We start from the raw sequence: 72,089 nt of genomic DNA on the forward strand, positions 1-72,089 counted from the left end.
ATTTAAACAAATTTTAAAAAAATTGGATCTAACAGACATGTATAAATCACTTGACCCCAAAATAGTGGAATGCATATTATTTTACAGTGCACATGGAACATTCTTTAGAATAAAACACATAATAAGCTAAAAAATAAGTCTCATTAAATATCAAATGAATTAAATGATAAGTATTTTTCCAATTAAAATAGAGTAAAATTAAAAATCAATAGCAGAAGGAAAAAATCCACAAAAACATAGAAATTGAATAACATGGGCTTAAACAACCAATGGTACAAAGAAGAAATCACAAGGGAAATTAGAAAATTTTCTGGATACAAATGATAACAAAACTTCAACATGCCAAAACTTACAGACTGCAGCAAATGAAATGCTAAGACATAAAGGTATAAGTGTAAATGCTTATGTGAGAAAAAAAATTTAAATCGATAGCCTACCTTTATAATTTAAAGAACTAAAAATAAAAGATTAGACTAGTAATAAATAAAATAGAAAAATAGAAGAAATCAATGAAATGAAGTATTAGTTCTTCAAAATAATCGATAAAATTCACATACCTGTTATTAAATTTACTAATTTAAGAGAAAAAACTCAACAGAAATTAGAATGAGAGTGGAATTTTCTATTTTATAAATTTAAAAATGATTATGAGAGTACTAGAAATGATAGTATTCCAAGAACTTGAGTGATTTAGATGAAATTAATAAATTCCTGGAAACACAACTATGACTGATTCATGAAAAATAAAAATTGAAATAGACATATAACTAATGAACTAGTAAGGAAAAATCTCCCAACAAATAAAAGTCCAGTAATACATGGCATCATTGCTGAATTCTAAGAAATACAGTAAGAGGAATTAAGACCAACAATTCTCAAGCTATTCTGAAAAATTGAAGAGAACAATTCCTTCACCATTCTATGAGGCAAGCATTACTATGATACTGAGGTCAGACAAATGCATGGCGAGAAAATAAAAATACAGATCAATATACCTTATGAATATACGTATATATTTTTGGTACTGATGATTGAATCCAGGGGCGCTTAACCAGTGAGCCATATACCCAGCTCTTTTTTTTGTATATTTTATTTAGAGACAGTGTCTCACTGAGTTGCTTAGGTCCTTGCTAAGTTGTTGAGGCTGGCTTTGAACTCTCGAAACTCCTGCCTCGACCTCCCAAGTCACTGGTATTACAGGCAGGCACTACCATGCCCAGTTCCCTTATGAATATTGATGCAAATATCTTCAACAAAGCATAGAAAACATTTGAATAGCTCATTGAAAGGATTATACATAATGCTAAGTGGGGTTTATTTCTGGAGTGCAACAATGTTATGCTAAAATCAATCAATGCAATACACCATATTATCAGAATAAAGGAAGAAAAATCACATGATATATCCCAATTCATGAACAAATTGCATTTGATAAAATTTAATACTGTTCCATAATTTATAACAACAAAAGTAAGAAGAGTAGGAAAACTACCTCAACACAACAAGGGCCATATAAGAAAAACAGGCAACACCACCCTTCATGTTGAAAACATTTCCTCTAAGTTCAGAAACAAGACAAAGATGGCCATTTATACTATTTTCATTCAACACAGAACTGGAAGTCCTAGCCAGAGCACTTAGGCAAGGAGAAGAAATAAAGGCCATTCAAATTGTAAAGGAAGGATTAAAATAATCTATTTGCAGACAACATAACGATTCAACAAAAATAGTGTTAAAAGTAATAAATTTAGCAAGATGCAGGATATATTATCAACACAAAATCATTTGTTTCTTTTTTTTATTTTAAATCTATTTTTGTTTGTTCTTATTAGTTATACATGATAGTAGAATGTATTTTTTTCTTTTTTTTAAATCTTTTTTTATTTGTTTCTATACACTAAAATGAACAATTGAAAAAGGAAATTAAGAAAATGTTTCCATTTATGATCCTATATAAATGAATAAAACACTTGGGAATAAACTTAACCAAGGAAATTAAATATGTATTTAAAAACATTTAAATAAGCCGTAATAGAATTTATGGATAAGTAATACAATGGAGATGAGGGAACAACTAGTCATAATCTGATATAATGTACTTATACTACCTTTGAAGTGGCACAGTGGTGTTTGAAAGAGGACTTGTATTGGTTGCATATGTATTCTGATCAAGGGTACCACTAAAATATAAAAAAGAATATGACATGCTGAGAGAGAAAGAGGAATCATTTAAAATATTCAGTTAACACCAGAGAAGGAAGAACTAGAATGGAAGAAAACAAGAAAGAAAGAGCTAGGACAATGAATATAAAATAGTAACAAATATGATAGATATTATTCTAACTATATCAATAAATAACTTTAAACTTCAGTAGTCTAAATATACCAATTTAAAGACAGAGACATTTAGATTGAATAATGAAAATAAAAAGATATACAAAATTTCTCTATAAGAAAACCTTTTTATGGTCAAGTATGTTAGTGTTTATTTACTTATTTGTAATGTTTTATTGACATATTTATACATAATACTGGGGTTCATTTTGACAGAATCATACATGTGTCATCCTATTTATTTTTAAATGGTGCTTTATAGATATACATAAAGGTGGGATTCACTGTGGTATATTCACATATGTACATAGAATAATTTGGTTAATTTCATTCTACAATTCCTCCCTTTACCCATTCTTCTTCCCTCCCTGTTTATCATCTTCCTCTACTCCAGTGATCTCCCTACTAAATATAACTAATAGTAATATTACTATTATAATATATAGTACTATCACATTGAGTAATAATAAGGGATAGAAAATATGTGCCATGTTAACTCTAATCAAAAGAAAGTTTGAATATTTATATTAGTATAAGACAAAGCAGACTTCACATGAAGAAAATTTGCCAAAGATAAAAAGGGGCATTATATAATAACAAAATAGTAAATCATCAAAAAGACAAAAAATACTCAATACTAATATGCCTAAAACTAGAGCAAAATGTATTAGAAAAAAAGATAAATATAACCAAAAGGAAAATACATGAATTCACTATTATAGTTGAAGTTTTTAAAAAGAAATAGATGAAATCACTATCATAGTTACAGAGTTAAGCACCCCTCTATCACTACTGGTCAGAACCCACAGGCAGAAAATCAGTTAAGGACATATTTGTGTTGAATATCACTATCTACCAAATACATCTGACTAACTATAGACTGTGTCATCCCACAATAGCAGTGTGCACATTCTCTTGAGTTCACACAGAATATTCACTAAGAAAAACCATGTTCTGAGCATAAAACACACTTTGACAACTGTGAAAGCATAGAGATCAGACAAAGTATACTTTCAAACCATGATGGAATTAACTAGAAAATGATAATGGAAAGATTTCTGGGGAAAATTCATAAAGTATTTGGAGATTAAGCAATATACTTGTTAATAACACGAATCAAAAAATCTTGAGAGGAACTTATACATATTTTGAGATAAATAACAATTATCAAAAATAGTGAATGCAGTGAAAGTAATGCAGAGAGAAATTGATAGCCTTAAAATTTTGCAAAGGAAAAAAATATGTAAAATCAATAATCTAATTTTTCATCTTATGAAACTAGAAAAAGTAATTGAATCCAAGTTAATCAGAAGAAAAGACATAAATTAGAGCACAAAGCAATGAAATAAAAAACAAAATCTATAGAAAAAAATATCAAAAAATTTGATCTTTGAAAATATCACTAAAATTGACAAACCAGCAAAAAGGTTAAGAAGGGAAAAAAGCACTACAAATTGCTATTACCAGAAATTAAAGAACATCCATAACTTCCAATCCCATGGACACTGAAAGGATAATAAGGGATATTATGAAAAGGCTATGTACTTTTAAATTTGATAAATTTAATGAAATGTTTAATTTACTAGAAAGACCCAATGTATCGAAATTTGCACAGAGGATAATCTTAATATCACTAAGTATATTAAAGAAACTTAATCAATAACTAATTTTTGAAAATATAAATCATCAGTCTCAGATGATTTCATTGGTGAACTCTACCAAATATATAAGAAAATTATAACAGTACTCTTATTACCTCTTTCAGAATATTGAAACAGAAGAAATTCCTCCTAAATCAGTCTATGGGGCCAGCATATCTCTAAAAACCAAAGTAGACTGTAACACTATAAGAAAAACAATACACACCTATCTTTCATGTGCACATATGCAGAAATCCCCAATATAATATTAGCAAATGAAATCCAATAATGTATAAAATGAATTATATACCATGAGCAAGTGGGATATTATTGAAATTCATCACAGACTAAAGATGAAAAAACCATAGGATTATGTCATTAGATATCCCACTCATTGCTATTTTCCCCAAATATCGATAATTGGCATACTACATCAATATAGCCACCTCAATGTTCATAGAAGCATAATTCACAATAGCTAAATTATGGAATATGTATTATGTTTATAAATAATAATAAAATTACATATAAATATGTAATATTATATATTATATATTAAATATAAACCTATGATATATATAATTATGTTTATATATACATATAAATATTACAGGTATAAATATATATAATTTATATTTTATTTACATACTTATATAAATATAAACATATACTTATATGAGTGTTAATATTTATGTTAATATATAAATATTATTATAAATATTTATATTAAATATAATAATCCAAATATATGTAAATCATATTTATGTGTATTATATATTTATATATGTATTTACACATAAACATACATGCAATATATAATAGAGTTGACATAATATATATGAACATAATAAATATAATGTATGAGATATATTTATATATAAATAAAATATATACATGATTATAAATTTATATATAATTTTATATATTCATATGATTTTATATTGTATATACATATGAATTTTATAATTTACATTTATACTATACATTTATGTATAAATATGTATATATTTATATAAATATATAATACATTTACATATTAATATATACTTATATGTTATATATTATATGTTATATATTTATAAATGTACAATACATATATAAATATATATTTATATAAATGTATTATATTTACAATAAATATATAATACATATATAAATTTATATATAAATATAAATACATATTTCTAGAAACTTTATTCATAACAGCCAAATATTAGATGCAACCCAGGTGTCCTTCAATGGATCGAATACCATGAATCCCACTCAGCAATAAAAAGTAAACCCAAACTTGTTACACACAACAACTTGTATAAATCTCAAGGGTTTTGAGTGAAAAAGATACTTAACGGCTATCCACTCCTTGATATTTATCCAAGAGAACTAAAATCAGCATACTGTACTGATACAGCCACTTCAATGTTTATAGCAGTAAAACTCAAAATAGCCCCAGATGCCTGTCAATAGATGAATGGATCAAGAAAATGTGGTACATACACACAATGGAGCTTTACTCAGTCATAAAGAAGGACAAAATTATGTCATTTCCACAAGAACAGATAGAAATGGAGAAAATCATGCTAAGTGAAATAAGCCAGACTCAAAAAGCCAAATATTTTTCTCATACATTTAATCTAGAGCAAAATAGGGCAAGAAGGCAGTGGGGGAAAGGATGAGATATAAAGATATAGGGAAGTTCATTGGAATGGAAGAGGGAGAGCAAGAGGGCAGGAGGGAGGAAGGAAGGTAAAGAGAAAGAAACATGGAATGATTTAACAAATTCTCTTATATACATATATAAATGTACCAAAGGATGTTTCACCTGTATATATATGTGGAAAGTACCAATCAAAAAGAAAGAAGGGAGAGTAAGATCAGAAGAATAGAGGAGGGAGAAAAGGGGGAGGGAGAAGGGGAGGAAAAGGGGGAATGGAAATTGAAATAGAATTCCTTGTATGTATAATTTTGTCAGAAGGAATCCAAATAATGTGTATAGTTATAATGCTCTAATTTTTTTAAAAAAACTAATTATAAAAATCTTTGAAATTTATTTATAAGTTTTTCATTTATATATTTTTAAATAATAGAAATGGAGAATAAATTAGACATTTCTAGGGGTTAGGGACCAAGGTGGGAGTAGTAGGAAGGAAGTAGATGTGGCTATTAAAAGGCAATATGAATAAAAAATCTGAATAAAATCTGTGAATTATATCAAAGCCAGAGTCATACTTGTGATATCGTACCACTCTTGTAAGAGTGGTAAAGCATGCATGGGATCACTTGCATCTATAATTATCTCAAAAAAACTTACATTAAAATCTCGCAAATTCTTTTTTCAAGACTAATATTTTATTCTGTCATCCTTAACATTACAACAGGTTATTTTTTGATGGCTAACCAACTTTGCATAAGGTCTCTGACAATGAACAGGTAGGCCACTGGCTCAAACTGACATTCCTGATTTTCAGAGTCTCTACTCTGGCACATCAACACATTTGAAAATAGTCATCTGGCTTCCTGTGAGTTGGACACCATCAATATTCAAGAAGTCTGCATGACCAACCACCTCATGAGTGTGGTATACTAGAGAGATAAAAGCTTGAAATACTTGAAGTAGCTGTTTTCCCTGAGACAAAGTGACATGGAAGATAGAATACCTTGATTCAGAGCCCTAAGAGGGCTGTGACCATGTTCTCTGAGGTCTGAAACATAAGCAGAAGATGAAATTAGACTTCTGGGATAATTTGTAGATGAAGATATGGGTTTAGCAGAAAGAAGGACTAAATGAGCTGCCTAGCAAAAATGATGTGCTGCTTTTTGTACATAGTGTCAAGTCAAAGCCATCAAACATCTCTCAGAAATGTGAGAGGTTGGGATTATCAATAGGATGAGCAAATAAATCTGGTCTGGAAACATAGGTTTCCATTAAAACTTCCTAACAGGAGTGGAGAGGTTTTTCCTCTATTTCAGGTAAGAAAGAAGTTGATTTGAGGTTATGACAAGTCTTTGAGGCAATTTCAGGTCCTTCCAACAATAGGGCCTGATATTTGAGTATGCATAGATTCCCTTTAGAATTTAGGATTCTTCCTATGTCATGGGAGGTAAGTACAGTTAGGAGCCTTCCCAGAATAAGTTTATGTGACTCAGGGACTAATAATCCCACTGCAGTCACAGCTCTTAAGACATCCAGATCCCCCCTTGGCCACCTTGTCTAATTCTTAAGTATCCCACTGGCTAGGGAATGGCCCCTAGTGATTGAATAATCATTCCCATTGCCACTCCATTCCTTTCTGGAACATATAATTGAAAAGTTGACTGAGTGGGTAGGCCTAGATTAGGGTCTTGGTAAGAGCTATTTTTAATGTGTTGAAGGTTTTCCTCACCTCTGGAGTCCAATTAATAATTGCCTGTGAATGTTCCTGTGCTTCCTTAAGGCATTCATAGAGGGATCTTGCCTTTTTAGCATATCCAGGGATCCAAATTCTACAATATCCAGTTATTCCCAGAAAGGCCTTGAGTTGTTTAACTATCTGAGGAGGGGGATATGAGAGTATGGGTTGAATTCTTTCTGGGTCAAGTTTTCAAATCTTACCTTCCAGTATCATGCCCATGTAAGTAACCTGGGGTAGGCATAACTGAGTCTTCTCTCTATATCCCCTAGTGGCCAAGAAATTAAGGAAAGAGCCAGTGCCCTCAGAAATTTTTTTCTGAAGTTCCAGACAAAACAATGTCATCTACATACTGAAGTAACATATCAGGTTATGACCATTCCATGAGGTCTTGTGCCATTGCTTATCCAAACAGATGGGGACTGTATTTAAATTCCTGTGGAAGGGCTGTCCACGTACCTTGTCCTGCCTTACAAGTAGGACCCTCAAAGGCAAATAGAGGTTGGCTTTTTAGATGCAAAGGAATGCAGAAAAAGGTATCCTTCAAATCTAGGACAGTATAATAAGTAGTTCCCTTGGGAATTTGGGTAAGGAGAGTATTTGGGTTTGGAACAACTGGATGCAAAAGGACTATTACTTCATTTATAATATGAAGGTCCTGAACTAATCCCCAATTATTGGGGCCCTTTGGGACACCCAGTATAGGAGCTTCCTCTGTATATATGAAGCAAATTGGGTCAATAATTTATTTTTAAGAATGATTTCCTCCATCTGTGACCCTGGCTCAATATTAGTGTGTTTGGCAGTGGCCTCCTAGAACCCCCATAGAAAGGTTACCAGTAGCTCCTTTTCCCCTTGAATTACAGTGGCCGCTGGGCATAACTGAAAATCTTAACTTGGGCCCTCCTCAATCCTTCTAACACAGAGTATGTAAAGTGTTGTCTGTCTCATTCATTTCCGTCTCTGTCACCATTCCAGTTTGGTTCAGTGAGGGGAACCGCCTGACTCCCCTTGGGGATGTTCCAACTCTTGCCAGCCATGGTTACTTTCCATACCCCTGCTGTATAGTAGTTGTCTCCTGTTTCAATAGCTTTTTCTAAGACACTTTGTTTTTCCAAAGTTAAAGTTTGACTCAAAGCAACCTAACATCCTTCCAACCTAAGTCATAAATATTTGATAACTGCTATTAGGTTTGAAGATTGCTCTGGGTTTTCAATGTAGTTCCCTAGGTCTTTAGGTCCTTTAATTCAGTTAACGTAAAAGGGATATGTACTATCTTGGGTCCAAATTTGTGAGCTGTAGTCTCCGTTCAGCAAAAAAATTGAACAGGGCAAAGATGGCAAGCAAGAAGTAGGTTTATTGCAAAGGTGACAGAGATACACAGATAGACTTCTAAAAGAAAGGGAATCTGGAGGGGAGTTTTGGCCTGTTCTTTTTATGGTCTCTGGAATTTCCTCCTTTCCATATCTCCTCCCCTGTCAATGTGCTCCTCACTATTTATTGATTAGTGCCCCCTCTGTCCATGCATCTGTTTTAGCTTTTCTATTGGATCCCCAGCTTAGGAGCATGAGTATGGAAATGTCTGATTGGGTCCCCCACTTGTGTCCATGAGCACTTTTGTCAAGCAGGAATTTGGCCTCATCAAAAGACCCTCTTTATTCCCCTTTGTTCTGGCCCTGACCCCAACCTCCTCACTTGCTATCTTGCTTTACCTGCCTAAGCCCTTCTACATCTCCTTCACCCTCAGTAGCTTTTGTTTTTTTTTTTTTTTAAACTGGACTTCTCCTTCGTGACTAGAAAGGGAAATAAAGGGGTTCCAAGGTCTTGGGGTCAGTGCTCTGTGTAGACTACAGTCTAATTACAGGGAAATTCATGTTATAATTGTTTTTATGGGGTATAGAGACACAGAACTTTGAAATAACCCTGAACTGCTTTGGGAGATTGACATGAATACAAAATAACCACAGGCATCCAGGGCACCTTTTAGTTCTGGCATTCTTACATTAATTGAAATAAAATGTTTGCATGTGTATTTTTCCTAATGAACCATTGTTGTTTTGTTTGTAATGGGGATTGAACCCTGGCATGCTTCACCACTAAGTACATCCCTAGTCCTTTTTAAAAATTTTTATTTTGGTACAGTCTTGCTAAGTTGCCTAGTCTGACCTGGAACTTGCTATTATCTGGCCTCAACCTTCCAAATCACAGGGATTACATCTCAAGTAAAGGCCATCCTGTGAGGTTAAACATTCTAATTATGTCCTTTGCCCTGGAGAAAATGGAAGTAAGGATGCACCCCAATGGCACCTACAGAAAAATTCAGATTCAAGAACTAAAAGAGTACAGATAATTAGAAAGTCATGGGCCAAGCCCATGGTAACTTGGTACCCTTCCAACACTTATACAATACACATGCCAACAATTAGTTCCAACACTTTTTAATGTCTGTTCAGCATGAGATCAATACCTTTATCCAGAAGCCATAAGTCCCCAGACTAGTATACCCAAGAGGAATAGCCTTCCACCAGTTTCCCCACTTGCATCACAGGACTTCCATCTTCTCTCATTTAAACAAGTCTTACTCCTTTTTAATAAAATGAAGTGCTTTACAGTACTTTAATCAAAACATAGCTGAAACATTTGTACACATATAACATTATACCTGTTAGAATTTAACTCTTAGTAACTGTTTAAGACCCAGAAACAAGCAATCTTGAAACTATTTTTTTAATTTACCAATTTACAAAAACACATTTAATAAACCCAAATATATGTTACCTTATGGAATTCAAGAAGCCAAGAGTAGTTGAATTTATATTTAGTTGATGTTTTAGTATTACAGCTTTGCAAATTAATCAGATGTCTCTTCTAACAAACACATTTATGAAGATGAATCCCATTTATATTGAAACTATTTTACCCATTTCTAACTTAGGTTACCCATGAAAACTAAGGTATCATATAAGTCTAATTAACACTTTAAGTCAGTTATTTCTGCCAAAGAAAATTTCTTAGAAGCCATGGACATTGCACTTTAAACATTTTATAGAAACTGACACTCTGACTGTAATAGTGGTCTACCTCACGCTTTGAATATAGCTACTGCTGCTCTGTCACTGAGGTTTTTTTGTTTGTTTTTTCTTGTAGGTGTTGTTTTTGGTATTTTTTTGTTGTTGTTGTCATTACAGGGGATTGATCCCAGGGGCATTTAACCACTGAGTCATGACCCCAGGCATTTTTTAATATTTTATTTAGACACAGGGTCTCACTGAGTTGCTTAGGGGCCTCACTAAATTGCTGAGGCTGGCTTTGAAATCACAATCCTCTTGCCTCAGCCTCCCAAGTTGCTGGGATTACATGTGTGTGCCACTGTGCTTGGCTGAGGCTTATTTTTAAATGGACATATTTTTCTTTCCCTCTTCTCTGTTTACTCCTTCCTTACCTGAGGGCAGGGAACAGGAACACCCTTTCCTCATGGTAGGCTGAATTATCTGTCTTTGAGCACACACCTATCACAGGAACTAAGCAATTAAAATTTAAGGGATAGTGTCAGAATATTAAGAAATTCCACCTCCCAAATTAACAATGGAATCACAATTCCTTCATAGGGAACACCTGAAATGAAGCCTTTGCATAGCCTCCTTAAAAACCCTCTATTCTCCCTGATTAGCAGAATCACAGCCTCAGAGAAAAGAATCACCTGTGTCCCTCTCCCACCAGCAAAGCAACAAACCTTCTTCCTCTTTTTTCTCAAAACCATGTCCCTATCATTGAATTGGTATCAGGAGCGTAAAACCAAGCTTTCAGTTACGTGGTCACCTAGAAAAACATGGGGGTTAGTAATTTCGAATGCATCTTTACACTTACCAATTTAAATTGATTGCTTTTATTAAAGTTTTTTTTTCTTCTTTTTTATGGAACGCTTCATGAATTTGCGTGTCATCATTGTGCAGGGGTCATGCTAAACTTCTCTATCATTCCAATTTTAGTCTATGTGCTGATGAAGCAAGCATTTTGTTAAAGTTTTATTTAAGTCACATAAACTGAAAGGCATTTAGATTTATTTTAAATGTATGAGTACTCTTTTATCTATAAGCCAAATTTAATATCATGTACATGGCATAGTCATGAGCACATATACAGACACAACATACAATACACAGATTAAAGCCTTGCCCATTACAGTGGTGCATACCTGTAATGCTAGTGTCTCAGGAGCCTGATGTAGGAGGATTGTGAGCTTGAAGCCAGCCTTAGCAACTTAGTAAATACCTAAGCAACTTAGTAAGACCCTGTCCCAAAAAAAAAAAAAAAAAAAAAAAAAAAAAAAAATATATATATATATATATATATATATATGCACACACATACATAAAGTCTGGGAATGTGGCTCAATGGTTAAGCACCCCTGGGTTCAATCCCCAGTATCAAAAAAATGAATAAAAATAAAATAGACCCTGTCACATATTTTTACAGTATGACCCAGACATGAAATGGGCTCAGACAAAAAAATTTATACATATGGTATCTGTTCATTGTTCTTTCCTGTCCATAGGCCTAGAAATTTTATTCCCCACTTTTTGTAGGTCAACCCCCAATTTATTGTAGATTTCTTGTATATTCTGGGCCCCTGTATGCTCAATCCCACTTACTAAGCCTTACATACCCCCATCCCATTTTCCTGGGAATGACCTTGTGTTTCTGAATAGAGTCTCAACCCCCTCTTTTTGGGATTTCTTGCATTCACATCTCATCACACTCATATAATTTCCAGGATGTCCTGAAAACCAAGCTAGAGAACAGATTTTCCTACCTTGGTCCATGCCCAGCGTTACCTGATCACTGCAGTAATTGTTTGATCCCTCTCCCTGAATTGCCTATCCACATCTGATCCACTTCACATTTTGGGTGCTTCGTGGGCTTCAGGGATGGCAGTTTCTTCCCCTGCTCTAAGGCCACCACAAGAAGGCAGTGGGATGCTTTAGCTCTGAGAAGGGGAGTTCCCCACAACCCCAGGTAATGTACGGAGCCTCATACCAAGTGCCAAAATGGTTACAAATACTGAGGTGCTGCAAAAAATCAAACACTGTTCCAAAGTGGGTGGGCAAGGTAACCATTTACTTCTACCAGAAAGGCATGGTACCAGAATCTGACTAGCCAGTACACCTGCGCAGGCAGTTTGGCCTGTCTTCTAGGGTAGCTCTGTCCTTCATCCCACTGGAGGAGTTCACGCTACCCTCTATGCAATTGGCTAATATTTAAGTTAGGGCTGGCAAAGGGAAGGGCTATAATTAAAATGGCTACATTTGTATCCAATTCAGTCTACCTTATATATTCTGAAAATGGACCACCATCAGTGGTCCTTTTATGTCCTTCTCCCTATCTCACTCTTGGGAATTGGGGAAGAATGAAGGGCACCATGTTACTAGGTCCTAAAGAACGGGGAAAGGAAATGTGGAGAGATTAAATTTGTAGAAATTAAAGAAGCTCCAGCGCAGATGACGGTGTGCTAGGTGAAGCTGAGCCTTCTCAGGCCTTTTGGCAAAGAGGTGGGAACTTTCATAGTTCATAGACCTCACTTCTGTGTGCATTTTAGTGGTGGAGCAGGGTATATGAGGACATGCTCCGAACGGAAGCCCTAACCTTCCCAAGCACCTGTCAGTTAGTTCTTCCAGGACTTCCCTACGGCTGGCCACCCCCTCTAGCTGGGATAGCTCCAAGAAAGGCACTGGTAAGATAAAATGGCTTCCGGAGCAGGGGTGGAGGATAGCCTAAAATTAGCCCGCTGGACCAAGTCAGACTTGGAACCAACTACGAGCTTTTCTGCTGGGTTGCTAACAGTGGAGGCAGAGGGCCCCTCCTGCTGAAGCCTGGGGCAGTAGGGGCTCCCCATTCAGGGTCCACCAGGGCCCAGGAGCACTGAAGAAGTCCAGAAGAAGTGAACCAGATTAGCGTGGCCTCAGGCCAAAGTCCTGTGAGTATCTATAGCCTAAGAGCCTGCCATTTCTAGAGTCTGGGACCTGGGATTGCTTGGGAGGTCTGTAGGTGAAAGCCCTCATAAGGGAGGAAGAATAACATGACAGCTTTCTGCCTTGTTTGTCCCAAGAAGGTGTGTCTGCTCAGGCTCTTGCGTCTACATGGACCTACTTTCTTGTGGGCATTTGATGTTATATACTACAGAGAAGGTAAAGGTTTTTGTCTTTGTATGGTGTTCCCAAGACTGTGTGTGTGTGGGTCTGTGTAGCATAGTGGGCTTAAAGGCATAAGGCCAGAGCTTAACAGCATGGGTGGAGGAAGGTGAGACTTAAAAATTGTCTTCTAATGCCTGAAGGAGTGTGATAGGTCCTACAGAAACAAAACTCTTTCCTATAAGTGTTTTTGCGTGGATTCATAGATCCTGAGAGGGCCTTAGATGAAAAACAAAGGGATCAGAGACTTGAAAGGGCAAATAATTACATTTTGCCCTCTAACCTGAAACCTGTAACTGAAATTTACCAAGGACAAATACAGGCAGTAAATGGCTGTAGTTACCAGTTCCTTTAACTTGGTTACCAGAAGAAATCACAGACATTTCATATCATATTACAGTGTGGCAGAGATCTTGAAATGTCATTTACACACGTCTCCACTTAGAAATTATAAGATATTATTTATTGTGTTAATAAATAACATCTATTACTATATCATGCAGTTTTATATCACTTTAATAATGGTATTTTAATATATTTGGTTTCCTTTTACCCTATGTATTTTATTTTTATTCACTGAAAACATAGTGAAAGAAGTTGGCTTCACCTGGGCCAATTTACCGAAAAAGGTTTAAAAACTCCTGCAATTTTGGGTTTAGCAAGGGACTCCTTATATACAGTGGGCACAATATAGCTCTTTGATTAATAAACCACAACAAGGTGTGGTTAGACAATAGATTAGCTGGATTTTCTTTTCTACATTTAATTCAGTTACGCAAGTGCCATTGTAAAGGCAGTCATGGCTTGATCTCCCTCTGGGGGTTCATTATATGGGCTCTGCTGTGGGCTCATGTTATATCCTAGGTGAAAGTTTCATCATTTCCCTCTATTGTACCCTGCTTTTTCATCTTCCCAGACCCAAGTCCCCAAAATAAAATAGTAAGAAGGGATCCCCAACTGGCTGTCAGAAGAAACAATTCATAAAAGAACCTTCCAGTACCAAAGCCTGTGGAATTCATTATGACACTCAAAATCTGAGGATACTGGGAGCTGCAATGCAACTTTGCTTGAAGGAAGGGGGAGGGGTCCTATTTGCATTTCAAATTGCAGTATAAAGAACAGGATGGGGAGCAGAAAAACCTGAATTCTATCTGGCTCTGGTATTGCCTTAATATAAGTCACCTAGCAAACCCTTTTCCTTCTCTGGCCATAGTTTCTATCATTCACAAAACTGGGATATTACCCATCCCACCACATAAAATAGCTTTGAACAGCACAAGATTATAGGTGTGTTCTGGGTTTTTGAAAATGAGACAACTAACAATAACAGCTATGTGACCTTGTGAATGTTCCTGCTCCCCTCTGAACCTTGGTTTTCCCATCACTCATTTGAAGAAATAAAATTAAATTACTTACAAGATCTACAAGATCTATCACAGCTCTGTGGGAGAACATTAATTAGGGAGTGATAGACATAGAAATTGAAGACCTAAGTAAAAATCATCATCATAGTAAAAATAGTGATTGAGAACTATGTTCAGGCACTATTCTAAGCAATTATTTTGTATTAACTCATTCAATCCTAACAACACTCCAAAAAGGTACTATTATTATCCTCTCTTTAGAAATGAAAAGAATGGGAACATCTAGATTAAATGATCTGCCCTAGGTCACAGAGTTACTGAGTGGTAGAGCTGTGATAAAAGAAGGCAAGCAGTGGTTTATCACTACCCCATATGGCTTCCCCATGTACCCTGGGAGCAAAACAGACCTATATAGCAATTACAATACAATATGATGACTGCTACAGTACAATAAGCACACTCAGGAGGTAGTAACAGCAGAAGGAAATGTATGTGGCAGAAAGAAGCACAATGTATATGGAGAACCATCATTTTCTTCCTTTATCACTGGATTTCAGATTTTAAGTAGAAGAGTAGTAAGAAGTAAGGCTGGAGTGGTTGGCCAAGATCAATGCACATGGCCAAGTCTTTTGGGCTGTGCCCTAAGAAAAAACGGGAATCATTAAGGGATTTAAAACAGAGGATTGGTATAGACCAGATCTGTATTTTTTTTAGGAAATTTTTAAATTATTTTTACAGACTGCATTTTGATTCATTGTACACAAATGGAGTACATCATTTCACTTCTATGGTTGTGCATGATGCAAATTCATATCATCCGTGTAATCATACATGTACATAGAGCAATGATGTCTCTCATTCCACGATTTTTCATACCCTCCTCCTCCCTCTCATTTCCCTCTATGTATCGAAACAGATTTGTATTCTTAAATTATCATGTTAGCCAGAATATGGAGAAAATATCAAAAAGGGAAACTACCTAGAAGACTACTGTAACTGTGTGGCGAAAGATGGTGGAGGCCTAGATAAAGGTGCCCACTGAAGATGGAAATGGGATGGAATGGATGGAGGTCTAGAGAAGGTAAAATCCAAAAGACTGAATGGGATTAGATGTGAATGAGGCAAAAAGGTAAAAAGACTCAGTTGGGTTTTGGGGTTTTAAATTTAAGTTGTCTAGGTACATGGTGAGGAACTGACATGTGGATTAAGTTTGGTGGTAGTGGTGGTGACTTTGAAGTACCTGTAGAATTCTGTGGATACACGCTTGGAGATGAAAAGAGAACTAGGGTGGGAAGTGGCTTGGAGTGATAGTCTCGAAATCATCAGAATAAAGGTAAGAACTAAAGCTCTGGGGACTGGAGAGCCGATGATGGAAGAGATAATGAGAGTGTGCTGGTAAGGAAGCTGAGGGATGGATTTATGGGAAGACATGGTCAGTAGGGAAAGATGTCCTAGAAAAAGTCAGAAAGGAAAGATCTGAGAAACATCCACTGGATTTAGCCACAAAGATGGCCTTTTAAAGAGCTTTCTCCATATGTGATCAAGATGGGTAGAGCCCGACTGCAGAGAATAGAGAAGTGAATAGGGAGTAGGAAAACAGACAGTAAATAATTGGATCCATTTGGTGAAGAAGGGAGAGACGTAGAGAAATGTAGCCGGACATGTGAGACAAAGAACTATAGAAGTTCTGGGCAGTTGTTTCCTAAGACAGCTGAGGGGGAGAAGTCAGTGAAAAGAAATTGAAGGTACAGATAAAAGGTCATTTTTGAAGATCTAATATATTGACAGTTCTCTTTATTCTAAAAACTCTAGGAAGCATGTACTATTGTTTCTATCTTATAAATGAGTAAAATGATACACAAAGAAGGGAAGATATTGCCAAAGGTTACACACTAGGAATCGGGGGTACCGAGCTACAAACCTAATTCCACCTTATCTCCAAGGTCCTATTCCCATTGTAACCAGAGAATGAATAATCAGACTATATATGGAGTTGATGCAGCCAGGTGAGGAGGAACCTAAAGTTGAGGGTGACCCCACCCACCCACCTCACAATTTGCTTTCTATGAGGTGGGTACTTGAGGTCCCCAGCTAACAAAGAGGGGTGGGGTGGATAGTGAATAAAAGGAGGTGTGAGGCCCTGAGACCCCGGCTGCAGGGTATGGGAGAGTAGGGAGATTTGAGCTCTGGAAAACCTACCAGCTCACCCCGATGACATTACAAATTGAGGTGAGTAAACTTGAGTTTGGAGAACTAGGAATAGGACTGGTAAGTCAGGGGTTAAAATAAGTCTATCTTTGGTTCCTAAGTGAACTTGTGGGTCCTGAGGACTATAAGGAGAGAAGAGTTGAGGGTTGTGTCATGTCTCTAGGCTGGAATTGGCAGAAAGAATGGGTAAAGGCTCGAATCAGAAAGACGGAGATGCAGTATATTTTGAGGAAGTGCTGGCAATCAAAGGGACTCCTTGCTTGCAGTGGTTCTGGGGAAGAAACATATCAGAGGGAACTTGCTCTGGAAACGTCTATTGCCATCTCTTGCCTTTATTTTACTTGATGTGTGTATGTTGTATTGCCACCCCTTCATTTAATCAGTAAATGTCATTCAACCTTCATTTTCTGGGCATCTGTATTTGGGAAGCATGGGACCTGAGTTTACAGAAAGCTTGAGAGAGGGAGATTTAGTCAGATATGAGTAATTGTGAAAAAGTGAATTTCATCTAAAAGGTCAAAAGTTGGAGCTGAGGACCTGACTCATGAGACTGATGTTAGAATACTCAGGAATGACAGCTTGACACTACAAAGCACTATTGTACTGGCCTAGCAACTGCTGGGCCCAAGTCACTTCAATAATCCACACATTTTGATATGAGGAAGATGTATCTACCAAATCCTCACCCATGATGTAGGCCCTATTGGGAGTAGAGGAATAAAAGAGGGATACAGGGTCTTCACCCTGGAGTTTATATATTAATAAAGCTCAAGTAAGTGAAAATGTTGTATACAAATTCATAGGTGGAATCTAATTGTCATCTTTTGGAATTCCTGAGCAGGAAGAGGTCAGGGAAGGCTTCCCAGAAGTAGGAGTTTGAGGGGCAGGCAGAAAAACATATGCAAAGGAACCAAGCTCTGAAATGGTCTGACCTGTTTTGAGAACTATTACTGGGGCTTGAAATAAGATAATGGAAGTAGGAGTGAGAATCCGGAGACCTTGATGATGAAAGGCAGGGAGCAAGAGGTTAGAGTGGAAGCTGGCATTCCAGGTTTTTCATAAGGACCCTCAGACTCTCCCCTCTTTTTATTACCCACAGATCTGGCATATCTTCCTCCTTGTAATGAAACTGGTCCTGTTAAAATCAGTCAAGATGAACCTCATGGACATCACTAAGATCTTCTCCCTCCTGCAGCCCGAAAGAGAGGAGGAGGACACAGACAAGGGGGAAAAGCAGACTCTCCATCAAGCAATATATGACAATGACTCCTATACCTTGAATCAGCTTCTACGCCAGGAGTGTTACAAACGTTTCATCAACAGCAGGAGTGGCTGGGGTGTTCATGGGACACCACTGCGCTTGGCTGCTTCCTGTGGACATTTGAGCTGTTTGCAGGTCCTCCTGGCACATGGTGCTGATGTTGACAGCTTAGACGTCAAGGCACAGACACCACTATTCACCGCAGTCAGTCATGGCCATCTGGACTGTGTGCGTGTGCTTTTAGAAGCTGGTGCATGTCCTGGAGGTAGCATCTACAACAACTGTTCTCCTGTGCTCACAGCTGCCCGTGATGGTACTGTTGACATCCTGCAGGAGCTCCTAAGCCATGGCGCAGAGCCCAATGTCAAGGCAAAACTACCAGTGTGGGCATCAAATATAGCTTCATGTTCTGGCCCTCTCTATTTGGCCGCAGTCTATGGGCACCTGGACTGTTTCCGTCTGCTTTTGCTCCACGGAGCGGATCCTGATTACAACTGCACTGACCAGGACCTACTGGCTCGTGTTCCAGAGCCCCGCACCCTTATTGACACCTGCCTTTACCATAATTGTGATCCAGAGTATATTCAGCTGTTAATTGACTTTGGTGCTAACATCTACCTTCCATCTATCCCTCTGGGCCTGACCTCTCAAGATGATAAAGGTGTTGCATTGCTGATGCAGGCCCGAGGTGAGTGAGCAGACCAGCCCCATAGGCCTCCTAGCTTGTAGGTCCCAAGGTCCCAAATCACTCTTAAAACCAGTCCTCGAGGATGAGTTGAAGAAAACTCCAATTTTCTCCTTCTCCTGGGTCCTTAGTGGAGAAGAAGTTACTGATTCAATGTTATTTAAGAAAGAGTCACTAAGATGGAATGGAGGGACCACATGTTCAATTTCTGGTCATGGCTCTGCAATGACTTTTTTCTGACCTTGAGCAGGCTCTCTACCTCAGTGCATTCCCATGATACCATGCCTTGGGAGTGGGGAAGGGGACATTTCTTAGAAGGAGAAGATGTTAAGGCTGTGACAGACAGGGAAAGGAGGATATAGCTTGCCCAGAATTACATTGAGACTTTCTCCTCATGACCTGTTTCTCCTTGCTATAGCCATTCCACGGTCACTCCTATCCCAGGCCCGTTTAGTTACCCGCAGAGTCCTGCACCAGGCCGGCCAGCTACAAGCCATCGACCAGCTGGATATTCCCCCTGTGTTGATTAGCTACCTCAAATACAAACCGTGATCTTGCAATGTTCCAAGCAACCCACGATGCCTCCAAAACCCAGGTAGCTGTAGGGCATGGCAACCCACTCAATTGGAGCTTCTCTCCCATATTATCCTCCACTATTAAATCATCAGCAAATAAGTCTTGGTGGATACTATGTCTGACATGTATGTTGGGGGTGGTAAGAAAAGGGGTCTGATCGGCCATGGGATAGGATGGTACTGACCTGGTATCTGCCAGATAGAGGAGTCTTGGCCACTAAAAAAATAAGAGAAAATTAACCCAATGGCTGCACCTGCTCAACCAAGGCCCTCTAAAGAGTTTGGAGCTTCATTGCCCTATATGACAGATCCTGAAGAATCCAAGTGGTAGCATCCAAGGATAGCATCATCAGCTTGCCCGGTCCTGTGACTCCCTTCACTTTTCTGGATGCTACAAGGCAAGTTTTCAGGGGTTGTTCACTGGTCTCTTACTACTTTATAAAGCAAATGACCAAGGTGCCTCCCATTCAGTAACCTTGAATTATAAGCTGCATTTCCACTAGTCCACTATGTAGTCAGGATCAATTGGGAAGCCAGGCATGGTGGTACACACCTGTAACCCCAGTAGCTCAGGAGGATTGCAAGTTTAAAGCCAGCCTCAGCAACTTAGCAAGGCCCTAAGCAACTTAGCTAGACCCTGTCTCTAAAAATAGAAAAAAAGGGCTGGGGATGTGGCACAGTGCTTAAGCACCGCTGGGTTCAATCTCCAGTACCAAAAAAAAAAAAAAAATCAGAGCTGGGGATAAAGCTCAGTCCAGAGAGTGCTTGCTTCACATGCACAAGGACCTGGGTTCAATCTCCAGCACCACAAAAAAAAAAAAAAAATCAACTAGGCAAACAACCAACAAATAATTTATGACAGAATCAGATAATTTAATGCAGAAAATAAATTGGTTACATAGCTAATAGGCTGAGAATCCAAACAGGACAAAAAAGTAACCCAGAGATTAGTGACAGCAGGTAGCTAACATTACCCCCAAACTAGAGGGGTATCTCCAGAGGACAAGGACAAGGATCACCTGGAAGAAAGCATCACAGATATGTCCATGACAGCTAGACCCATAGAGAAGACAGGTTGTCCACAGCACAGGAAAGGAAGAAATACCCTCTCTTTTTCCTCCTTCCTTCCCTCCAGTATGTCTTTAATGCTTCTTTCTCTGGAGAAAATGGAAGTCAACTAATTTAAGTTCCTGTGGAACAACTTATAGAGGTCAGTCCCCTTGAGATACAGTACAGAGCAGTAGGAAATAAAGAATAGAGACACAGTGGGAGGAGGTGTGTGATCTGAGCCTGGAGCTGGATTCACATAGCAGAACTGCAAGTATGTTGATAACAGAAACCATAGAGACACAGCAGAACCACCACTCCCTGCAGAAGGCAGGGAGTAAGTATTCAGGCTTCTTCATTTTTCCTGCTCTCTCATCAGTTCCTCCCTTTGCTTGAACTAAGTCAGAAGTTAACTGACTTGGGAGCCTAGGAAATGTAGCCTACAAGTATTCAGACTTCTACCCCCATGATGTAGAGATGTGAAGAAGGGCAGGGGGCAGATGCAAACAGGCCCTGGACCAACACAGTTGTCCACCCAAATCTAGCACCTTTGTTTTGTTAAACCTTATCTTTCCAAAAGACCTTCTTGTATTTCTCCTGTACAACTGTGGATGAGGACATGAATGAGTAGTGAAAGGGATACAAGATGAAGGGGTATATGAGAAGAGCCCTGATAATCTGCACCCAGGAAGCACCTTAGACGTTTAGAGGTCTTCCCGGTAGCTTCCTTGCCAGTCCTATATATCATGGTCCCCTATCGTGGGGAAAGGGAAACAGGACATGGGGCTTAAACTGACTTGTCTCTCCCCTCTTCCATCTCTCCCATTCTCCCTTGCTATTATATCCTGATAGACTTCAGGAAGTAAGTAAAAAAAAAAAAATAAAACTGGACATGTCCCTGCTCCTGCCCCATTCTGCTTACAGATTTTCATTCTTAAGTATTTTGGAGAGTAGTGCAACACTTTATCTACAAGGAGTGAGAGTTGAAGGACTGTAAACATGGAGGGCTTCAGGGAAGATATTCTATATTTTTTTTGTGGGAAGGAGGTTACAAGGAATTGAACTGAGGGGCACTTGACCACTGAGCCACATTTCCAGCATTATTTTGCATTTTATTTAGAGACAGGGTCTCACTGAGTTACTTAGTGCCTCACTCTTGCTGAGGCTGGATTTGAACTCATGATCCTCCTGCCTCAGTCTCCTGAGTTGCTGGGATTACAGGCATGTACCACCATAACAGGCAGACATCCCATATTTCAGTCTGGGTTCCTAAGGGGTGGTTTGTCCAGGACCCCACTCCTGGCCCTGCCCCCTGTCCCAATAGTCAAGGTCTTTGGGCCTTGGGCAAATTCAGCAGCTCTGTCTATAGGCCCTTGGTAAAATACACCCTTCAAATGGGGTCCAGCCAGGATAGTCTCCCCCATGACATGTGGGACAGATTCTGATTGAATGAAAACATGTGGATATTCTGGGTATTTTAAAGGACTCGAATTTGAGAACATTATAGGAGTCTACCAAATATTAGGCAAAGAGGAAGGGTTGAAACAGCCTCATTTTCTACACAAGGGAACTGAGAACATGACAAAGTTTAATGCCTGTTATTGGTGGCCCAACTCTTCCAGACTACTCCCAGCTATTCTTCCAGTTGTCTGTTCTGCTGGTTGGCAGAGATGACCTCAAGGTCTGGTGCCTTAGTTCTTTCTCTTTCTTAGGCCTCATCATTCCCATCTAGACAATGGGTCAGGGGTTGAAATGAATCATCTTAAGACTTAAAACTTAAAACTTAAGACTTAAAACTTAAGTTTTGATGATGAATCTTCCAAGTCGATTTTTCCTAGGAAGTATGAATAGGAAGCAGAAGTGATGTTACTGTTCCTGGAACAAAACTTCCTCTTATTTGGCACTGATCCCAAGTGAGAGCTTAGTATCCCCATTTTCTTAGATACTCCCACCAGCTTTTAGGAAAACTTAGCGTTAAGCAGTTCAGGTTAGCCCTAAGGCCCCATTCCTCCCTCCTTTTCTCTTTTTCTCTGTCTCTTCCTGACCTTCCTTTATATTTTTTCCTTCTCCCCATCATTTCATCTTCCTCCTTCCCTCCTGCTATTGTCTGAATGTTGAGGTATGCCTAAATTCAAATGTTAAAACCTAGTCCTCAGTGTGATGGTATTGCGGGTGGGACCTCTGGGAAATGATTAAGTTACAAGGGCCTAACTCTCATGAATAGGATTATAAAAGAGGCTCCAGTGAGCTCTCTTCCCCTTTTGCTATATGAGGACACTTAGTTGGCACCAACTAGGAGGAATGTGCCCTCATCAAACACAGAATGTGCTGCTGCATTGATCTTAGGCTTCCCAGACTCCATAGCTGTATGTAATACATGTCTGTTGTTTATAAATTACCTCATCTAAGGCATTTTGTTATAGTGACACAAGTGGACCAAGATAACTCTCTCTTCTTCCTGACATTACCATAAACCTGTATCTTGGCTCTGCTTTGCACATTCTATCAATCATTCTGCATTCTCTTCTAATGGGAAATTTCTTTTTTTCAGGAAAACGTCTCCCAAAGTTTAGATTCAAAGTGCAAAATGGCCCATGTAACTCCAGAAATCACAGACATCCTCTTTACCTTCTAAATTTACTGAAAGCTTGATGGAGGAGGTGGTACTTAATCTTGGCTTTGAATGGTAGAAAGGATTTTATTTATCAGAAAGAAAGAGAAACCATATTAATTGGGGGGAACTAATTGAGTAAAAGTATAGAACTGGAAAAAAGCAGGTAAGTTTGGGTAACAAGTTCAGTTTAGCTCCAGCTGGGTGTATTTGAACAGGAGCTATTGCTAGGGCCTATACTTGAGAGGGTGGTGAATATCCTTGTATTTTGGATTAAATATTTCAGCTCTTAGAATGGGACATGTATAATCATAGGAATGACTTAGTGACCATATGGAGAACATGTTCTCTGACAAATCTGGCAGCATTAACTTAATCACTGTCTTGTAGGGATAGAGTAACTTGCTAACAAGTTATTTGCATGTCCATAATTTCACTTACTTCTCAGAACAATTCTATTAGGTAGAACATTTTTGTACAGATGCAGATGGCAGTTCTAGGCACTGGGGATAGTCTAAAGAGACCTGGGGTAAATAAATAGGCTATGGGAAAACCAAAGCTCTCCTTTTCTCTGCATAGGATCTAATGGAGTTGGTTATTTTCAATACGGTATTTTGGGCACCACATGAACCCTATTTTTTCTCCATTTACCCGCTCCCTTGCCTATCTTTTTAAGTGCATTTTTAAATTCAAAATTTATTTTTAACTGATACACAAAACATAAAAATTCACATATTTATGGGGTACTATGTGATGTTTCAATACACGTATACATAGTATAATGTTTACACCAGGTTAAACAAATCTGTCTCCTCATTTATTTTTGTTTTGTTTTGTTTTTATGGTACTGGGGATTAAATCTCAAACGTTGTGCATACTATGCAAGTGCTCTACCACTGAGGTACCTCCTGGCTTATTTTTTTAAATTTTGAGACAGGATCTTTTTAAGTTGTGCAGGCTGGCCTTGAATATGTGATCCTTCTGCCTCAACCTCCTGAGTATCTAGGATTATTGGCATGTGTTACCATGACCACCTCACTTATCATTTTTTAGTGAAGACATTCAAAATCCACTCTTCTAGCATTTTGAAATACACAGTACATTTCTATAGTCATCCTGATATGCAATAAAACAGCAGCATTTATTTCTCCTATCTAACTATAACTTAGAACTGATTAACCCCAGGGCTGTAAAAGTCCCAGAATATTGCTTACCAAGTCCAAAGAAAGAACTTGAAGGAATCAACTGAGAGGGTTTGGACATTTTATTACTTGTGTATTCCTTGGTGAAAGCAGGCAGAGACAATATGGAGGGCAGCACTGTGCCTACAAGCAGGGAGAACATAGGATAAGTTGTATGCCTCCTATGTAGATGGATTTCTTCAGAAATTTCATGAGTATATTCCCTTACTTCACAACCAAGGTCATTTAGCTTTGATTCCCACCTAATGATTGGAGATGAGGGAAGTAACCAGTTTCTCTTCCCCTTAACTAGAACAATACATACATTCTGGAACAGCAAGCCTTCCTAGGCACTGACTGGTGTTAAAACCCAACAAGTAGCCACTGGTCAACCTCTCCCTGTCCTTTCTTCCCCTCTACTGTTCCCAGTCTCTGGTGATCATCATTCTACTCTCAACTTCTAATAGATCAACTCTTTTGGATTCCACAAATAAGTGAGAGCATATGGTATGGTTTTGCTGTGCCTGGTGTATTTCACTTAACAAAATGATCTTCAGATCCATCTATGTGGTTACAAATGTCAGGATTTCATCTTTTGTAGCTAAATAGTATTCTATGGACTATATGTACCACATTTTCCTTATCTATTCATCAGTTGATTCTGTGTTCAATCACTTTGATATTTCATTCACAAGCACACTCATTTTGAAGCAAGCCAATGTACTCTCCTCAGCCCAGGATGATAAATGGCATAAAATAAATCAAAATGACTATCACAGAAATCTAAATAGGTAAGAGTAGAACAATGGTTATCAGAAACTGAGGAGGTAGAGGGACAGAATGGAAGTCGTCAATCAAAAGAAACTATGTTTCAGCTAGACAGGAAGAATAGGCTTTACGATTTATAGCAAAGTAGCTACAGTCAATACTACGAATTATATATTTTAAACTAAGTAAATTTCAATATCTCATCATAAAAATGATGGGTGAGATGATATGTTAGTTTGATGTAATCTTGCCATGTTATACATGTATCAAATCATTACATTGTATACCATAAATATATACATTTGAGATTCATCAACCAAAAATAAGATTTAAAAAAGAAATACAAATACTTTCTAGCAAGCACTTACTATATGATAGGAAGTATTATCAGTAATCACTTTAAATGTATTAACTCATATAATTCAATTGCCCTGCCTTACTCATATCCATTTTGTAGATAAGGAAACTGAGGTGCAGTGAGATTAAGTAATTTGTCCAAGGTAACATGGCTAGGAAGCAGGATCTCACAAAATTATAGGATGGGGTTGCTATACATCCTTGGGTGACAACACACCTGTGCCTTTATCAACTAGACATTCTCTGCAATAGGTATTTTAAAACTTATCCCATATTAACAAGCTTCCTTGAACCTCCCCCACCCCATTATTGTTTCACTCCCACTGTCAACTGGGAACATTGTTTTCTACCTCCCAGAACAGGTAGAGTGCATTTGGCATGACAGCTTCAAACGTCCATAATAACTAACTCTCCTGAATCCACCTATCCTTCCCTCTTGTCTTGGTGGTTCCTCCTAACCAAGGCTAACTCATCTGTATGCACTGTGGATCCCATTCCCTATCCCTATCTATGACTCCCAACCTATCAATTGTCCTGTCTCCTATGTCTTCTACTACATTGACTTCTTTCCTCTTAGCTTTTAAACAAGCTCACCTCCTTCCATTTTATTAAAAACAAAAAACAAAAAAACAAAAAAAAACCTGAACCTCAGATACTCCTCTAGCCACCATGTTATGGTTTGGATATGAGGTGTCCCACAAAAAGTTCATGTTAGGCAATGCAGATATTTTCAGAGGTAAAATGATTGACAGCTGTAACCTAATAAGTGGACTAATCCATTTGATGAATAATTTGAATGGATTACTGGGTAGTGATTATAGGTAGGTGGGAGGAAATAGGTCACTGGGGGGCATGCCCTTTGGGATTATGTTTTGTCCTGGTTCCCCAGATTCTCTCTCTTCTTCCCTGCTGCCATGAGCTGACAGCTTACCTTGGTCACACCTTTCCACCATGATGCTCTGCTTCATCTCAGGCTCAGAGGAACAGAACCTCTAAAACTATGAGCCCCAAATAAACATTTCCTTCTCTAAATAGTTCTTGTTAGGTATTTTAGTCACAGTGCTGAAAACCTGATTAACACATACCACCTCTTTCCAATCAAACTTCTGGAACAAGGAGGCTGTATATGTTCTTTTCCTCACCAACAATTCTCTTGATACACCACTGTAGTCTGGTGGATATCCTCACTTCTGATCTAAACTGGCCTTGACCACATGACCAGTGAATTGCTAGAGCCATATCCAGTGATTTATTTTCTACTTTTATCTTGCTGTACTGCAAAGCAGCATCTGATACATTCTTGGCAACACTATTTTTCACTATTTTTCATAAAACCCCAGTGTCTTCCTTGGCTTCAGGAGAGAGATGGCTCTCCTGGCTCTCTCAGTCCCTCTCAGGAATTTGGGGGTTCATATGTCATTATGAAGTTCAGCTATTTCTGTCTTCTACATACATCCAGAATCCAAATACTTCTTATTTTACACTTATATTTTACACTGCTTTGAGCCACTATCAGCTGTCACCTGGATCATTATTAAAGCCTCCTTCCTGAATTCCCTGATGCTTCACTTGCTGCTATTCCCTAGACAGTTCACTAAGATCATGTGACTCCTCAGCTCTAAATCCTGCAAAGTCTAAAGTACTTAAACTGACACATGAAGCCATACATCTGCCCCCATGCCCTCTCTGGCTTCTTCTACCACTTTTGCCCCTCACTCCCTTTGTTACAGCTATACTGGCTGCCTTCTTTTTCTCTAACATTCCAGCATATTACAACCTCAGGGCTTTTGTACTTCCTGTTCCTTCTGTCTGGAAGGCTCTTCCTTCAGATGTGCTGATGGATTATTTTCTTGATTCCTCCAGGTCTTTGCTGGAATGCTGCCTTTTCAGTGAGGTATACCTGAATTCCCTGTTTAAAATGGCACTCTTCGTAGCAGTGCACCTTCTATTCCTTCCCCCACTCTATTTTTTCTATCACATTTATCTGACATGCTGTATATTTTACATATGTGTTTTGTTCATTGTCTGTTGGCGCTCGTGGAGCTTCTGTTATGATGGGGAAAAGATAGTGAAAAAATGATACAATACAAAATTATATGCCAAAAGGTGGTAAATTCCATGGATAGGAAAACAGGCCAATTAAAGGATTAGAGAGTGAAAGGGGTGGGAATTGGGATTGCTATTTTTTGTATCAAGAATCTAGGGAAGGTCTCACTATTAGAGGCATTTCAGTAGACACCTAAAGGAACTGAGGGACAAATCATGTCCATATGCAGAGGACAAATATCATAGGCAGAGGAAACGGCAAGTACTCAGCCCAAAGTTGGAATTTCTGACTTGCCAAACTCAGAATGGCCTAAACAGAATAATATGTTTCCCTAACCCCAATCCTATATTCCTCAGTTCAATAGATGTCAATACCATCCAACAATTCCTCCCCCAAGTTGGAAACTGCAGGGCACTGTCTGAGGTTGTGTTCTTCCTACTAGACTCTAACAATTACCCTTGAAGACAGAACATGTCTAGCTTAGCATTCTGTGTGATGAATGTGGCACTTAACAGAGAAACTGGCACAGAGGAGGAGCTCAATGAGTGACAGCATCACACTTCACTGATGGTACTGACACCTAAATTTGATATTAGACCTAAAAATGTCTCACTTATGTTCAGCAGACATATGCTCAGCAATGAGTTTTTGCTAAACTCTGTTCAGTGCTGAGAATATAAAGAAAAACAAGAGACTCTGTCCTGGGAAACTCAGTCTGGGTCTGCATGATCAAAAGTAATCTGTGCATAAGGAATCACAGGCTCATTTTTGCTTATGTTAAACAATGATTTCAAAGTCATATTCTGAGTTCCATAACTTTGAGGATCTGTACATTGGATAAGAAGGAAAATAATAATAATAACAACAATAATAATAGCAGCAGATAATAAAAAAAAGACCTTTGTATATACCAGGCTGTGTGTCACTTTACATGGAATACTCATTATTCTTATAACAACTCTGTGACATATGACATGATAGAGAAAATTGAGACTCAGAGTGGTGAATTGACCTGCACACATTGCACTGCTTCTAAATGGTAAGGCTGGCATTCCAGCCCAGGCAGTCTGGTGCAGAGCCACTACACTGTACTACTTTCATGAAGAATAAACTTAATGTGGGCAGAAATCTATCCCCCTACTTCTCTGATTTGACCTGATTGTCAAGGCCATTCTCTATGGAACTTTTCTCTGACGCCCCTTCCCTCCCTGGGGAGAAGAAATTTCTTAATCCTCAATGCTCCAGAGCACCTTTTCCAGGCCTCAGGTTTAGTCTTCAGCTTGTCGCAGAACACCATTCCCAGGTCCCACAAGAAGGTTACCACTGTATCCTTTCTTTCTAATACCAATCACAGGATGTGGCATAGAAGAGGAGCCCATGGAACACTTGATGAAGAAAGAGTCATTGTAATCATGTGGCCCAGTCTGTCTAACTGCATTTATGGAGTTACGTCCACACAGCTTGCACATCTTTATCAGCTTTTCACTGCTCCACAAGATGCTGGGTAGCAGGGGGATTATCTCCATTTTGCAGGTAAAAACAAACAAAACAAAACTAATTAAGAAAAAATTTCGCTTCCCATCATGAGCCCCTTTCTTGACCAAATAAACTGATCACATATCAGTCACCATGTGGGATAGTGGGCCTTTGAGGATCCTGCTGAGAGGACAAATTTTGAAGTACAAGTTTACATGAACACTTCATCTTTCTATATAACATCCCTGGGGAGGAGTGGGCTATACAATAAAGGAACTGTAGGACCCCTTCCCATGTCCCCTTGCCCTTCGAGTGTGTGTGTGTGCATGCGCTTGTGCACATACCTCCTCCCAAGACTCAAGAATATCAGGACCACATGCTAAAGCATTTTAAAGACTTTTATTTTTCTGAAGCCCTATTTCTTTTGGGCTCAACCCAATGTCTATCACTCCTAAAACTGACTGCTGTGGAAGAATGCTTGGTGGCTAGCAAAAGGCTTGGCAGACTGGCTCGTGACAGGAGCAGCTCAACAGTACTCAGAAGTACTTCAGGCTCATCCCAGACCACCATGCATACCTCCTCTCTCCCTGTTCCCACAGCTGAGATTGCACTAGCCCTTTGTTTCCCTGGGCTCCAGAATTGTAAACTGATTTCTCCAAATTATAATCTTGACCTAATTCAGAGAATCAAGGTTCTGAGTGAAATGAGAGAAAGGCAAGTAAACAGAGGCACAAGACATCAGGGAAACCTAAGATGGAGGTGGTGGAAAAGAAAAGGAAATTTCTACATAGAGCCCAATAAATGAGAATCAGGACTTTGCAGAGCAGGAAAGCATATCTCCGTAGCCATCCAGATGTGGAAACTTAGGTTAGGGAAAAGAGACTTACCAAAGTTGCATGTTAGGACAGTAGTAGTTCTCTATTCCCTGCCATTTATTTAGACCCAGGACTAGGATGGGGGTGTGATGTTCAATGTTGATTTTTGTTGGAGATGTACAGAATGCCATAGAACTTCAAGAAACATCATGGAATATTATACAAAGAATTGAGTTGAACTTATAGAGCTTACACCTTCCTTGTGGAGATAGGATGATAGACTGTCCCAGAGAGGAAGAGGCATTGGCCAAGGTCTCTCAAAGTCCAAGGCAAAGCTGAAACCAGATCCCAGTCCTAGTAGTCACCTCAGTTCCTGTGTTCCACACATTCAGGGAAAGCAGTCCACCGCTTTATCAGTTCAGCAACTGGATCTCTTCAAGGCAGACAGGACCCTGTAGAACAGCATGGAATATTTTCATGAAAAATTGGCTCACATTGTTCTCTAATCCTTCCTCCTCTCCTCAACTTTAATCACCTCCCCCTCCTCAGCCTTTCGGACATTCAGAGTTTTAGGGCTGGGCCTTCTGGATATTCTTGAGGTAGCAGTAGAACTGGATTCTTTGTTGCTCACCTGGCCCTGGCAGCTACTAATGTGACTTAATGTCTTCCAGCTAGAGACCCAAACACAGGTGGCCCCCTGCCACATCCCAGACACATACTAAAAGGAAAGGCTGGTGCAGGCCTCCTCACTTAGTTCTCAGTCTGACCTCTGGTTAAGGGCGCAGACAAGATTTTTCTCTCAATATGCAGGCTTTTCAGGGAAAAGGATCTGCACAGTCACGCTCACAATTAAAGGTGGAGAGTCACTCTGGAGATGTTGGCGAACTCCTCCATGTTCTCTGAACGGTAGGAAATTCGGATAAGAGTCAAACCATGAAGCAGGTATCTTCCCAGAGAAGTAAAAGCAGCCCTGGAGGATGAGACCAGGGCTCTGTATTCCAAATCTGCTCCTATTGTTGGCAGACGGGGTAACCTTGGAGAAATACCTTCTGTGAGCAGTAGTGGGCCTGTTGGTAACTGGTGGAAGTTGGCCTCTATGGTGCAATCCCTAAGGGCCCTGTGTGTAGAGAAGCAAAGGAAGCTGGGGCGCTAGAGCTGCAGCTGACTTTCCTGGCAGGTTGGTCCCTCTTCTGCGTGGCCTGGAAGCAGGAGCAACAGTTCCTGCCTTTACACCTAAGGAAGGGCCAGTCAAGGTGCCAAGGGGCTCCGCAGTTCCTCCAGGTGTCACAATCTCCCCACCTGGCTTTTCCAAACTGGCCTCTAGTTCTGGGGATAAACTGCGTGGTGGAGGCCAGGGAGCAAAAGCGCGAATGCACAGTGGCACGGAAACCGGAGTGCTAGCAAAACTGAAACCTAACTCCAAGGATCTTGTAAGCCCCATCTGGGCGGGACCAGCCCCTGAGCTGGTGTTGTAGCCACGACGCGACCCGCCGGCGTGGGGGCGGGAGTGGAGAGCCCCAGCAAGGGGTTCCGCACTCTGCCCGCCCCCTGCCAACACCACGCCCGCGCTTATTTGCATTTAAAGAGAAATGCACCAAGGAAAACAGTGGGCGGGCTCGGGCACGCCTTTCCACCTTAGTGATTGGGTAACACACCTGCCAATCAGGACACGGACGCCCCACCCCTTGGCCCTGGAGTCCGCGGGGGAGGGGGAATGGGGAAGCTGCCCGAAGCCTGGGGAAGGGGAGTCTGTGCAGGAGGTGACTGGAGCCGTGGCGGCGGCGGCGGTGACGGTGGCGGCGGCGGCGGCGGCGGCGGCGGCGGCGGCGGCGGCGGCGGCGGCGGCAGGAGTAGCAGTGGCGGCGCTCTCAGCCGCAACAGCTGAGGCTCCGGCCCGGGCCCTGGCCAGGGCGGCGCAGCAGACAATAAACCGGGCTGGGAGCAGGACCCGGCCGGGTAAGCGTTGCGCGCAGCCAGGAGCCTCCGCCTGCCGGCGGTCGGGTACATTCCCGCGTGCTCCATTCGGGTCTCCTGGAGGAGGGCACTGAGAACTGGGCCAGTTGGAGTCCGGGCCATTCACCGCTTTTCCTTGGAACCCTCTTGGCGGACTGTACAGTGGGGGGGGCTAAGCAGCCGCCAGTCCTCAGGGCGCGGGCGACTAGGGCTAGGGGTATGGTGGAAAGGGCGGGCAGGCGGGCAGACTAGACTGTGCAATGCCTCCAGGCTCTCGGGGGAGGTGGGGATGGGCCCGCACGTGCTGCCGCGCGGTCCCGGGTGGGGCGCCACCAACCAGCACCCCAAGCAGTGCATTTGTAGGCCGGGAGTAAAACAGCTTTGTTGTAGCACATTTGCTGCAACAGCTGTGCTGTACATGGGTACTGCTCACCCCCGCGGCCCTGCTGCGGCCCCTCCCCTCTGCTGCGCATCTCTGGCCTCTCCGGTCTCCCTGTAGACCAAGCAGAAGCACTAGCTTGGGCCCAATGGAGACTAGCTTTGGTGTGAATTAGGATATTCACACTGCATGCCCCCTCCCCAGGGGAGCTCAACTAGGCCTGTGGGCTGTTCACTTCCCTCTAAACCTTGGTCCAGCAGCCTCAACCAGCCGCACCCCCTTCTCCTGGGCCTCCAGGCGCATCTGGCGCCCGCCTCCGCTGGCGGGCGGGCCGGCAGCCCGGCTTTTGCTGGTCCTTGGGTTAGAGCAGCAGCGCAAGCTAGTCCTTGGGTTAGAGCTGCAAGGCCGCTTTGTCTCCCCACTCTCCTCGCCTTTTTTCCCCTTGGAGGGCATTGGCCGCGCTTTTCTCTGCAGCCTGCCGTTTTATAATAGCGATAGGCACTATGTTGTGGGGGGATTTCAGTACCAGAAACCGAGGGGGCAGTTATTGTACTAAGGAGCACACAGAACACACAGTATGTGTGTGCGAGAGCTAGCGAGGTAGCCAAACCCTACAACTTAGCAGTTACTTAAAATACCCAGGCCGTTGGGCCGCTGTCATTGTCTGCTGCAGGCACTTCTGACACTGGTGATCGCCCGAACACCAGATTTCGCTTGGGTTCCCTGGCGGCAAAGGGCCAAGCTCTCCAGACGCGCCCCAGCCTGAGACCAGGTAGCAGCTGGATTAGCCCCTAAGAGTCGCCTTCCATCTGGCAGGCTCGCCTTGGAGTGGGCCGCGGGGTCAAGGCTAGCCTTGTCCCGCATACAAACACCTCCCTCTGCGGCTCTGCCGCAGCAGCATAGGCATGGGCAGGGCGGAGGGCACTGCGCTGTTGAACTCCCTGCCCTACCCTCTGGGATTCCAACAGAGCCCCCTCCCCCAGTGTAGCTCCCCTCATTGGGCCCCACCCCCTGCAACCTAGTGCACCTCTGGCATTGGGCTTTCTTGGCTTTTCTGAGGAACAGGAGGGAGGGGGTGACCAAGAGGCTTGGCAGGCTGTTCTCAGACCTTTGATCAACCTATAAGAGTGGATAGCCCTGTGAGCTGCAGGGTCCTGGGCATCTCTGAGGTGAGGCAATGAGACCCACTAAATCCCTTACTTGGGGGAAGGCTAGCTTGGGGCCTTTTTGATACCAGCCATAACTGCAGATACTACAACAGTCACCTCCTACACTGTCCAGGCCCTAGTGCAAACTGTACTTGAGGGTAGGCATCTCCTGCCCCAGGCTGGACCTGCCCTCTGTCTTTGCCTCAGCCCAACAGCCACCTAATGTATCTGCTCTGTAAATTCCTTCCTTAATACCCAAACCCACTCACACTACACCTGTCCAAATCCTTATCCCTCTCAGGTCCCAATTTTCACCCTGCCTTCTTTGGTACCTTCCCCTCCTGCTTCCTCCTACCAATAATAACCTCTTCTTTCTCAGAATTCTTCCAGGGATGCCTGGGTCTCTTGTTCATTTTTTAGCTTAAATTATAATAGGAGGCTGACTATAATTAAATTTTCCTTCCTCTGCTTTGTTTCCCTGATATAGCAGATGTCTGGGTTATCTCAGAACCCCTCAGCAGAATAAATGAAACCTGGACCTTAGCCACAACCCTCTCAGTGCCTAGGAGAAATTGAAAAGCATTTAATGAATGCTTTAGAATGACTCGCTGTCATTGTAGAGCTTTTGGGAAGATCTTTACCTTTCCAACTTGTGCTAGTTCTGATCCATATGGAAGATGACTAGAGTAATGATACTTGAGGCTCAGACTTTTACTGAGTATGCCCAATTAGGGTGGAGAAGGGGAATGAATTTTAACTACAAGAGAAAATATATTATGATATATCCCTTCCAAAACAGTCTTGGGTTCTGGACTGCTTAGAGTCCAGACTACATACCTTTGGTTGCTGATTCATGAACCTAGAGGCAAACTGCCATAGAGAGAGATGAGATATCTGTATATACAGGGGGATCATACTGGGGAGCTGCCAGAAAGTAAAGGGGTTTGGTAGGCAAAGGGCCAGGAATGGGAGTGGGTAACTGTCAGGCAGGGTGAGTAAGGTGATTAAGCCTATTCTGGTTGAAATAGTATGGCTCAAAGGTAGAGAAGAGGATGGGGCCCAGTGGTGGGTATTCCCAAATGCCTGACTCTGGAATGGCAATGTAATCCTTTCAGGGGAAGGAGGCATGGGAGAGTGGGGAATTGGGGGATGGGTTGATTTTTTTTGTGTGTGTGTAAATATGCCATGATAAAAACAGAATTTTTCAAAGGGTTTTAGAAGGGTATCTTAGAAAGGGATTTGAAACCTGCTGCAAGTCATGAAGAGGCCACTTTTGGTCTTAGAAATAGTTGCAGGCAGACTATCTTCAGAGAGGATTTTCAATATTTCAGCCTATGTTTTACTTTGAGGGGGCAAGGTAGGGAAGGGGAGAGCATGGAGCCTAAATCCTCATGTGGTAATGTTTGAGAAGTGTATTCTAAGCCTCTAATGAATCCCTTCCTCTCATCTAGACAAACCTTTGTGATCACCAGTTAAGACCCTTCTGCTTACAAATGGGAATCCTAAGTCCTGGAAAGCAATAGGGGCTTTTTTAAAGTCACAGCTATTTAGGGAGAGGTTACTGCCTCTTGTGTTATGGCCCTTTATATTGTGTCACAGTCCCTAGGAACCTCCACTTAATGCAGACCTCGTTAATTACCTCCCCCATTCCCTGCCCCAGATTGAAGGCAGGTTGATTTAACTTGGGGGCTGCATGTAGGTGAGCCCACCACCCTTTCCAAGTCTCTTTTGACTCTTGGTCTTACTCTGTGGTCTATTGGGAGCTGAAATTTTCAGGAGGGAAGATAGTTGGAAGAAGTTGGCAGCTTAATGATTCTCTCCTAGTATGGTGGAGGTGTTAAAAATTCCTCAAGAACTGTTACATTCACACTTGTAAAAGTGTGTATGAAGGGAACAGCTCTGCTCCATTGGTCCAGGGCAATAAGGGAATGAGAAATAGCAGCAAGCCTGGCTGGTCACGGGCTTGCTTGTAAGAAGAGGTTTTCAGTTTCCTCATTTAACAGATAGATTACCTGAGGATAGAAGGGGGTGATATCCAGTGTTATTCCATCAGTTCTCTTGCCTGAAATCCTGTCTAGGACGACAAACTAGATGATAAAATTTAAGCCCCCAGAGGAAGTATTTGCTAGCCTTCCTGTGTCACTCATTCCTGGGTCACTCATATCACTACCAGGAAGTTCTTTCTCAAAGGTAATCTGAGCTTCTCATGGTATAGTTATGCCTTTCCTCTGTGTGTGTGTGTGTGTGTGTGTGTGTGTGTGTGTGTGTGTGCATGTGTTTGTGTCTGTGTCTGAGTGTGTCTGTCTGTCTGGGTTTTGGGGGAGGAGTTAAGATCAGCCCACTACCATTCCTCTTCTACATAACAATCCATAGCAGATTTCACAGGCATTAAGCCTAAACTCCACCCCCAACTTCTGTTCCCTGAATTAAATAATCACAATCTTTCATCTCCTATGCTTGGTTTTATTTTTCAAAGCTGTGCATGTATTAGTGTATCTCCAGCAAGCCAGGCAGTGAAACCACTGCAGAGATGCAGATGCCCGTTGAATGAAGGTGCATTGCTCCCCCACCATGGAGAAAATGGCCCAGCTGGGTTTGGTGGAGTCCGAGGCAGGCATCCTGGTGCTGCTGGGGCCTTTGTGACCCTTTGATCTGTATTTCTTGTCCCAGGGTCCTTATTGCTTTTATCTCCCACAGGTATTTATCCCCTTGCTGGGTTTCCAAGCAGATACTAACCCTCCTTCTCTAGCCAACACTCTTTAGCCCTCCCCTCCCCATTTGTTCAGCTCTCCCTGCTGGGGGCTATGGCTTTTTTAAGGAAGACAGGGCTGAGTCAGGCCTGTTCTAGACCTCCTTTCCTGTAGATATATGGGAAATACTTACAGGCCAGGCCTGGTACATTTTAGAAGAGTAAAATATTGGGGCTAGTATGAGGAATGAAGCCACAGTACACCTGTCTTGCAGTATTGGACCAAGTCCAACAAGCTAAGTGCCCAAGCCACCTAGCAAGTCCTAGGACCCCCAGTGTCAACTGAATACCCTCATTATGCTTCCTGATTCAGCAGCCACTAGAAAATTGGGCACAGTGCCAGCCTTTCTCCTAGCCTTTGAAGACAGCAATCTGGGACAATTGGATCCTCTGCTCAAGTCTCCCATTTCTAGATGAGGAAACTGAGGTGTTGAACATGGAAGAGATTTTCCTAAGGATACACGGGTGTCCAAACATAGCCCCAATTCAAGGCTTCTTCCTCAAAACACATTCTCCTTATCCCTTCCCAAGCCTCAGTTTACTCACTTGACCTCCCACACAGGGTATGGTGAGGAGAGGGAAATGGCTACATGGGAAAGTCAGGGGTCTCCATTGTTTGCTTGCACCAGCTGCTCCTCCACAAGCCTTCCTTGCCTGCACTGTCTTATCTGTTTTCCTGAAGTCACCTCCTGTCTTATTCTTCATCTGAGATAGTTGGTGGGGAGGGGTGGAGCTTGACTTTGATCTCACCTTTGCTAGGCTAGTACTGACTTAGTAGAAGCCTATGCAGGCAAGGTACCCACCTCAGATATATTCTCTAAGAAGACTTGGGAACCTGAGAAAGGTTCTGTCATCCAAGGTGAGCTGAGTAGGGTGTAGACCTCAGCAGCCTGAGGAGAAAGCTGGGGCATCAAGAAGACTCACCAGGGCTGGAGGTATAACTCAGTGGCAGAGCACTTTCCTACCATGAGGAAGACTCTGGGTCCCATCCCTAGCACTGCAAAAGAAAAAAAAAAAAAAAGATGACTAAGTATGGCCATTTCTAGGGAGAAGCTGTGTTTGGGTTATCATACCTCCCAGACTGGAGAAAAGCTCTAGTATACTGGGGGCTAAGGTGAGGAGGCAGCAAAGTGAGGCTGAGAAACCTACAAGGGGCATGTAGGGAAAGCAAGCCTTCAAGGTCAGACAAAGGGGTTTGGCTCTGATCCTGTAGGCAATGCGGAATAATTTGGTAAGTAGAGGAGTGCTGCACTGAAATCAGGGTTGTAGAAAATGAGTCTGGCAAGGGTGTGCAGGATGGATGACTTGGGAGGGGTGAGGTAGGGGGAGGGATTTCTGTGTTGCAGCAGGGAGGGACTGACTAGAGGGAGCTCAGCTAAGAGACTTGTCATCTTCAGAGGATGTGGGGTGGCAGCTAAGGAGCTGGAGAGGAGAAAGGTGACCAGAAGAAGCCCCATCACAAGGGCCCTTTATTGAATATCTGCTCTGTGCCTAGTGATCAGTTTGCCTTCACATTGATCATCTCTAATCCTTACCACCATCCTGCATGGTAGGTAGCATTTTTTTCATTTTACGGAGAAGGCATTTGAGTCTCAGAGATGTTAGGTCACTTTCTCAAGCCACATAGCCTAGCAGGGGTGAGACTGGCATTCCAGTTTCAGGCTGACAAACTAGCTGAATTAGAATTTAGCTGAACCAGCACCATTTGAAATCTTGTTGTGTGCTAGATGTAGTGAGTGTAAGGAGGAGGAGGATCTATTTGAGAGAGATGAATGGACAGACTGAGGCCTACCAGAATGAATTAAGCAAATCCGTCTAGGGGCTGATTGGGGAATGCGGCAGAAAGAAAGCCAGGTTTAGGGGTTTGCACTGCATCTAGCATTGGTGAGATGCCCCTGGAGATGAGACAACCTCAGCAGGAAGGCTGCAAATTATGGAAGGGACCGTTGCAGAGGTAGCTTAGAGGGGCTCTTTTAGAAGCCTTTACAGCTCCACCAAAGAGTACCAAGCCAGGGAGCTCTTGGTTCAGGCCTTGAAGAAACTTTTGAGAAAAGGCCTTTGCTATGGGCTTTCAAATTCCAGATCATCTTAGAGGTCATTCTCTTCAAATGTCTCAAATTCTTCATGTTTGCTCAAGGTGGCAGATTTATGTTTGAACTGTTTGGGGGCCCTTCAGACTTATTTACCAAGAAAATTGGGAGCAGAGGGATATGCTCCACAGTTTGGGAGTTACAGAGATAGCAGCAGTGCTGATGAGGAAAGCAGTCACAGGCTGGGATTGTGGCCCCTAGGTGAAGTCAGCAGGCTTTCTGGAATGTGCTGGGAGGGGCCAAAATAGCAGCAGCCAGTGGGAATTGGAAATGCTGCAGAGGAGGCTCAGCTGCAGGGTTGGAACAGGGTGGGATGAGGAGGAGAGATGATGACTCTTGCAGGTGTGAGGGAAACCTTGGAAGTCCTAGGAGCAGTCTTCCTGCTTTAATTAGATGATTGCATAGTGCAGCACAGTGGCATGAAATCGGAACTCACGAGGCCTGGGAGCTAGTGTGGCTCTGTCACATCCCCCTGTGTGACCTTTGACAGGTCTTTTCTCGAGCCTAGACAATTTCCTCTGTGATAAGGACTTATCATTCCCCACCAGGCTTGATTAATGGATTGCTGGGAAGGGCAAATTGGGGGGAGTGCTTTGTAAAATTATAGGTACCCTAAGGTGAGGGACGTGTGAGGATTTGCATTTTCTTTGATGTTGGTACTTTTAGCCCAGTTTAAAATTTTGAACCTTCTGGTCTGAGTTACAGAACCTGACTAATTGAAATTCCCAGATGATTCAGAGCTGTTAGCCAGTAGCTGACTTTTAGGGGTCCTTGAATATTAAAAACTGGTTAAATGAGGAAGTAAAGCTTCCTGTGGGATGACTGTACAGTCACCCTCATTTAATTTTTGGGGACCTGAGGACCAAGGAGTTTAGGAACTTATCCATAGAGCCCTGGGATGCACCCTACTCAATCCTGAGGTGATTTTACTGCTAGAAAATTTTCAACTGTAGTTGGAAGAAAATACTAATTAAAGTTGCTATGACGTTTTGAACTTCTGCTATGTAAGTATTTTATTTGGTACTTTGAGTTTTGCTGCTTAAATAGCCTTAAGAGGTTGACACTCTCAATAACCTTGTTTTACAGTTGAAAATACAAAAAACAAATGTGAAATAACTTGCTGAATTTCCCCTAGCTGGGCAGAACTGATGGCTGCACAAAACTGGGTAGCTCTCTGGAGGGAGACTCCCCATCCTCACCTCTCTTCTTTATCCTCCCTTGTTCAACATACAAAAGGTCAGCATAGGTCCATAGTGGACCTGCTTCCAGGAAGACTTCTTATAACATGCCTGGGAAACTACTGCTGGTCAAGGCCATGCCACTGGAGCTACTATATAAATCCACATACTTTTTCTTCCCTGAACTCAACCTTCCCTATGTTGGCTAAGTTAGCTGCAGGAAGCAGGGTTGGGAGCAGAATGTGCAAGGCTCAGGCTGCAGCTGTTTCCTCTTCTCCAGAAGTGTCTCCAGGGCAGGTTTGTGGCTGGTCTCCTGCCTGTGTTTTGAGTTGAGGGGAGAAGTTCTGCCCTAGTAACCAACCTTTGACTTGTCTGTCCCCAAATGACCTGCGGCTGGCCCTGAGAGCTGAGGTGAACCCACAGCATTTTCAACTATAGCTAATTTCCTGCCAGCAGCAGCTGCAGCAAGTGGACCCTATCAGGGCCCACAGAGTAACTTGGGAAAGTTTCTTTAACCTACCAGTCTACCTGAAACTTAACCACACTGATTGAGAAGCCTGAGGGTTGAGGGGCTGTGCATTTGGCAGGGACATTTTCTTTGCAGGAACACTGAAGGAAGCCAGTCCCAGCCTATGCAAGCTACAGTCTGTCCCTTGGTGTTCCTTTTGTTTCTGTGTCCTCTCCTAGTGAATGCTTGTGGTCCTAGGCCAACACAACATAGCCCATTGAGGGAGGACAGCTTTGGGACCTGATGTGTTAGTAGCCTGGGGCAGAGGTAACTAGGTAGGGCTTGGCAAGGCAGGCCTTTGTTACCCTCCTTCCCGGGGTCCTATGGGACCCAGTCAGAGACAGTATGTGTAGTTGTGGAGGTAATGTGGCTCTGGAAAGGACAAAGCAAGAGAGAGATGGTAAGAGATGATATAGTTTCAAGCCTGGTGCTTGACAGCAAAAATGACCCTGGGCCTGTTTGGGAGGAGTACCTGAAGTAGGGGCAGAGACTCTGTATCCCAGAAACATCTACATCCCTCCCCAGTTCATGCACCCCCACCACACACACATAGGGCTTTAAACATTGCTCTTAGTCGAGGACTCTCTAGATCCACACGTCTTTTAAAATGACCTCGCAGTCAGCTCCACCTCAGTGTAAGCCAAGGCAGCAGGTTCTTCATCTCAGCAAATGGATTTCCCGTATGAAAAGCCTTATATATTTGGTCTCCTGACTAGGAACTAGGTTCTGACTTGGTGAAGGGTATGATAATAACAGTAATGCTAATATTTCTCATTTGCACTTTACAGTTTATAAAGTGCCTTTTGTTGTCCAGTGTGGCACCTGCTCCTCACACTACTTCAGTTGGATCTGGGAGGTAAGGGCATAGGTAGAGGAGTTATTTTGATCTTACAAGTACTTGACACTCATTGGGCTATCTTGGTCTATTCAGAGTCCTCCAGCAGATGGGAGGCTGTCATAGTTTGGAGGTTTGAATTCTATCTAGCCCTGTGGCACATAGCTCCTTCACAACACCAGAGGGCAGGGATGGGGATAATGTAAAGAGCACAGAGAAGCCAGGTGTGGTGGGTGGGCCTGTAATACCAGTGAATTGGGAGGCTGCAACAGGAGGTTCACAAGTTCAAAGCCAGCCTCAGCAATTTAGCAAGACCCTGTCTCAAAATAAAAAAGGCTGAGGATATAATTCAGTGGTTAAGTGCCCCTAGGTTCAATCTGTGGTACGAAAACAAACAAGCTGTAAAAACAACCATGGTGAGCTGGCCTCTACCCCCAGGGAGCATGGGAGCATAAGATCAAAGTTCAGCAAAGGCCCAACGTGACTGTCCTCCACCTAGAGCATCAAGGTTCTAGAAAACAGTCCTCTTTATGATTCAGTTTTCTCTGTTCTCAGGACTCCAGCCTCACACCCAGCAGGGCAAAGTCAGCTTTCAATTCACAAGGATATCTAGGCCCATATTTTTTCACTTGACCCTTGGGCCTTCTTGAGGCCCAACCACACTTACTAGTCTGACCTGTCCCTTCCTCTAGTTAATTGTCATGACCATTCTCTCCAGCCTGGCAAAGCTAATACTGAATGCTTCCTCCTCAAGGCAGCTTTTCTGAGCCAGGGAGTATCTTTCTGCTTTTTATATTTATCAATGAGTATGTTAACAAAGTATAAAAATAAGAACTCCACTACCCACCTTAAGAATAAGGGCTAATAAAGAAAAATGAAATTATGTCATTTGCAGGACAATGGATTGAATTTGAGAACATTAGTTTAAGCAAAATAAGCCATACTCGGAAGATCAAGGTGTTAAGGACAGCTTGGTCCTTATCCCTGATGCCGATCCAGTAATGAGGATATGATTTTGAGAACATGGAAAAAGTTTTAGTGCTTTGCTAGCTAGCAAAGGAGAAACCCAGGGGACTCATCAGGGGAAACAAGGGGTTTTTAAATAGGTGATTCCAAGGGCACATTCCATGCATTTCATGTCAGAAATTACAATTCTCTTGTTTGGGAGAGAGCCATTTCTTGGATCTTTTGGTCATCCCTGAAGTAATTTTACTCCTGTGGTGGGTGTGTGCTCAAGGACAGATAACTCTGCCTATGATGGGGAAGAAAGGTAATCCTGTTTCCCTGAGATTAGGGAGGGTGAGGGAGAGAGGAAGAGAAGGAAATGTGTCCATTTTAAAAATAAGCTTCAGTGGCAGAGCAGCAAGGGCTATAGTGAAAGCATAAAGGTACACAACTGTTACAAAGGGTCATGTGTTTTTTTCTCATATGTGGAGAGGAAAAAGGAAAAGAAAGTGGAGAGTGCTTGTATATGGGAGGGAGATGAGTAGAGAAGAGAAAAGGGAACAGGGAGAGGGAGGAAGGGAGGGAAAGGGAAATACTGGAGAATGATGTTGACCAAACTATAGTGTGTATATGTACAGATATCTAATAAATTCTACCACTATACACAACTATGATATACCAGGAAAATATGAAAAAAAGTGATTTTACAAGATAAAATAATCTCATTTTTTGTTTTAAGCCTAAGTTGTAGGAATGGTTTCAACTGCAGATAAATTCTGAATAAATTCTGCTGTTCTTTACTTGTCTCAAAAAGTTTAAGAAAAAAGTAACAAGGGCCATTCTTTAAGGCCTGCATCATTATATGCCTTCAGACTCTTACATATAGGATTATGTCCCTGTTGGTCTAGGCAGTCCTAAAAAGCAAGAGCTTTTTATGTTTATCTGCTCTGCAGCACGGAGCCCAGTGTCAGTCACTTACTGAATGTTCAAGAATTATTTGTTTCATTAAGTCCACAGAAGGGAATACAATTTCACAAACAACTCCACTACTGCCACCACCATCTTTAGTAATTTTAGGGCTGAAGTAAAAACATCTGTGCTGTGGAAAATGGGGGATTCAAATTGATGATAGGTCCCATATTCCCATTAGTCCCTGGGGTAGAGAACTCTGGATGATTCTGTATGTTTATATGATGGTGTGTGATTGGTGGTTGGTCTGTTGGGAGGCTGCTGGTTGAAGATCCACTTGGAACAGTATGATGTCAAGAAATGTTGCACAGACAAAACCCTAACCTAAGCAAATTGCAATGTGGATCTTTTCAGAAGGGAATCAGATGGGTTTTTTTCTTTGTTTTCCTCTTTTCTGGATAACCAGCCATTTTCTTGATCCAATTTTAATATTAATTTATGTGGAGTGCTCTGTATGGAAGCTTGGCTCAAACTAATGATTCAAGTGTCAAGCCAACCACAGCACCAGGCACAAAATTTGATAGGACCCAAGATTCCAGGAGGAGTTCTTCTAATGAGGTCAGAGGCTGGAGTATTGTTGTCATCCTGTTTTCCTCCACTGCTGGTCCCCAGTTTACCATTGCAGGTGAATGTATGAGCCTTTTTACTGTAGCAACCAATCACAGAGCTATTGTGCCGGCCAACTGCTTCTAGGACTACAGTGCTCGGTTTCTCTCTTGTTGTGTCGCTCAGCAGGCTTTTCTGATTTGGCTTCCCACCCTAGATCCCCCTGTCTGCTGGTGGCTCCCCTACAGAGAGGGGTCACACTGCCAAGGGATTTTCTAGGGACGGGTTACTGGATTTTTGCAGGCTGATTAGTGATCCAACAGTCAACTGGCTGGTCACTGGAATACACCATACCTGGTGTGGGGTCAGGGGATGGTGACATGTGTTGGGGTGGGCGGTCCTCAGCCCTTTGTGTTCCCCTTCTATTGGCACTTGGGTTTTTGGAGGATTTGGAGCCTGGACCAGAAGGGTGTAGTTTATATCAGGTGTATTTACTTAAAAAGCTGTTGAGAGTCTATTTCCTAGGCCAGGAGCACAAATCATGTAGGGCTATGCCTTCAAGGAGTTCCCTTCCTAGAGAGGGAGTTAGATGTGGTCAAAAATAATGAGAGGAGGGGAGAAGAGAACATCTGCCTCTTGGTTCTAATGTGGAATCAGGTTTGTACTTGCCAGAGTGCAATATTAAAAATTTCTTCCAAGCAGAATAGCCGATTGAGAATCTGGCCTATACCCACCCATCACATAATTTCTATGATGGATAGGTGTTGGTACTGAAGCCCAGAAAATACCTTTCCTGAGGCCATCACATCATCTTAGTAGGTCCTGTGTTGCAGCCCTGATCAGCTAGTCTGTGAAGCTCTTTCTCTGGGGTTCTGAAGGTCTGAGCAAGGTTCTGGGGGTAATTTAGGAAGCACCTGGACAGAAGGTGAAACTGTTGGTCTGCTTTTCTTCCTAACTCCAGGCAAAATGTCAGTAAGAGCCCAGGATAATGTTGGTCTGTTTTTCTTCCTAACTGTAGGCAAAATGTCAGTGAGAGCCCAGGCTAATGTAAGATTGTGGCCTAGATCCAGTAAAGCCCAATGAGGACTCAAGGAGTTGTTTTGCTAGATGAATCTCCAAAATTTTGTGGTGTTAAAGCAACTTCTCCCTGCTTTTCCTTTCTCTCACCCCCACTGCATTTGATAATCAGTATTCTCTCTAAGCCTATATCACTGTTGGGCCTTACAAACATCTGCAGATCCTATCTTCAGTGCTCCTCTGAGTTTAGAGAGGTTTGAAAGAGTGAACTAGTAAGGGGACACCTTGTGACAACTGCCTGTCACTCAGTGTAGGGTTTCACTTCTTTGGGGGCCCTGAGGGGGCTGACTCAGTGAAATAAGCATGTGGAGTAGATTAAGGTTTTCCCCACATTTTCCCTTTCTGGTTCCACTCAAGCCTGAGACCACAGACACCTGTGAAAACAAAACCAGCCTGGGTGCTTACTCACCAGTATCTATTTCTCTGTCTTTGTCTCTCTCATCTCTTCCAGATCCCACTGTGATGCTGCCTGACTGATGATGTTATAATAGCACCTGGAAGCCTGAGACTGCATGTCCAGCTAAACATACCTGAGTCGTCCACATCACCATGGAGACCCGAAAGGTTGAAGCTGCTCAGACCAAGAGAGCAGCATCCTCTGGAGATAGCCAGGACCAGGGGGCAGAGAAAGGAACCAAGAACAAGGCAGCTGAAGCAACAGAAGGACCAACATCAGAACCACCCTCATCTGGCCCAGGTAGGCTGAAGAAAACTGCCATGAAACTCTTTGGTGGCAAGAAGGGAATCTGTACTCTGCCTAGTTTCTTTGGAGGGGGACGAAACAAAGGTTTTGGGAAAAGCATCTCCAAGAAGGGACTCAGCAAGAGCAAGACCCACGATGGCCTAAGTGAAACAGACTGTGGCCCTGAAGACATTGTCAGTGAAGGAACCAGCATCTCCCTGCCTTTGCCTGAGTCACCCTGCCGATTTCCGAGCTCCCAGAGTGCCCATGGGGCTTTGGAGACTGGCTCCAGACATAAGACTCCTATGAGTGGAGCCACTGAAAAAACAGGGGCTGAGAAGTTTCCCTCTGTGCCCAAGCCAAAGAAAGGCCTAAAAAGCTTTTTCAGTAGTATCCGCCGTCACCGAAAGAGCAAGGTTGCTGGGGGTGAACAAAGTGAGCCAGGGGCCAAAGGGCCTGAAGGGGCTAGAGCTATGTCTCATGAATATTCCATCTCATCCCCTCTGCCCTTCTCTAAGGAGACTGCCCAAGACCCTAGACAGGAAAATGCCAAACCTTGTGATACACCAGGGCCAATAATTTCTCTAGCACCAGAGTCTTCTTCACCAAATACTGAGAAGATGGCTTGTAAAAATTCAGAAAAACCCAGTACTGGGATCTGTGCCTCAGTACTCGTGCAGCCTAAGCCTGACCCTGAAGCCAGTAACATAGAAGAACACCACAGTCCAGAGACAGGGGAGAGGGTGGTGGCAGGAGAAGTAAATCCACCCAATGGCCCTGTGGGAGATCAGCTGAGCCTGTTGTTTGGGGATGTCACATCCCTGAAAAGCTTTGACTCACTGACAGGTTGTGGTGATATTATAGCAGAACAGGACATGGATAGTATGACAGATAGCATGGCCTCTGGGGGCCAGAGAGCCAACCGAGATGGTACCAAACGAAGTTCCTGCCTGGTGACTTACCAGGGAGGTGGGGAGGAGATGGCCTTGCCAGATGATGATGATGAGGAAGAAGAGGAAGATGAGGAGGTTGAATTAGAGGAGGAAGAAGAGGAGGTCAAAGAAGAAGAAGAAGAAGACTTAGAATATCTGTGGGCAGGTGCCCAGATGTACCCAAGGCCTAATCTGAACCTGAGCTACCATCCCACTACATCTCCAGGCCACCAGGGCTACATGCTCCTTGACCCAGTTCAGTCTTATCCTGGTCTAGGTCTTGGGGAACTTTTGACTCCTCAGAGTGACCAGCAAGAGTCTGCCCCCAATAGTGATGAAGGTTATTATGACTCCACAACTCCTGGATTTGAGGATGATTCAGGTGAGGCCCTAGGGCTTATCCGCAGAGATTGCCTCCCCAGAGACAGCTATAGTGGAGATGCGCTATATGAATTCTATGAGCCAGATGACAGTCTTGAGAACTCCCCACCTGGGGATGACTGCCTTTATGACCTCCATGGTCACAGCTCTGAAATATTTGACCCCTTCTTGAACTTTGAGCCCTTTTCTTCCCCCCGACCACCTGGGGCAATGGAGACAGAAGAAGAACGGCTAGTGACCATCCAGAAGCAGTTGTTATATTGGGAACTTCGTCGGGAGCAACTTGAGGCCCGGGAGGCACGTGCTCGAGAGGCTCATGCAAGGGAGGCTCACACCAGGGAATCCTATACCCGAGAGCCTCATGCCAGGGAGGCCTATGTCCAAGAGGTCCACACTCGAGAAGCTCATGTCAGGGAGGCCCGAACCCGAGAAGCCCAGGCCCGAGAAGTTCGTGCTAGAGAGGCTCAAGTGCGAGGGACCCAGGCTCGGCAGGAGAAGCCCATCTTGGAGTATCAGATGAGGCCTTTAGGCCCATCAGTGATGGGTCTGGTAGCGGGGGCATCAGGAACCTCTCAGACTTCCCACCGGGGAACCACTTCAGCTTTCCCTACCACTGCAAGCAGTGAGCCAGACTGGAGGGATTTCCGTCCTTTGGAGAAGCGTTTTGAGGGAACCTGCTCTAAGAAAGATCAAAGTACTTGCCTGATGCAGCTCTTCCAGAGTGATGCCATGTTTGAACCAGATATGCAAGAAGCAAATTTTGGAGGATCTCCAAGGAGGGCCTACCCTACTTACTCACCTCCTGAGGAGCCAGAGGAAGAAGAGGTTGAGAAGGAAGGAAATGCCACCGTAAGCTTCTCACAGGCCCTGGTAGAGTTCACCAGCAATGGAAACCTTTTCTCCAGTATGTCCTGCAGCTCTGACTCTGACTCTTCCTTCACTCAAAACCTCCCAGAGCTGCCCCCCATGGTGACCTTTGACATCGCTGATGTAGAACGTGATGGGGAAGGCAAGTGTGAAGAGAATCCTGAGTTTCACAATGATGAAGACCTTGCAGCCTCCTTGGAAGCTTTTGAGCTGGGCTACTACCACAAGCATGCCTTCAACAACTACCGCAGCAGATTCTACCAAGGTCTGCCCTGGGGTGTGAGCAGCCTCCCTCGATACTTAGGACTACCTGGGATGCACCCTCGACCTCCACCTGCTGCTATAGCCCTCAACAGGAGGAGCCGCTCCCTTGATACTGCAGAGACCCTGGAACTGGAGCTGTCCAATTCTCATCTGGCGCAGGGCTACCTGGAATCTGATGAGCTTCAGGCCCAGCAGGAAGATTCAGATGAAGAAGATGAAGAGGATGAAGAAGGAGAATGGGGCCGAGACAGTCCCCTCTCCCTGTATACTGAACCCCCAGGGGCCTATGACTGGCCTGCCTGGGCTCCCTGTTCTCTGCCAGTGGGACCAGGCCCTGCCTGGATAAGCCCCAGCCACTTGGATGGGTCTTCCAGCCAGTCTCCATATGGGCAGGCAACCTGTTGCATACCTCCTGTGGCCATTTCAGTGTCATCAGGGCCAGGGCCAGAGCCAAGAGCACCTGCAGAATCTGGGCCTCAACTAGCCCGGCCTTCACACTTACCCCTGCCCATGGGCCCTTGTTATAATCTCCAGCCACAAAACTCCCACAGTATGAGGGCCAGGCCTTGTGATGTGCTGCTGTCTGCTGATGATCCCAGTTGCTCCTCCAATTCTAGAGGTTTCAGCCCCAGCCCTCTTCCCCAGGCCAAGCCTGTGGGAATCACCCATGGCATTCCTCAGCTTCCCAGGGTTCGGCCTGAGCCCTCCCAGCCACAGCCCGGTCACTATGGAGCTTCTAGCCTTGATCTGTCAAAGGAGAGGTCCAAACAAGTTTCCTCTCTCCCCACCAGCTATTCCTCCACTGCCATGAATGGAAACCTAGCCAAGTAGTCATCATCATTTCTGGAGTTGGGGCATGGGGCCTGAGCATGTAATGGGGTTCAGGGGTTGGGCAGAAGGGTGGGGGTGGGGGTTGCTGTTTAACTTGAAAAATCCTTTTGGCCAAGGAAAACTCCCTGAGTTTCACCTTTGTTTTCCCCCTTCCCTCTTCTGCCATCCATGGCCACATTTAGCTCAAGTGCATCTGCCCAGGGAAGCTGCTGCTGCTGCCGCGCTCCAGTTTTTGTTTTTGGGGTTTCTTGTGACCCCCACAGAGTTTGGGATGCTATAATTTTGTGCCTATTCTAGTTGCCAAGTTAGTGATTTAGTGATATTATATATGTATGTATATATATATATATATATATATATATATATATATGAATCATGCATCTTCAACACAGGCTGTACCCTTAGCATCCCTCTATTCCCTCCCCCTTGTTATTTATGAGCCACTGATGAGCAGCCAAGTCTCTACTGCTTCTCATGCAGAGACAGGGATTTCGGGAGGGCTTGTTTGCTGATAGCAATGTGAAGTTATGGTACAGATCCTCCCTACCCCCATTCCTTTCTGCCTTGGCATAGCTGCCACCATTACATCAGATGACTATAAGCTATTTGTCCCAGCTAGCTGTCCTTAGAGAGGATCAAGTAGCATGTGTCTCACTGCCTATTGCTGTGGACTTTGGCATCATAACCAGATGGCGGCCTAAAAAACTTGACCTGCCATAATTTAGATTGAAGACAAAAACACTAAAGCCCATAGTGGAGTGATTAATTTTGCCCACTTGTGAGCATAAGACAGTTCTTTTATGGACACTGCCATAGAGTCTTGAGCTCTGGAATGATAGTATTTTATTTTTCTCCTCAAGCCTGTGACTGCTTCAGTTGCAGACACTTTTGAATTTTTATTTTATCCTCTAAAGGAAGTTTTTGTAATCTCATTGCAAGGAACAGTCTTTTAATTGAGATTAGGGAAGAGAAGCAACCTATATTAGGCTTGGCTCTAGGGCTTGGGGTTTTTTGTGGGATGCAGGGGAAGGAGAAAAAAAAGGAAGTCGGTTTGTTTCAGCCAGCAAGAAATTAGACTTCAGACTGTGGAGCTTGAAGCAACTATGCTTTTTTAGCAGGGAAAACTGCTTCCTGTTTTTCTCCTCAAAACCAAGAAGTTCTTTAAGCCTTGCCCACCCCTTCATTTGGATGCTGTAAAGAGGCCCCAGGTTTGCACTCCCCAGACAGGATACCAAAGGCATCTCAACTGCTCTTCCAGGTTCTGAAGAGCTTTCATCTTCCAATTAGCCAAGTCCTTAGCATCATCAAAGGATCAGACATCTTGAGAGGAAAGACTGATGTGCCCTCACTCTGCCAAACTGCGGGACTCTGATTTGCCTGGCACTTGCAGCCCTTTATGAAATGAGTGTCATCCTCCCTTTTCTGTGCCCATGCAATTTTTAAATTAAACTAGGTTGGAAATACTGGTGGGGAAGAACTTGCTGTTAGGAAGTGATTGAAACAGGCTTATCATGTGAGGCCCAACCTCTCAATCACCCATAAGAGGGGGTTCTCTAAAATTCTTTATTGGAAATGGCATATGGAATATATTTTTGCCTGGATATGTTGACCCAAATTATGATTCTTGCCTCTTCTGCCCCTTGCCCCCAAACATCCCTCAGCCATCTTCATGCCTGTAAAGAGAAGTGAACAGGGCTTGAGCCATTCCTAAAATATGGCAGTTTAGCTTGGGAACAGATGCTGTTGGTCTTCTGAGTCAAGGTGACTGTGGGCAAATTATTCTTTGGTCAGGGGTTGTGTCTAGGCTGGTCTTTGTCACCACTTCTCTGATTGGGATTGACCCCCATGTCCCTCCCCAAAATGAGCAGACCTGCTGCTAAAAGTTACACCTGGAAGTACCACATGTATTTGCATGGCACCAGCACCACCTCTGAAGGGACCCAGACCAGCTCTTCAGGCTGACTTTGGCCACATTGTGAAGAAACCTATCTGCCATGGAGCTGGAGTGTGGAAAAGTGTGAGGAAGACCCTCCTCACCCCAAGCACAGCATTCCAAGAAAGAAGTGCCCAGATTTTCACCATCTGGCCTCTTAACAAAGCTGCTCCGAAAGGGTAAGGATGAAATTGGCCTGGCTGTTTGGCAGGAAGTTAACACTCACCAAATGCCTTTACAACAGGAAAAAACTCACCTCTTGCCTCTTCCTTCAGGGCAGCTGTGCTCCTGTCTGCGTATGGACTGTGCCAGCCACAGCAGGCAGTCAAGCCATCACCAGCGTCTATAATCCGCTGGAAAAGAGCCACCAGCCTAATCTGGGGAGAGGAAAAGGAGGTGGTCAGCCTTTAGTCAAGGGCTAAGAGTTGCCCTCAGGTTTGGGAGTGCAGCAGGATGTGCTGCTTCTAAGGGGAGTGGCCATAGCCCTGACACACTTTGCTGGGCTTTAGAAGGTCACACACCATAGAGTAGAACCTGGAGCTGAGTAGGAGTTCATCGTTTAAGATGGTGTCACTTGCCTGCAAGTCCCTTCACTGCTCCAGCTAGCCTGGAGACAGAATCCTCACCACCAAAAGTGGGGCAGTCAGGATACATGGCTGCAGAAGCAGGCTCCTTTGAGTTAACAGACCTGAGGAGTTCATGGGCCAAGTGCCCGCTGCAACCTTGAGGAGGAAGGAAGACCTGGCTGAGGTTTTGTGTTGATGTCTGCTCAGGTTGACAGTGGGAGAACCAACCAAGTTCTAGGCCTCTCCTCAAACACAGGCTAGTGCTGGCTTGGCTTGCACCAAATATGCAGCAGATACCATGTCCACACTTTCTATGCCATTTCTCCATTGCAGGGTCCTGGTATAATGCTTTTGGATGTGACTTCAAGGGAAAATGTGACTTGAGAAGAGGTAGCTGCCTTCATCTTCCTACCCAGTAGGCCTGTCTAGTGTCAGATAATTCTGAACCTGAGAATCCCAGATGAAACCGGTCCCTGGGGGATCAGTGAATGTGGATGGTGAAGGCCACCTAGCAGGCCTCTCCCAGGGCCACAATGCCAGTTTCTTGGTGCTTTAGAGTCTCCAAGGAAGCCCTGCCTTGGGGCTCAGTTAGAGCTAGACCTGCCCATCCGGCTCTAACTGAGCCCAGGATAAAGGCTTCAATAAATACCAGTCTCCCTCACTCCCTCAGTGCTTTATCAAGGAGGGAAGTAGCTTTCCACACTCAGAAGACTGTATGTATGTTCTCATCCTACTGCCAATGGCTTTTCCACCTGTGCCACCACCCCACCTGCCCTCGGCCCCCAGGCCCACTTGCTAGAGGGAGGCCTGGGGAGATTAGCTGGGAGACTTTAAATTTACCCATGTGTATGTTGCATCCAATTGTTTTTAATATATATATATATATATATATCAAAAGTCAATTATCTATTTTTGTATTATTTGCATTTTATATTCATGGAAAACAATGTTTATCAATTGTTCTTTTCTGATATATTTTATTTTTAAGCGGTGCTGTTTACAGTTTTAAACAAAACAAAGATGACACAAAAATCGCTGCTGCTTGTGCAGAGGGCTGGCATCCCAACTGCCTATGGCCCTCCCTCTCTCCCTTTTCCCTACCTTTGCTGTATCACACTGTTCGTTCCCTCCCCCCATGATAGGAACAACTGTAAGATGTCCAGGTACTGAAGACCAACGCCAGGTGAATCAGGCATGTGGAACCTGGTAGACAGCGTGTCGTTTTCTGGCTCTGTGTTTCTCTTTTAGACCCTTTCTTCCTTCCCCATGTGTATACCTGAGAGTACTCATGTCTCTCTTTTTTTTTTTTTTCCCTTCTTACGTTTTCTGCTTCTGTTTTGAAACCAGAGTACCCATGTTGTGCTATTTATCATATCAAGTTTCTCCAAAGGAGCATTTTGGGAACATTCTCCATCCAGTGGGGAGGAGAGGGGGTTTAAACCACACCCTCTTTCCTCATGAAATGGGGAGACAAATGGCAATGATGCACAAACCATCAGGAATTAGTCATCTCCTTGAGGAAACCCTTACATGGGGGCTTTCCAGAAGCTGAGTACATTGTGACATTTGCCCAGAAGAGACTTTGGGGGAACTTCTTGACCCTTCTTGCTGCTTTGGGAGAATCTCTTCTACCATCTCCCTCCCCCACCCTGTTCCAGCTCACATGTGGATGGTACTTTGAGAAGCAGTGACTGTCAGGGTGATGGTTTGCTGGCCTGGCCACTTTTCCATCCTAGAGTCACTAAAGTAGAAAATCCACTTGGCATGTATATGTGTGAAGGTTGGGTCTATTAATAGGCGGGTCTTTAATTATTATTCTTGTTACTATTGGTGCTTACTTTCCCTGCTGTATATGGGGGTGGGTGGGGGGGTCAATACAGGAATGTATATTTAGGTCATGTTAAATAAAATGACTGGGGGAAGAAGGGAAGAAATTAGAAACTGCAGTACATCCTCATCCTGGGTGTAAGAGTTCTTTCTCTCCCAGTACATAAAGGGGAGTGTGGCCCCTTGCTGTGCCTGAGCATCCCCTTCCCCATCTCTGAGGCATCACAGAATAACCTGTGCTGTGACCTCTCTACATCTAGCTCTCCTTGACATCTGGATATCTTGATGCACTGCCTGTATGTTATGACATATATTTCTTTTGCTGAATGCTAATAAAATTTGGGTTCAGGAGGGACCCCCCCCAGTCACTAAAATGCAATCTTGTGGTTTGTTCCACAGCAGCACGCCTGTGATCTGTGGTCGGTGGGTTTGCCCTTGAAGGGAAATTGAGAAACCAAGAAGGGTGGGGGCACCCAGGAGGGGAAACAAGCCAGAGAAGAGGAAACGTAAGTTCTTCATTCAAGCCATACCCTGCATCCCAGTCAGATTTTGTGGCGGTAAACTCTCCATCACACCTTACATACCTGGAGACCTACCCCTGAATTCCTGTGCACTGTCATGGGCTAGCTAGCACTTCAGAAGTTGGCCTGTTTGTGCTGCCTCCCTACCAACTAAGAGACAGTCACATTTTGCTGGTGGCTCAATGAAAAGGATGTGTCAATTCAAGGGATAGAGAGTCAGGCCAAGCTGTAGGCCTGACTGGGCCTATCGGCAGAGATGCTGGTCAAGTACCTGCCTGCATTTGGGCTATGGGACTGCAAAGAAGGATATAGCTTCTGCCCCTTAGTGCATGACATGTCACATAATGGCCTGCCAGAGGCATAGCCAGCAACAACTGTTACCTTGGGGTCAAGTACTGATTTCCCAGCCTGTGCTAACCTAAACAGGAATCACCTACCTGAGCCACCAACAAGGAGAAAGTGATTCTGTTCATAGTTTTGGGTTCTCTTGATCTAGACTCATCCCTGACTCCTGGCTAGCAAGGCTATGAGGCATGTGCTGTGTGGGTTTCCCTAAGTTCTCAACTGCAATCTTCCACTGGCCAGAAGGCATGAATTAGCAGCTGCTTGATTGCACTGTGAGCAATACTGCCACAGACACATGGGAGGGGATCTTTGGGTCCACTTAGACCAGCAAAAGAGCTTGGTGGCCCCCAGGACCTCATGAATCAAGCAAAGCAAATTTAAAAGATATTAGCAGGAGAGAAGCTAATGGGAGGGGAGATGATATTTCACAAAAAAATGGGAAAGATGATGATTGCTCTATCCTAGGCTGCCTAGGGAGGAAAGGGGTAGGAGTGTTTGCTAAGGGAGCTTTGGGTGCAAGACCCTTTGGGGAGGTGCATCAAGTCTCATCCTTTGGAGATTCATGGGAATGGTGGTCAGTGAAGCCTGGGTTTCTGTGCTATTACTTGCCCTTCCTTAATCAACCAGGCCTTGGGCAACTCCCCTCTCCTTTGCAAGTCGAAATACTAAGTTACCTCAGGGTAACCCATTGAACTTTTACAGCTACCTAAGTGCAGTTCTTGCCATATTGTTTTTAAATTGACCTGAAATGGAGTTCTGTTAGTATTTTTGTGGTGCCTACATGACTCTGGAGCATGGGACCTGTTGGACAAGAGGGGTGATAAGAACTTGCCCTGTTTTGCACTGCCAGATGACTGATTTAAGTATGGCCCCCTGAGGAGAGTCTTGTGGAGTGCTGGAGGGTAGTGTTTGTAGAGGGAACCTCCTAATATCTTCCTTTTTATCAGTAAGAAACCACTTCAGTCAGCCCCAGGCTGTTTTTTTGTTTTGCTTAAGAGTTAGGGTTGTGCCTGGGGAGTAAGCTGCCTTTGTTACCAGTTTTCCTTTAGAGCAGATGTAAACCTAATGGATAAGGAGCTTTGTGCAGTCCCTTTAGGGACTGCTGTGGGTGAGCTGCTAGCTTCCCACCACTCCACCCACAAGGAGGGTTCTGGATCCTACTAACTGTGTTTACACTCTGGATAATTCCTAGGCTTTAGCTGGGCTGCATGGCTTCTGGGAACCAGACCCAGCCACCAGTCAAATCAAGTAACCTAAGGGCAATACTTTCTAGTTTGACAAATTCTTCCATCTTCATTACGTTCTAGGAGGTCCCAAGAAGCAGATAGATAGAGCAAGTGATTTCATCCATTCTTTAAATATGAGGAAATGGAGTCATGAAGAAGAGAAATGACATACAGATGGTAATATTCACTTCAAATCAGTGTGGGGCAGGCCAGGATGGAAGAGAAGAGAAATTTTGTTGCTAATAATTCTCCAAACAACAAATAATACCATTGATATGTGCCAGGCACTGGACATTTTACATTTGCTTGTGTAACACTCACTTTATCTCTATAAGGTTGACATTGTTATTATCCTCATTTTCAGGTAAGGAAACTTGAGGCTAAAAGAGGCTAAGAATCTGGCCAAAATTCATGCAGACAGATCACTGAACTCCAAATCTTGTGCTTTTCCCACTGCTCTTTAGTGAAGCTGCTGGTCACCTGAACATTAGGGGTGAATATCAACAAGACCTCCCAGCAGTTGGCCCCAGGTCAGGACATCATAAAGCTAAAAGAGACCTCTGGCTACCTTCTCTGTGCCACTAGAACCCAGCCCAGTTTCCCAGTTCCAACCTTGGGTCATTATAACTTGAGCAGAGGCCCTTGTGAGCTCATGATAAGATTCCCTTCCCCCACTCCCACCCCAGGCTTGAGGCTCTGGGAATTGTACCCAGCCAGGTGGGCCCAACCCTCCTCCCACTTCAGACTGCTAATAAGCAGCCTGGGAAAGATGATGAATAGCAGAGTCAGTCAATAGACATGAGCACTTAGATGCTTGAAGAATGGGGCCTCCTGCCACTCAGACCTTCACCATCAATTGGAGCACTACCTCATGAAGAGTTACTTAATTGTAAATCACTTAATAGCCACAGTGGGAAACAGCCTCTTTCACTGGGAGAATAATTGATGTCTGATGGGCTCTTGAAGGCTGGTCTCCTCTGCTCCCTCACTTTCTTACTTTCCCCCTTCCTCTCTTCTGATGCTGGAACACATTTTCTTTGTGACCCTCTCAGCCTATGGAGTGCCTTTTGCAGTGTCCCAAGGGTTCATGTGCAGCACCCATCACCAACAGGAAGAGGATGCTCTGTGGATCACAAATGCTGTGATTTAAAGTGATATATCCTTAAGGGGGCTGAAGATGAATTGAACATCCATTTCTATCCACAAATTCAGATATAGTTGGGGAAGAAATTCTCATTGTGTATCTTCCAAAAAGTAACTGAATCCTGACTCCAAACTCCCCACCCTAATAGGAAGGTGGGAAATTCCATGTCGGTCATGACTGGGGGATTCCACCCACTCCTGCCTCCCTCTGAGAACTATAGGGTCATCTCCCTCTCCTTAAGACACTGCTAAGTGTACCTACATCCCCAGACTCAGGATCTCTCCCTTCCTGGGAGACTGGGAGTGGTAGGAATCTTTCCTCTTTCCTTTCTGGACTTTCCAAAACCTTTTCCTCCTCCCCTTTGACTTTAGGACAATATGTCCTCAGTGGGGCTTTTAGGCTTTTATAAAAGAAAGATGAATTCAGCATGCTGCTTCTTTTATCACTGCAAAATCCTTGCATGAGATCTTTCAAGGGTGTGGTTACCTCCATGGAATATGGGAATGAAAAGTAAAGACATAGAGAAACAACAGAAATAAAAAACATTAATATTCCCAGAAATTATCCTGCTACAGAAAGATTTTCTCTTTGGGAAAAAAGTGATTACTCTAGCCTAGAATTTAGGAGCCCAAAATTTTAGTCTCTAAATGCCCATAACTCATGGGAACTTGAATGATTTCTCAGAACCTCATTTTCCTCATCTATAAATGAGGGTATTGGATAAAATATAATTTCTTTCTGTACCCTGCATCTTGTGATGTCTGAATCTCCCTACAACATCTGTCCTGTGCCTACTCACATCCAACTGGCATGGGCTCTTGGAGAAGTTTAATATGTTACGATGTCACTTCTTATTTTGAGCTAGAATTGACTTAGTAATTGGACTAAGTTTGGTAACTAGTCCCTATGCCCTATAATACTTCCAAATCTGAAGGCAAAAATAGTGTTCTTTGGGTCAACAAATACTATTGAGTGCCCATGATTTGCCAGGTGTAACAATGAACAAGAAAGATAAAGCTCTTCTCATAGTCCTTAAGTTTTTTGGGGGAGGGGTAGACACTAAACAAAAAACACAGTATGCCAGATGATGATAGGTACAATGGAAAAAAATAGGGGAGAAAGACAGGTTGCAATTTAAAATGAAGTGGTCAGAAAGTACTCTCTGAAAAGTCATATTCCAGAGAGGAGCTAAAACTCTGAGGTAAATTAGATAATGTATTCTAGGAAAAACCAGGAGCCCAGTGCTATTGAAGTAGAGTGAATGAGGGGAGAAGTGATAGGAGATGAGATCGCAGCTACAGTATTGGGCCTGAGAAAATGAAAAAGGATCTTGTAGATTATTTAAAAATGTTGGCTCCTGTCCTGTGTGAGATGGGAACAGAATGACATGAACTGACTCATGTTCCCTGGAATTGTCTCTTTTTTTTCCAGGCTCAATAGCTTCAGCTCTGTCTTAGTCTGTTCAGGCTGCTATAAGAAATTACCATCAACTAAGTAGTTTATAAACAACAGAAATTTATCCCTCACAGTTTTGCTATCTGGGGAGTCCAATACCAAGGCATCAATAGATTTAGTGTCTGGTAAAGACTCACTTCCTCGCTGATGGAGACTTCTTTCTTTGTTCTCACATGATGACAGGGAAAACTCTTTTGGGCTTCTTTTATAAGGGCATGGATTCCATTCATGAGGCTGGAGCCCTCATGACCTAATCACTTCCTAAAGGTCCCACTTAAAAATATTGCACTGGAATTAGGTTTCAGCATAAGAATTTGGGTAGCATACATACATTCAAGCCACTCAAATTCTTTCCAAACTTTTCCCTTGTGCCCTTGGTCTTAATTAACCCCCTTTCCAGTCCTTTTGCTCTCTCCAAGACATACTGTGGTGTATTTTGGCCCTCTTCTAATATGGGTCCCTGAGTAGGACACGATTTTTCAGGGACTGCCCAACCTAAGCATAGCTGTGTGGAGCCTTTGCTTTCCTTGATATTCTCCAACACCCTTTTAACACTGACATTCTTTTAGGAAAGTGAATAAGGTTTAAAAAAAATATCACCATAGACAATTTTAATAATCTAAGTGTGAATATTTTGGACAAATTCATTGAGGAAAAATTCATTATCATTCTTCCTGGAAAACTGTAAGAGGCTAAGTGGTACTGTAAATTTTAGAGTCAGACATGGGTCCTATCACCAACTCCACAACCTACTGTCTGTGTAACCTGGGATAAATTACACCTGTAAACCTCATCACACTCATTTGTAAGATAAGAAAAATAATCTGCCTCTTGTCATGTTGATTAGCAATAATGTGTGTAAAACTTTTCTAGTGTCTGGCCCATGTAGGCCCTGCACTGATGGTGGCCAAACTTGGCTGTCATTGTGGTCACATAGGCATAGGCAGCCTCATTTTGAATTCTTGCTAGGTATGGATCCTGTAGTAGGAGAGAATCTGGTCAATCTGGTCACCTAATGTGAAGGTCTCAGCATTTGAGGAAGTAAGAATATGGACCCTTTTATTTTTTTCCCATTGATCACTGTGAGTGCCCTAGAGTTTCCAGGAGAACCATTGCTCAAATTCTAATGCCCTCATCCTGAGAGAAGGTGGAAATGGAAACTTCAAGGGGAGACAATGGCAATTTTTTTATCATAATTTGGAAACCACTAGATCCAGGAGACCTGCAATAGGTTGTATATGGGAAGGCAGGTTTAGCTCTGAGTTGCATTGCAATCATCTTAGTAAGGAGCCTACAGTGGTCATCAGAAGCTCAGTAGTAAAGGAGGCAAGCAAGGAACAGTAGGACCAAATAGGTAAGTGGGAAGGAGATGATAATGTCTGGTGTTCCAAGCTAAGGATGGGCTTTGATGAGCCCCTGAAAGTTTTTATGGAAGTGAGTGAGCTGTATCTGCATACAGTGTGCACAGGGGACCCAACAAGATGTGTTCCTCAGGATCCCCACATTGATGACTATTTTCAGTGTACCTCAAACTCTAAAGTATTTGTAAGATATTTCTAGTTCCACCTGTGGGGCTGATGTAGTAGGAGGCCAATCTGAAGAGAAAATCTTCTTACCTGGAAGTTGAAATAACAGCTTTGTGGTAGGTCTGGGCTAAGAACAATCAGAGTAATAGTAAAGTCTTTGAGAACCTGGATAGGTCTGCCCCCAGTCCTGAACATGTTTCCTCACCTGCTAAATGAGACGAATAATGTCTACTCAGCCTCCCTCCCAATAATTCTGTGCTCATGTGGAGGCCATTCTTATTTTCCCTACTAGACACTGAATATAAAAGTACTTTATAAAAATTGTCAAGGCTATGACAACATAAGATGGAAGTATGACCCAAATACTTTGGCACTGGTTGTTTGCCCTCTCTGACCTCAGCTCTCTCACAAGCCAGGGCCCTGTGAAAAGTCCTTTGAACCCAAAAGCAACTAGACCTAACACTAGCCCACTCATTGGACAAGGTGAACTGAAAGTCTTATTTTAACTTGTAGTATTTGTTTGATTAAAATATTGTCAGAGGAATTTACTCTCTTGATGCTACCAACTCCTCAATTTCATTTTCTCCGTTTCTGTCTCTCTCAGTATTTTGGTATGTTTCCCTCCCTCCTTCTGTCTGTCTTTCTCTCCCTCTCTCTGTCTCTATCATTCTCAGAACCAAGGCTGAGGATGTTTTGGATCAGCTAGAGGATCATACAGAGAACAGATGGCTTGATGTAGCTTCCTCCTTGACTGGCCATATTCATGGCAGCCACTGTTAAGGAAAATTGTGGAAAGCTAGTGAAAATGGTCTGTAGCCTCCCAGTTCCTGGATCATGAATCAGGGTGTATCTCCTCCATAACCTGAGATGGAGCTGATCTCCAGTGAGTAGAATTCAACAGCAGAAGGAGTGGCCACCTATCAATCCTGGGAACTAGATCAGAGACTTGCCTTTCTGGTCCTAGCATGCCCATCTGTGTTACTTTGAGTACTTCCCTTTACTTCTCTGGGCCTCAGCTTCATCATCCATTGGGTGAGAATATGGATCATTGCCCTCTCTCCCTCTAGTGAAATGGATATGAAGAGCATTTTGAAAATTGTAAAGGGAGGTATCAGAATGGTTGTCATTATTACTGGCATTATCTCTGTGCCTTAGGTTGTCAAAGAGAAGACTGAATCTTCAAAATGAAAAAAATGTTCTTCCCTCATGCTAAATCTGAGAGCTTGTGCTCTAGATGATCTAGAGAAGCAGTAGGGTCCCAGAGCCGGCTTGAATTGGTTCTCAAAAGCCAGTTGAGCATATCTCTTTCTAATGCCACATTCAATGACATCCCATCAGTGAATTTAATTAGTCTACAGTAGAAGAAATTTACATCACAGAAATCAGCAAACATTATAAGTCAGCACATTTTTATTTTTTTTTTCAGAGATCTAGACCTGTCTCAGTTACAAGAGAACTCCTGAAGTGTTAGTGGTGTGTGTGTGTGTGTGCGTGCGCGCATATGCTGGAAGTAAGATAAGCAGGCATATGACTATAATAGACAAAAATATTAAGTAGAACTAAGTGAATGTTGTTCATGCCATTCAAAACTAGCCTAGTATTGTCAATTTTACAGGGTTCAATCTAACAACATTATTTATAGCAAAAGGGAATAACTGGACTTTTACAAAGGATTTCCTAAGGTCCCCTCAGATGATCTGAGGCTGCAGTGGAGTTAGGTTGTTTTGGCCTAGAAGTCTCCATTACTCCCTTCTCTGTGCCTTTCAGAGGGCTTATTTGTCCTTTGATTCCTTGCGAAAATGGCTGAGACTCTGACTTGAGAACCATGGTAACAAAGAAGTAGGATGACTACCTGTCTTTTTTCTCTTTTTTCACTTCTAAGTGAAAGATTAGAATCCAGGTTATTTCCTTATGTCTTAGTCTCATTATTTCTCTCCCTCTCTCTTTCTCTCTCTCTCTTTCCTTCCTCCCTCCATCTCTCCCATAATCACCACTTTGTGTCTTACATTCTGAGATTATCAGAGATTAGAACATGTCTAGAAGAAAGCAAAGGAAAATGAATATAATAGTTGGAAATAGGATGGCTAGGGAAAGGTGAAAGGAATTTTTCCTTGAGAAAAGAAGTCAGCTTGTCAACAGAATAATAGGCTTCATGTCTCAAAAAACTGCTATACAGAGGATGCTGTAGTACCTTTTTCCATTTCCTGAAGCTGAATTAGACATTTTAATTAATGGCATTACCAGCCGACCAGGCTTTTGAACTGAGAGTCATCATTGCTTCTTTTCTCCACTCAATCTCCATGTCTAATTATTCCCTGAATTCTGTTGATTCTTACACATAAAGAGCTCTTGGATCCATCTCTTCTTCATCTCAGTTATCATGTTCATAGGTTAGGCCATCATCCCTGGTCTCTGCTACATTCTACTCTTAGATTGTGCCACCAGAATATTCTTTGAAAATCTTCAATTGCTCAAGTTATGCCTCTTGTGTGGTCAGTATTGCCTACGAAATTAAGAATGACTTTCTCAGCCTGGCATTCAAAAACTTCTATCTTATAGCACTAATCTCGTTTGTAGCCCCAACTCCCATCACTTAATATACGAGATTTATCAGCTGTCTCCTCTGTAGCTGTCATTTTTATCATTACAGGACCTTTATACATGTTCTTTCCTCCATCTAGACTTCCATTAGGTTGACCCCTTGAATCCAATTTCTCTCTCATGAAGCATTCTAAATACCACTTCCTGTTGACCTCCCCAGAGTTCATTTGCTCTTCTGTAGGAATTCGTTTGCCTCTTTCTGTTAGCACCTGACTTAGTAGTAAAAGTATCAGCTTTTGAGCCACACTGTGTAGGTCTCTATCTTTATGTTTATGCAGCACTATTCACAACAGTTGAGACAGAGAATCAACCAAGCAGTTTTCAACAGATGAATGGGTAAAGAAAATGTGTGTGAATACATATATATACATTATATATACACACACAATGGAAGATTATCTAGCCTTAAAATATGAAATTCTGTCATTTGTGACAACATGAATTGTCATCACATTACAGAATGCAATCTGTAAAGTAAAATAAGCCATACATAGAAAGACAAGTACTACATGATCTTATGTGTAGGTAGACTCTTGAAAAGTTTATTGTACAGAAGTTGAGATTAGGAATGTTTACCAGAAGTTGGGGAGAGTACAGTGGAGGGAAAAATGAGGATAAATTGATGAATGAATACTAAGTTTTAGTTAGATAAGAGAAAGAAGTATTGATGTTTTATTGCACAGTAGGATGTTTACAGATAATCATAATGCATTAACTCTTTAAATTTAAAAATCTAGAAAAAATTATTTTGAATGTTTTCACTATATGGAAATGATAAATGCTTGACGTGATAGACATGCTAATTGCTCTTGTTTGATCACAAAATGTACACACATACTAAAACATTACATTGTACTCCATAGAGTTTTACAATTATTATGTCAATTAAAAATAAATTTGGAACACAGAATTTGAATAGACTCTTCTCCAAAGATACAAAAGTGGCTAATTACCTAAATGAATAGGTTTTCAATATCTTATTCTTTAGGGAAATACAAATCTAATTTCAATGCAGTACTCTTTCATACCCATAATCAAGACTGTAATTTAAAAAAGAAAACAAAATAAAATATGATGGCAAGGATGTGGAGAAATTAGAACACTTATTGGTTTCCTCATTGCTGACAGGAATGTAAAATAGTACAGCTGCTGTGAATAAAAGTTTCACTGTTTCTCACATAGTTCCAAAAATACTATGTTTAATAGAGTAACCATATGACCCAGAGTTTCCAACCCTAGATATTTGCTCAGAATAATTGAAAACATTTGTCTACATGAAAAGGTATCTATAATGCTTATAGCAAAATTATTCCTAATGGCTTGAAGGTGGAAACAGTCCAATGTCCTTAAAGTGATTAATGGATGAACAATATACGGAATATCCATGCAATGGAAGTTTATTCAATCATAAATAGAGTGAAGTTATAATACATGCTATGTAGTAGATAAACTCTGAAAACATTGTGCTAAGTGAAATAAGTCAGACACAAAAGTCTTCATATTGTGTGATTCTGTTCCTGTGAACTATCCAGAATAGACAAATTTATACAGATAGAAAGCTGATTAGTGGTTGCAAGGAGTTATTCATAGGAAAAAAATGTAGAGTGGCTAGAAATGGATATGTGCTTTCTCTTTGGGGTAATGAATATGTTCTGAATTTAATGATGATGGATGCATATCTCTGTGAATATGTAAAAGTCCTATATTAGCACTCTTTAAAATGGTGAATTTGGGGACATGCAAATTACATAATAATAAAAAGGTAATTGCTGAAAAAAATATTATGAAATTGTTCTTGGGGTCCTAAAACACATGGAAATGCTGTATATTTGACAATAATAATCTAAAGGAGAAGAGTAGGAATTAAGATATATTGGAGTAAGGTAATGACAATAGAGAGGAATTCACACCCACAGGAAGAAATAAATACAAGAATAGTAAATAAAAAGGCTCATTTGAAAAAAAAAACATAGAGCTATAAATATATTTGTGTTCTTCTTTATTGTCCTCACTTATTTAGAAATACATAATTTTATATAAAACAATAATTATAAAACATTATTTAAAAACTTATAATATATACATATTATACATAATATGTATAATAGTAATGACACAAAAAAGAGGGAGAAGGGAACTATGTAGGCATAAAGTTTCTTTACCTTGCTCGAATTTTCTGAAGTAGACTTTGATGCATTATGATGTATGGTTGTAAGTTCTCAGAAAATAACTCTAAAGTTATACTTAAAATCATTAAAGTAATTAGTATTGAACATTAGAAAATATACAGTTATGATAAAAGAACATAGTAAAGGAGGAACAGAGGAAAAGAATAACTGTGGGATATATAGAAAACAAAAAAGAAAAGTGGTATATACAGGTCAAACATATCAATATCAATATTAAATATGAATGGAGCCAGGCACTGTGGCACACATCTGTAATCCCAAAGGCTTGGGAGGCTGAGGCAGAAGGATAGCAAGTTCAAAGCCAGCCTCAACAACTTAGTGAAGCCCTAAGCAACTCAGTGAGACCCTGTCTTTAAATAAAATATTTTAAAAGACTCGAATGTGACTCGGTGGTTAAGCACCCCTGGGTTCAATCCCCAGTACCAAAAAAAAAAAAAAAAAAAAAAGTGAATGGATAAAACAATGCAATCAAAATCAATGATTATCAGACATGATCAAACTTTATACTCTCCACAGGAGAAAATATTTAGATTCAAAGACACAAATAGATTGAAAATAAAAAGATGTAAAGAAAGATATAGTATATACACAGCAATCAAATGAGAGCATGAGTGACTTTATTAATGAGACAAAAACGGTCAGCATAGATAAAGATGATCATTTTGGAATAGTAATGTTAGCAAAATATACCAAGCATATAGAAGATCTGAACAAAAGTATAAATTAACTAATCTTAATAATACACAAAAAAAGTTTCATCCAGTAACATCCAAAAACACATTCTTTTCAAGTGAATATGCAACATTTTCTAGTATAGACCATATCCTAGACCATACCATAAAACAAGTCTCAGTAGTTTTAGGATTGAAATCATATACTTAATACTCTCCCACCACAAATGAAATTAAAATAGAAATAAACAACAGAAAAAAAATTAGGTTCACAAATATATAGAATATTAAAACACACTCCCATAAAACCAATATTTTGAAGGACAAAATCACAAAATTTAAAAAATAATTTGAGATAACAGGACATTATTCCCCATGTACATATATGATTACATGACTGGTGTGATTCTATATCATGTAAAACCAGAAGAATGAGAAGTTACACTCCATTTATGTATAATGTATCATGTATAACTAATTAGAACAAATTAAAAAACTGAAAACAGTAACATAACATATAAAAATTTATGAGGTGCAGTTAAAGTCGTTTTTGGGAATTTATAGCTATAATTATCTATATCACAAAGAAGAAATATCACAAATCCCAAAGTAAGAAGGAAGGAAATAATGATTATAACTAAGACAATAAAATACAGAATAGAAAACTGTAGAGAAAAAAATCAACAAAATCCAAATGTTGATTCTTGCAAAAGTTAGATAACTTTGACAAATCCATTGCTAGACTGACCAGGAATAAAAAGAAGAAGGCTCAAATTATTAAAATTAAGGGATATCATTACTGATCATACAGAAATCAAAATACTATAAAGAGTACATGGACATAGACATCAATAAGTAAATGGAATGGACAAAAATTCCTAGAAAGACACAAATGTCTCAATCTCAAGGAGAAAGAGAATATCTGTATAAACCTATTACGAGTAAAGCACTGAATAGTAATAAAAAATTTCCCATAAAGAAAAACCCAGACCAAGACTGCTTTATGTCAAATTGATACACTTTTAAAAGTGTTTATAATTAGATTCATGGTTCCTAGCTCAAAAAATATGTATCATAAATTCTTCCTTGTTTATGGACATCCATTCCATTGAAAAATCTTAGACTGAACATTCTTTTTATTTATTTATTTTTCTGCGGTGTTAAGGATTGAACCCAGTGCCTCACATATGCTAGGCAAGTGCTCTGCTACTGAGCAACAGCACCAGTCCCTGAACATTCTTAAGAATCCTCCAGAAGCAGCTGAATTCAGAGGTAAACTGCTTCTTCCAAGATGATAGATGTCAACTTGGTGTTAATATTTTTGTTTCTTCAATTTCCTTTACTCTTCTACTAATCTTTCCTATTATTCTACCTTGAAACTCTCTGAAACATCATTATGCTCTCCCTTATCTTCACACTACTGTGTCTCATGTTCTATGGTCTCCAAAAGGAGACCACTTAAGGGAGGGAAAAAAAAAAAAAAAAAAAAAAAAAAACCTCTCATGTTTGTGCAGACCACAGAATACAAATAGTGGATTTCTAGAACTACCATCTCTTTCCTGAGTTGGCTAACAAAAAATGAAAGGCTTGATTTATATTTATAATATTTAAGAAGACCAATTCCCTTTAACAGGCTCCTTCTGGCACCTAGATTCCCCTGATGTCATCAATCTGATATTTTACTCTTAAAAAATTAGAAATTGATCTCATGTTAACAAAGTGCTTCTGCTGAATTCATTAAAATACTGTCAGCAAGGTCTGGATGTTCAGGAATAAGCACACATTATAATAGCATAGTAGCTAAAATAGGTGATTTTCTCTCTTCTAGGACACTTCAACATTTGTAGGAACTGTTTAATTTTGCTCAAGGAATTTGGCCCTCTTTAGGGATACAAAATTGACTCTATTGTATTACAATAAATGATATTTAAATTCTCATATAATCTGTGCTCCACTAGCATACTCTTTTTACTTTTCCATTGAGAACATTCATATTACATAATATTTGCCATTTTAAATGGTTTTTAGTATATTTATAATGTTGTGAAAACTTTCTCTTTATTTCCAAAACATTTTTATTGCCACAAATATACAATGAAAAAAAACCCTGTACCTACTAAGCAGTCACAACTTATTCCTTTATCCCCCTAGTACCTGTCAACTACTGATTCACTTTCAATTTCTATGGATTTACCTGTTCTGGACAATTCAAGTGGAATCATACAATGACTGTCATTTTGTGTCTGGATTCCTTCACTTAGCAAAATGTTTAAAAGGTTCATCAGCTTGTAGTATGTATCAGAACTTTATCTTTAGGATTGAATAATATTCCATTGTACACCCATTTAGTCTATTTTATATGAACATCCGGCTTATATCTGCTTGTGACACACTAATTTTCCTGTGTATTAGCCAGAATTATTAGAGATTTTCAGATATTTAAAACTACTATCTCCTCAGTAAATTTTATTTCCTTGAAAACAATACTAAGAAACCTTCAAAATAAAATGAACACAAGTAATTTAGTAAAACTTGCTGGAAGGAAAAGTGATTTTCTCCCCAGGCATATTCTGTGATTGACAGTTCCCAAAATGGGAATGAAAAAACTAGAAAAGGTGATTCAAATCTTATCTCTGACTTAAGCTGAAGTCATTAAATTACTTCCATTCTAGAAGCCCAACAAACTAGTTTAAATTCATTAATAAGATTTGTTATGGAGGGTTGCATAGTCCTGTATTTCCTCTTAGCCAGTCCAGTAGGAGTTTATATTATTGCAAATGTTTCCTGATGAATCTGTATAAATACTACAGGAAGAATTGAACAGTCTGTGATTAGGCTAAAAGTAAAGGCGACCTGACTCTCAGAAACAGACCAACCCAAATTCTGGGATGTGTTTTATTTGCTTAGGTTTCATAATATAGACTCCTGTCTTCAAGACCCATTACAAAAACTAATAGTGATTTTTATATCTGACAATTTTAATGCAGTTGACCAATATATCTTATACAGACTTAATGCTGCTAAGCAGTTTACATCAGTCATGTGTTTTGAAAACTCATCCTACAATGGGAGAAGAAAGGATGATCCCTGGTTTAACAACAGGTAACATTGAATGGACACACTTAATCAACAAAATATCAGTAATGGTGAAAATCTGCATATTATGAACTGATGTCTTATAGCCTAACTTCATTTGTTATTATAAAACAGAGAACTGAAAAGAAAAAAAGAGCAGCCCCTGACATTCAGAAGCGTAGCTAAATCCTGTTATTCTCATACAGAATATAGTCTTGCAGAATACCAACCTCAGACAAGCCGCTCTGAGAATGTGAGAAAATGAGACAAATCAAGTCCACTTCATAATTTTGGCTAAGCCCATACAAAAATAAGTTCACTGTGCTGCCCACAATTACCAAATATCCCCCACCTTGGCCAAAATGAATGTTTACCATTTCTTTACCCAATTTTATTTTATCTTCACTCTCATCTCCCCTCTCTAATAAGACTTATTGAGATGTATAATCTTAGAACAGCCTTGGGTTTCTGATATCATATAATCTAAAGGAAACATTCACTTATTTATTTATATCCTTCTCCAAATCACCCCACCAAAGCACAAATCCTATACAGTAGTCCCCCTTTACCTATGAGGGATATATTTTAAGATCTCCATTGGAATACCTGAAACCATATATAACACTGAATCCTTTAGATACTGTTTTTATCCTATGCATTCATACCAGTGAAAAGTTTATACATAGGCACAATAAGAGATTACAATAATTACCAATAATAAAAAGAATAATTATAATAGTAGCTATAATAAAAGTCATTTAAAACTTATGAACTGTTAATTTCCTGAATTTTCCATTCAGTATTTTCAGACTACACTTAAATAAAACTGTGGGAAGTGAAACCATAAGGGGGGGAAACCTTGTTCTTACATGTCTGACTAAGACACCCTATAGCTCCCCATTGTGTGTGGTTTCACTCTTTGCAATGAGTAATAAACTTAATTTGTTTGAATACAGACGTGCCTTTTACTGAAGGGCATCAATAATGGATACAAGACTTCTTTTGGGGGTGACAGAAATGTCCTAAAATTAGGTTATGATGATAACTGGGCTAACAATTTCTTCTTTCTGTCTATGGCAGGCACAACACAGAGTAAGTCATCCTTTATAACCCCCAGATACCTTGTTCAGTGTAGGACAAAATCCACTAACTCCATATAATAGTAGTGATTGCTTACCTGTCTACCCAACATCAGAATTTTCTCTTTCTGATCCTCCTAGGCCTGCATGCCCCTGATTGTGTGACCTTTGCCATTACCCTTCTCTTCTCTGAGTCTCAGCTTCCTTACTCTCCACATTCTCAGGGTTACCATGAGGAAGCATGAGAGGAGAGAATGTGTGGAGCATCTCTTAGAAATTATCACATGCTCAGAAAATGCTTGGAAATGCAATGTGGAAATCAAACAACTCCATCTGACTTTGGATTTTAAAGACTTCCCACTGAAAATTGGGGTTTAGACAATCTGCCTTGCTAGCCACTTTGTGAGTCAGGGGGTGGGAAGGAACAAAGTTCTTCTGTGTACTCATCTAGTAGACAGAGTTTGTTTTTGTCTCTAGGCTACCCAGTTCTATCAGGTGGCTTTCTTTGTTCATTCTACTTTTTGAGAGGACTATTGAGTGGGGAGGGGCATATTAAGAGGAACATGGGCACCAATATGCTTGTATCCAATAAGTCACAAGCTCCTCAGTTGGGAAAGTGTCAAAATAGGCAGAATTCTACTAAGCTGTCCTCCTGCCTTCCACTGGCTCCCATTGAACCCTGGTCAAAAAGATAGAAATCAATGGCAGTTTTCAGGACTTCACTTAGGCACCCTTTCCAAATTTTAAAGTTACATTTCAGAGCTGAAAAGGAGCTTGGTTCCATTTTACAGTTAGGAAAGCTGAGGCCCAAAGTTGAAATATGGAGTGGAAGTGGTTTAGTAAAATAAGATCTGAAGTCATACTGTTTGGGTTTAAATATTACTTCTGCCCACTTCTTAGATATATGGAAACAGACAAGCTATATCCCTTTTGGAGCTTCAGTTTCCTCTTCCATAAAATGAGAGTCATATTAACAGTGTCTTCTTTACAAAGTGTTTATGAGTACTGAGTAATATAATTTAGTGAAAGTTTCTACATGGTTGTATCTACACAGTGAACTCTATTGAAATGGCCAGCAGTTGATTTCTCAGCAAACATTGGAATGCAGTCCAAGCTTCTTGACTCCTGTTTCAGTGCTCTTCTCATTTTTAATATTGACAATCATTACATATACTTTAAAATGTTCCAGTTTTAATATCTCAGCCCAAGACTCCTCATTGAGAGCCCATGTATTATGGCCCATGCTCACCTTTACTTCAATATACTATTATTGTTTTCCACCTTTCATCCTTTCCATTTTTCCAATTATTTTACTGAAGAATTTGAGGCTCTCCAAATCCTGTTTCTCCACAGTGATAAATACAACTTGTGGCTCTTAGTGTTGCTAGGGAAATGAGAAGGGGACCACAAGTTAGGAGACCAGCACAAATAAGCACATAGAAGCCTCTTGCTATGAACTCCAGCAGGGAGAGTGTTCAGCCTGACCCAACAGAAGGTCACACTCAGCCAATTCTGTCTGGAAAACAAAGGGATCTACTGCTTGGAGACAACATGGCCTACTGGCAATGCAGAGGAGAGTTTTGAAATGAAAATACACAGTAGTTGTTAAGGACACCTTCCATTTTTACCTTCTCCTCAGTCCCAAACTCCTAATTGAGAGAGCTCCTATGGACCATTCTAAGCTTTACTTAAGGAAAGCTCACTGATATTTGATGCCAAACAATTCCCTCCATAATGAGTGACTCACTGAAGGCCACATGGCCAGTGTTTGAAAGCTGTATGCTATTAAAACCACTCCCTTCTTGAGCACTGCAAATGTGCCTGGTGCTTTAGGTGCACTCCTTTAGGTGCTTTAGGTGTTGTCTCAACAATGTTAAGACAGAGGTTCTAAAATTATCCCTATTTTATAGAGGAACATAAATTTCCAAAATGGGAAACCACTAGCTCTAGGTACATAGGTTTCCAACCCAGGGAAGGTTCTAGGCTCATGCTCCTAAGTTCTGGAGGCAGCCTGAAGGGGTTCACAAGTTATCTTTACTACTTACATACTTGAACAGGTTGCTTCAGTTTCCTCTTGTACAATCTGAAGCTAATGATCATGCATTCCTCACAGGATTATTGTGAGGGTTTAAATGAACCAATGCATGGAAAATAGCTGCCAAACAGGAAGGGCTCAATAAATATCAGCTGGATGATTATTCTTCAAGTAGTCAGGCTGGGGCAGTACTGGCTTCAGTTAAATGCTGTCTTTGCATTCAGGAAAAATCCAGGGCTATAGGCCTGCCTTAGAAAATGTAAATCTGGTGCTTGGGACAGAGTAAGCACACTATAACTTAGATTCCACATATCTTCTCTCCCTCCTTCACCAGTCTTTTGACAAATTTAGGGTTACCATAACAGTGCCATGCACTATTCATAGATTCAGTACTTATGTGGATAATTGTACAAGTATTGCTCCTACAGACTGCTTGCTGTCTGATGTTAGACACACAATTTCCAATTTTGGAACCTCCATTTCCTTTCTGAGGAATGGAAAAACGAAAGACCTTTTCTGTGCTAAGATTTTCTGTGATCCCATCTCATCTACTCCTTAGCTTATTTTTTTTCTTTCTTGACTAACTTGTCCTGAGTTCTCCCAGTTTTATTTTAATTCTTCAGAAGAAGCTTGTCTTTCTCTGAGATTGAACCTTGAACAATAAAGACTGGAGTATCCTAATCTCAGTCCAGACTAAAACCTGCTTGCCAGGGGAAGTTGCTGTCTGGAAAGCCACAATCTCTCCAAATCTCTTTGTAGGTCATGCCACAGCTTGTTAGACTAGCCCTGCCAACATGTTAATGGTTTCTTCTACCTGTCAAGGAAGGTAAGAAGGAACCAGTCATGTCACAGCAACAAGCTAGTGGTTAGTCATTTTTATTACTTTCTCTTCCACTTTCTAGCCCAATGACCCAGGGCTCTCAAACCATACTAATACCAGTTACATTATATATAAGTAGTAGTCTTGCTTTAGTCTTCCCATCCTTCTCCCCTTCTCCCTGACACTTGTGACAGGTTTTTAATCTTTTTGGGCAGTGGCTATCTCCCTGTCACCTACTTAGCCAAGGGCAGAATTTGGAGAGAGCAGATATGTTTGAGCCAAATGTCACTCAGAACTGGATTCTTGAGTCACCTTCAGATATTCAGCACTCACTTTCCTTTATAGTTATTTTCTTTCTCAATCCTACCCCAGTACCTCAATCCTTCTGACTGGGAAGATTTAGGCCACTTTAAGTGCTAGTTGAAACATTTGTTTTCTGACTATTCTAGGGCCCCTGTAAGGAAGTATCTGGGAGTATCTGAGAGTGCTAAGGAGCCAGGGAGCCTTGTGTTAACTCCAACAGTCACTGAGGATGACCTTGGACCCAGTTCTTTCCTGATCTCCTATGAGATTAGATGTCATAGAGAACAGAAAAGAGAACAATTCCTTCTTGATATCAAGGCAGGCTTTGGAAAAGAAGTTAGGGATTGGTTTGGATTTGAAAATTAGGTATTTGTATTATTACTAATGCAATAAAAACACAGAGATAGTACTTACTATGAACTAGGCATAATTCTAAGTACTTTACACATAGTAACCCATTTAATTTTCACCATAACCCCTGAAGTGAGAACTCTGA

General features: G+C 41.5%; 2 protein-coding genes across 5 annotated transcripts; both read left to right on the top strand.

Moving 5' to 3' along the window:
- Positions 1 to 12,708: 12,708 nt before the first annotated feature.
- Positions 12,709 to 29,213, top strand: ASB12 (ankyrin repeat and SOCS box containing 12). 3 transcript variants are annotated; one of them, XM_079124138.1, is made up of 3 exons: positions 12,709 to 13,334; positions 18,220 to 19,069; positions 29,007 to 29,213. In XM_079124138.1, the coding sequence occupies exons 2-3, from the start codon at positions 18,244 to 18,246 to the stop codon at positions 29,060 to 29,062; spliced, it is 882 nt and encodes a 293-aa protein (XP_078980264.1). In that variant the 5' UTR covers positions 12,709 to 13,334; positions 18,220 to 18,243; the 3' UTR covers positions 29,063 to 29,213. The 3 variants fall into 3 exon arrangements, with proteins under 3 accessions (XP_078980264.1, XP_078980263.1, XP_078980265.1); XM_079124137.1 differs by lacking the exon at positions 29,007 to 29,213 and adding an exon at positions 19,485 to 20,956 and having other exon boundaries at positions 12,710 to 13,334; XM_079124139.1 differs by lacking the exons at positions 12,709 to 13,334; positions 29,007 to 29,213 and adding an exon at positions 19,485 to 20,957 and having other exon boundaries at positions 18,226 to 19,069.
- Positions 29,214 to 31,698: 2,485 nt separating this feature from the next.
- AMER1 (APC membrane recruitment protein 1) lies at positions 31,699 to 55,909 on the top strand. Of its 2 annotated transcripts, XR_013761148.1 has the most exons (3): positions 31,699 to 31,899; positions 44,772 to 50,389; positions 53,003 to 55,909. XR_013761148.1 is itself a non-coding variant. In XM_079124083.1 (2 exons), the coding sequence occupies exon 2, from the start codon at positions 44,870 to 44,872 to the stop codon at positions 48,275 to 48,277; it is 3,408 nt and encodes a 1,135-aa protein (XP_078980209.1). In that variant the 5' UTR covers positions 31,699 to 31,899; positions 44,772 to 44,869; the 3' UTR covers positions 48,278 to 52,976. The 2 variants fall into 2 exon arrangements, 1 of the variants encoding a protein (XP_078980209.1); XM_079124083.1 differs by lacking the exon at positions 53,003 to 55,909 and having other exon boundaries at positions 44,772 to 52,976.
- Positions 55,910 to 72,089: the final 16,180 nt, after the last annotated feature.

The sequence above is a fragment of the Sciurus vulgaris genome, assembly GCF_902686455.1.
Source record: "Sciurus vulgaris genome assembly, chromosome: X".
Classification (NCBI taxonomy): domain Eukaryota; kingdom Metazoa; phylum Chordata; class Mammalia; order Rodentia; family Sciuridae; genus Sciurus; species Sciurus vulgaris.

What these genes read in the sequence shown, in the direction of transcription:
- AMER1 (XM_079124083.1), top strand. Translation starts at nt 44,870, where the DNA reads ATGGAGACCCGAAAGGTTGAAGCTGCTCAGACCAAGAGAGCAGCATCC.
- ASB12 (XM_079124137.1), top strand. Translation starts at nt 18,244, where the DNA reads ATGAAACTGGTCCTGTTAAAATCAGTCAAGATGAACCTCATGGACATC. An exon ending in ATTGCTGATGCAGGCCCGAG is followed by an intron (nt 19,070 to 19,484) that starts GTGAGTGAGCAG and finishes TCCTTGCTATAG; the next exon opens with CCATTCCACGGTCACTCCTA.